We start from the raw sequence: 72,089 nt of genomic DNA on the forward strand, positions 1-72,089 counted from the left end.
ATAACATTAATGAATTATTGGTTATCTCATCACAGAAGGCCTATTGGCATCAAATAATAAAAAAACACCACCTTAACTATGTTTACAGTTTAATTTTTTTTTTGAATGAAATGCAAACCTCAGTGAATCATTTGCTCTTGTTTCTCTGTCCTGAGATTCACACAGACTGAGTAGTTTTTTTTAAATGTTACAAATTGAGCTAATCAACTGAACTTTGATTTTTTTGGCTGCAAAAGTTATTTCAGCTAATTTTTGTTATCTAATTTGATAACAAGGTGATTATATGCAGAATGCTCGAACTCATACAGTGGTTTTCTACAGATAAATAAATAAATATTAGCAGGTTCTCAAAAGTATTTCAATTTAGGGGGGGCGCGAAAAAGTTTCTGTCCCCTAGGGGGGGCATGACAGAAAATAATTGAGAACCACTGGGTTAATGCAACATCGCATACCTTGCTGTACTACGGGCATCTTGTCGCTTTGAGGGAAAAACAATATGGCTCTTGCTCGAAATATTTTCCGGAGGATCTGGGCGCCGTGGACCAATAAGAATGGGGGGGAGGGGGGCAGGGGTTATCATAGACTATTGCATGGTGGAAGTTTCTGGTTTCTGGTTACTAATGTGTGTGTGTGTGGGGGGGGGGGGTGGCTTCTCTTGCTATGACGACATAGCGAGAACAATTCTGAACTGAGTATATTAGGGGAGGGGTGGAGGTTTTCAGAAAGGGGGAGGGTGAGAAAAGGAGAGAGTTTTTTTTATACTTTGGCAGTTGAGTCCAGACACACCGTTGAAAAAGTGCATTTTGCATAATATGGGACCTTTAAACCTGAATACACAGTTAGCAAAAGGTTAATTTTGGTTTCATTTTCACTGTGATATGTTTGGATGAGATTGATCAATAACGTTTTGAGAAGATATACACTTTATCTATCAAGAATAAAAATAAATCACATTGTCATGATCATTTCATTAGAAGAGGTCAAAAAAATATATTTTATCCCAAGTTTATGGGCGACAGTGATCGGTGTATAAATGAATTAAATCTCACCTCTGGCTTTGTCATATCTTGTAAACATGTGTATCTGCAGTTAGACTGTGTCCTGTCCCACTGTCCTGGCTCCTCATCATCCCCTCCATCCCCCTGTCCCCTGCATTGGTGGCTTGTCTCTCCAGCCTCTTGGCTTTGTTTAGGCCTCCAGCTTTCAGGCTGCCCAGAGCTCTCTCCATGTCCCAGTATCTGCAACTCATTCTGGGCTGCACATCCTGCTATGGAGACTCCCTCCATAGGCCCTAGGAAGAAAAAAAGATTTTCATGAGGACATTAAATTCACACTGTTAAGTTCTATCACTCATTTTAAACTTGTCTGAAAATTTAGGTGGAGATTATTTGGCGTAACGCCATGAATTCGGAAAAACCATGGCAGGTGGTTACATTTACCATTGAACAAAAGCGCAGCATAGAATTATGAAGTATATTATAAAAATTAATACAACATCAATGTCATATTAACAGCTCTTTACCAGCCCACTGAGCAAATTAAATTAAATTATGTGGGCATTTATATCTGGGAGAATACAGATTATTGTGGTATAGAATGTGATCCGAATCATCCGGTATAATGTGATCTGAGGGTATAGCATAGAATTATGCATGGTATAGCATAGTCTTCATGAAAAATAAATGGGCTTGTGGACTTTTAAGAATTTCAGGCAAAGTCAGGCAAAGTCCACAAACTATAGGACACTCACATGGAACTTAGCTACCCATTCCCCTCCTCCCATTAAAGAGCGTAATGAAAAATGACACTACTGAAAACTGGTGGCCTAACTTGTCATTGATAATAACAATTTGCAGCCTAATTGAACAGATTTAAAAGACTACCATGTGCCATGTGCCACATGGACTCTGAAGAAAGTCATTTAGTTTTACCATGATTTCATTTGACCATGGAGAGATATTTAAGCAAGCTGCCATGTGAGTATTTTGTATCTATATGCACATTCCTGAAAATTAAATTTGATTTATTTGAGAAAGAAAAAAAGATCAATTGTTAGTGTTTTAGTGATTCAGTAGTAGGCTACAATACCCAGTTCACACAAGTCCTCTCCTCTGCAAACTGATGATCATGTACTGCCATCTTGTGGTATACTATTGTTTCTGTCTTGAAATGCTCTCATATTACAGTGCAGTTTATAATAAGTATCAGACAGAGTTTTTGTTTGGACTTGAAACCTAAACTCTGAGGTTAGAGAGGTTGATGTGAGGCTGTTCACATCAACATGAGATGAACAATAATTGCAGCTCATTACACACATACATGCTCTTACCATAAGCACCAACATTTCTTTTTTTTAACCAATTCTCCAGGGATTTAAAATTATTTTGGATCACGGCTGAGCAAAGAACCCCCATCACTACCACCTTCTCTCACATTGTATTCTCTCACCCTCAATAAAACAAATGAATATGCACCATTTCAATTTCATGTTAATGTAGTGAAGATATTAGTGTTATGACAAAGGACATTTCTACATGCCAACAGGTATTTAAACAAGACCTAAAATGTTCACCCAGTCACTATCTAACAAATTGGCCAATTACCTTCACAGGCATTGTTTAATTTAAATTCCAATATGCTGGAGAGCATCCATTGACACTATACTGCATCTCCTTCATGTCCTACACAATAGGAATGTATATTACGTAGTCATGCGTACCTTCAACAAGGGTCAGAGTAGTTGTTAGCACAGCTGGGATGTCTTTGGCTCTGTCCACCTGGATGTTAGAGGACAGCGAAGTAAACTGACCCAGTTGTTTTTCTGAGTGGGCCGAGCTGAATACGTCCTGAGATCCACTTCTCAGACTCATATCCTGTGAAAAGGCCGAATGTTCAGTAGGGCCCACCATGTCACACCCCATGTTTGCATGTCTAGGTGAATCCACAGCCTCTGTTAATGGTGATTCCTCTAGGGTACTGTGGATGTCGATGGATGTGTGATGGTTCAACTGTCCTTGGGGTTTGCATTCATTAATGGAAAATGAAGAAAGCCCCGCACAACTGTGCCCAACCTTCAGAGGGTGGGTTGTTTCACCACTTTTTACTCTGCTTTGACATTGAGACGCTTCACCCTTGGCTTCCATTGTGCCAACATTACACAAGGCTCCTTGATATTTACGTTTGCTTTGGCTTTCTTTGCTGGGTATTCCACTTATCATGCTATTTTGATCTACTGTGCTTGGAGAAGGAGACGTGACGTGGGGCTTGTTTTGGCCAGAGAGGGTTTGAGAGACCAATCCACCTTGGCCGACCCTCCTGTCCGGCAAAAGTAGCTCCTCAGCAGCGCAACGGTTCAGAGAAAGGGCATCTGAAGTCTGTCTCATTCCTGACTTAACACATTTGAGCGAAGCAGCCGTTGACATGACATCACCCGCAGAGCTCTGAGTCTCTGTCACCATGTTTACATGACTGTATTTGTGTGGGAGTTGTGATGAGCCTTGTGTTGCAGGAGGCTTACATTTAGCTGATACTAAAGCCTGTGTTGAATTACTGTGTTTGGTCCGGTGTAGATTTGGCTCTTCCTTCCCAAACAGAGGAGGTTTTATTTTATCCACGTCAAGTGTGGGTAAAGACTCACTTCGGTCCACATGCTCTTGATGTCGTGGTTGGTCCTTTCCCTCATTGGCACTTCCCACGCTTACAGAGCTTTGAGCATTATTCTGGATCACTTCCGGGTCCACTTTTTCCATATCACGTCTATGTGAGAAGGCCTCACCTACTTGCCTCTCGATCTGCGGTTCAATGAGAGCCAGTTGCTCATCAGATATGATTTGGAAGCAAATCTGGAGGTCAGCTGTGTGAACATGAAACACATTCTGAGCAGCTGGCTGCATCTGGTCAAACGGCACAACTGGACAAGTATCTGTAGGCGTGTTTGAGCCGGCACATGCTCTGTTCAACTGGTCTGTTGCTAGTGAGAGCTGAGTTTGTGACAGAGGAGGGATAGGGTTAGGTTGACCTTTTGAGAAATGTGTAATGGTATCAGCAGATGTCTGATTGTTCACTGTGGCTAGGGTAGATGTTACAGGGAAGTTCACAAGTGTGGGGATAACAGGTCTGGGTAACTGGATAGGCACTGAGCCAAATGCAGATTCTGAGGGCTGAATTGATGCGCTGCACAATCCCGACTGATACTCTTGTAGGCAGGTTGTGGTTATTGTGGTTGTTGCAAATTGCCTGTGCGTCACAGCTACACTACATGTCTCTTTTTTATTGAGTCTTGATGTGTCAGCCTGACAACAGGTCGTATCTATGCGAGGCAAGAGGAATGGGCCTTGTGTGGAGCCGTACACGTTTGTCTTTTTAATATAACAACTCTGCGTCAATGGTGAGGTGGCAAGAGGATCGCTGCATTTCTTTACAGGAGTTGTGAGCGAGGTTTGCTCAGTGTGAGAAGATGACAGAGCAGAGGTAAAACTGCGGCCATCAGTTCCCATCGATTTATCCACAACATGATTAGAAATTTTTGAATCAGGTACAGCAGCGTTAGGTAACTTGAGCTGATACTTGGGCAGGAAGCGGGCCTTGGCAGAGGTGGGCGCGGAAGTGGCTGGCGAGGTGCTAATAGGTGGTTTATTAGCATTGATGATGCATAGTGGGAAGAGAGAGCCTTTGAGCAGATCATGTTTTACATTTTCTTTGAGGTTAATGTAACTGAGATTTGTATCCTTCTGATGGAGAGGGGAACAGGTAGGGGGAGGAAACAGTATGTTTGGGTCAGTCTCCATCTCCAGAGGGCAAATTATTTTCTCATCAGTTTTCTGCTTTTTCCTGTTGGAGGGAATGTGTGCTTCACAGAGCTGCGAGCTGGAGTCAGTGTGCTTTTCTTCATTAATCAAGCTCCCCGCCTCTGGTCTGCTCATGCTAATGTCTGATTTGTGGCTAACTAGTGATCCAGTTAAAGACAATGGTTGTGTTGACAAAGACAGATTACTCCGGAGGGGGGTCTTGAGAGAAATGCACGATGCATGGAGTTGGCTGGCGTTTAGATTCAAATCTGCAGCAGAGACTAGTTTGGCAGAAGGGCATTCTGGATGACACACCGGTGCACTGCCACTTGTGAAGGTTGTAGTAGAGCATGTTGTTGTCACCGTTTCCTTCTGAACTGCCGACAACCTTTTATGTAAGCCCTGAACAAGCTGGTGCTCTTGGTTCATCGAACATTTCCTGCCTTTGACGACATTATCATCGCCACCTTTCTCATTATTGTAGAGCTTCTTGAACGTCCCTCCCCCGTACATGTACCACTTGTTGTAGGCAAACTTTGGTGTTTTTTTCCTCCGGAACTTTCTGTTGCTTGGCTCTCCACAAATGCCACCGCCTTCCCCGTCGCAGCTGAGACTCACGGTGCACGCCTCTTCCACAGATGAATTCCTAGAGAGAGCGTCTGTTGCGTGGTTGCAGTCTACGGCTGTCTGCCGGACCAGCGGGCGGTGGGTGGATGAATGTTGGTTGATTGCGAAACCTCTTGGATTTATTTGGCCAGAGCTCCCCGTCCGAACAAGCGTTTCATAATCACTGTATTGAGAGGAGGTGGGGCTGCTCCTCTCAGGCTGTAGGAGGCTAACGCTGAAAGGTAACGAGCTGCTGCGGGTTAAGGGGGCATGCTCCATCGTGGTGGAGTTTTGAGTGGGCACAGAGTAGTTGTAGAACCCTGGTTTCCTGTATCTTTGCAAGCCAACATCAGGAGCCTTACTGATCCTCATGTCGAAGTGAAAGGAGTCCTTGTACGTGTATGGCATGGGGAGGTCAATACTACCCTGCTTGGACAGAACTGTCTTCCGAGGCCTGACGTTTTCCAGCTTTTTGTCCTCGACAACGAGGGTATTCTCTGAAATCAGTTTAGATATGCGCTCCTCCAGTGTCTTCTGCTCCTGCTCCCTTGCAGTGTCCTTGGGTTCCAGTCCGACTTGACCTGGTTCTGAAGGTGTTTGCCTACTGGTTGTTTCTTCTTCAAGACGCTCCTTGGTGGATTCGGCAAGGGAATCCATACTGTGGTCAGGTAAAACACTGCCGGGGCTTGGGTAGTGGTCACTGCTCTCACTGAAGCCTGAGTCTGTGCTCTCGTGGCTCTGCGATTTTGTCCTGGATACAGAGGTCTCCCACTGCTTGGAGAACAGAGTGGCTTCTTGCCTCTGAAGGGGAAGATGTCGACTGGCACTTAGTGGAGGTTTCTCATTTTCCAGCCTCTGTCTTTCCTTCTCTATGGTTACTTTTGCTCTTTCATTTAGATCTGTCTGTCCTGCAATGATCAACTCATTCTGTTTACTGACTGAACCTTGTGTCTTTACGGAGTTGACCTTTGCAGTGATCCCAGCAGTGGTCAGTGTTTCTTCCCTTTCCATGCTGCCCAACTCATCCAGAGATAAACTGGAGGTACAAGTCTCTCCGGAGCCGGACATGCTGTCTTGGCTCCCCAGGCTGCTCTGCTCCGATTCGGACCAGAGGCGAGCATGAGCCTGGGTACGCTTGTGTTTGTAGAGGTTGCTCTGAGTCTTGAAAGAAACTCCACAAGTGTCACAGGGGTAAGGCCGCTCCCCGGTGTGGCAGCGGAGATGCTTCTCCAGCACGCTGGGCTTCATACAGTCCCGTCCACAGTGAGGACACACATGCTTTCCTGACGACTTGGGTCTGGCCAAAGGAGCAACAGCTGATGCCAGACTCAGTCCTGGCAGAGACTGCAGCCCGCCGGCAATATGGAGCGTCAGAAAGGGAAGCGTCTCCTTGGAGTAGAGTGGTGGCATTGCCAGATGGAGCGTGGCTGGCTCCTGGGCAGCTGTGGGAGGCTTGGCGTAAGGCTGCCCTGGTAGAGCAGGTACTGTGTGGATGTAAAGAGCCGTCAGCGGGGCCTGGACGTCCATACTTTTCTCTGTCTGTGCCGCGACAGAGTTGATGTGCACCGGAGCATTCTCCAATCCTGGCTTGCCAGTCTCCATGGTAACACTGCTGCCGTTGTGATGTACCAGGGCCAGATCTCTTATTATCTATAAGATAAAAACAGTTTTTATTAGACCTCTTCTTTGTCTTATATCAAACAGGGCAGATCCGTCTATTTAAGTGGGGACGTTTCTAGGTCTCGATCTGAGAGAACAAAATGGGACTGATTTCCAATGTGGAACAGAGAAAGGGAGCATAACAATGATTACACCGACTGAAGCTTTTAATGATGACATATATGCAGTACCCTTTAACAGATGGCTAATAAAGCATTTAACCCAGCCGCTGTATCTTGTAAGGATGATTAAATCCAGGTGGCAATTATGACCACAATTGTACGGCACCAAAATGAGTAAACCTATCTGAAATTCACTGATGAACAATAATAGCCATAGTAACATTGGTTGGCATTTAAATCTCTGCCATTTAATTTAAAGAGCATGTGGTGCAGGCATATAAGTCTAAAGATGTGTTTGGTACAAAGGCAGTGTGGATGTTTGAGACAAAATGAGGTGAGCAATGTGTATATAATGTAGAGAGAGAGAGAGAGAGAGAGAGAGAGAGAGAGAGAGCAGGAGGACGAGAATGACTCAGGGAAGGGGCGAGGGAGTGAGCTCAAATGATCATACAGTACAGCCGAGGATTTTTCTTCTCTCTCTCCAAATGAAACGCGTATGCTGACATTAGTTGTTGCCTGTCACTAGTCTGCACCAATTAAACGGCATACCCTTGATGCTCACAATAGCATGTGGCAGCTGTGTCTGTGTCATATTCATGCAGCAATCTAATGAAAAGCGTATAAAGCCACCTACACAAGAAAATAAACAGCTAAACAAATTGATTTGCCGTTTGCTGTGATTCTGCTTCTACATGTATTTTGATTTTGCATAAATCCTCCGCTGAGGTACAGTTGGCATGGAGCACACTCTTTGTTGGTTGTGCAGCATGAGCACGCCCACTGACGAAAGTTTTTGTCTGTGCTTTTTCCAATGAGTTCTTGTGTGTGTGTGTGTGTGTTATTCAGATATTTTTTTTCAAACATTTGCTCTTTAGCAATTTAGAGTCTACCAGCTTACTGTAATGTGCTTCTACCTCCTCAAAGCTATGTAAATATGTCATATTGTTAGTTACCCATGCTGCAAAACCCACAAAGCAACAGTGTGGACCTTTAGAATTGTTCATTGTACTACGAGCACTTGTAGTAGTTTAAGATTGTGTACGAGTATGTCCTCGATGGAATGGGTTGAAAAACATAGTGTCAAGGATAGTTGTTACTGTGTTGGCAAAACAGCTTCTGCTTATAGTAAGAACAAGCATCGGCAAAAATGAGTAGCTTGAAAAAAGGAAGACTTTACCGATACATTTTGTGAGTTTAGTCTGTTTAGTTGTCATTTCCAACTAGGCCTATTGTTCTGACAACATGAAGGGAGCGTGTGAAAAGAGGAAATATCTGATGGTGTTGCCTTGACACAGAATAATACTACAAGAAATCTGAATTTTCTTTTGAAACTATCGCCAACAAACTCAGTTGACAGCTCAACAGCTGAAGCAGAAGTCACTTACCTTCTTTGCTTTGCACTTCAATCAGCAACAATGATCGAGCTTGAAAGAAAAAAGTCTCCTACACCTTGTGAACGGCCCCATCTTTCGTGAGCCTGCTCATTTTGAAATCTGTTCATGTCATCTCGCACGGCTCTTTGACACAAACTGTGTTCTTGTCACGAGGAAGCGGAACACATGCAAATGAGAGAGAGAGAGAGAGAGGATGCATGCACTATATGAAAGTGGTGAGGCAGGGAGGAGGAGAGTGGCTGGGTTGGCTGGGTGGGTGTGTGGCTGTCAAACAAACACAAGACTTCCGGAGGACAAGATGAAAACACAGAGATGGCATGGCACAGAGGAGGTGATCACAGGCAGGGGGGAAGGAGCAGCGTGAGGCCCCTGGGTACTGATGGAGGGATTTAAAGCCTCATTGTTGTCATAATACATTCGGGGCAGAGACCTGTCGTGATTGGTTGAAAATATTTATTGTGTAATAAGAACAAGAGCATAGAGCCCGCCTCATCTAAACCAAATGTCTGTAAAGTTTATCAAACAATGACAGTATCTTTCATTTGGATTGATTGATATGCCTAAGTCTTTTCAGATGATTTACTATCATGCAACTAACTCCCCAAAGCACATATTTAAAGTGGTTGTGTGGAATTGGGTTTACAGGGGCTCAAAGTGTTGTTGTGCAGAAGTGAAAACGGACTGCTTGATAGAGGAAGTGCAGTGACAGGGGCTAGAGGAAATTCAACCGTCTGATTGGCTGACTAGCTGACTTTACCATCAACAGTTTGACTTGTGCCTCGCTCAGTCGCTCCCCCACCTACCGTCCTACTTCCTCCCACACACTGTATTTCATATACACCCACGCAGACAAGGGCGCAGCAAAATCTCTTGTTGGTAGGGCCGCCTGGCTCCACGTGCAGTGCTCTCACTCTCTCAGGCAGAGAACAAATAGATGAGGTGCTGTGAGTGGCTGAGTGAATTTCCCACCTCCAACCACATACGGCCCCCTATTACATCTATCCTTTCACACACCACATGCTGCTTTTACAAAAACACAGTAGCCCTATTTCTAAAATCATGTCTCATTTTTGCTCACACTTTTGATCTTTTGCTGTATTTACTGTTGCTGCTATCGACCAATAAAATGTGATGGATTAGGCGGATTTCTACACAACTAATATTTTTAAGGAATTTGAAAAATCCTTGAGAACGATGTGTTATTTTTAGGCACCACATTTCACCTCAACTTGTCAAACAGTATAGCCGCAAAACAACACCTATGATCAGTTTCTCTCAAAAACAGTAGGCTACAGTAAAATCAAATCCATTGTTCTGTCATCCTACATGTCTATAAAGCAATATCTACAGCGGAAGTTAAGTTATACAGCCTTTTTTTTTTTAGTTCATGGTGCCATTGAAAACAAATGCAATGGTGATAATTGTCTGTTGGTTTGTCAATTGGAACCGGCATTTTCATATTACACTAGCCTATCGCTTGATCTACTGTTCTTACAAAATGATTTATTATGGCCTCATGTTTTAAGCTACATAAAGTCTATATGTCTGTTTTAAAGGTGAATATAAAAAGGATTCCAACACTCTAAATAGGCTCGGTGGTTCGATCCCTAGTCTCCCTGCCACATGTCCAAGTGTCCCTGAGCAAGACACTGAACCCTAAATGTCTCCTGATAGTTAGTTAGTTAGTTAGTTAGTTAGTTAGTTAGTTAGTTAGTTAGTTAGTTAGTTAGTTAGTTACCCAGCACCCTGCGTGGTAGCTGCTGCTATCAATGTATGAATGTGTGCTCCAGTTGTAAGTCGCTTTGGATAAAAGTGTCTGCTAAATGACATGTAATGTAATGTATTCCCTCTTATGTAGTTTCAAAGCTCTGATCTCTTTGGGATATGTCACCGTGTGGGATCGACATGTTCCAATCATCAAATGAAAATTCCGCTGAAAGAAAACAAATAGTTTTCATATTGTTTTAACCACTTTAGAACTCAAGCTGATCTCCAAGGCAACTGCAGGCTGGACCAATGTGAGAGCATGTTTGGTGTTGACATGGTAACCAGACACCTCCTACCACGCATGTTCTCTGCCCTCCTTATACACAGCCAGTCTCAGGAATGTTTGAATGTGTCTGTTTTTTCTTCTTCAGACTGAGTCAGATAAAATATTTTTAAATCGCTGTATGGTGTATAGTCTGTATGGATCTGTACAGATTGCATACAGTCAGCACAGGCTTAATAATTGAGATATGCTGCTTACAGTTTTTCTCAGTTGCTTTGGTGCTTTTCTCAGATCAGAATGAAAATTCTCATAACTATTAGTTCAACCTCCGCAACATTTAGTCATTTGAGCACATCATAGTAGCAATTTCTCCTTCCTCTGAACACATTGCAAATGCTTTTGGACATGTATCAGTTGCTTTCATACAATTCTCTGCTGTTTTATAACATTGTCATTTGCTTATGTCATGTCAGTCAAAATGAACTATACTTATGGATGCTGAATAGTCGTTCCCAATAAAACTAATAGTCTTCATTTCATTGCTTGAGTCATTACATACAACATTGTTGAACTAGCTATCAAATTCTGTCAAGCAAATTTTATACCTTTTCTTTATCATAGATACTTTCCTCGCTGCATTGCAAGGGATAATATCCGTTGTGATGTAGATGAAAATATGTGGCCAGACAGACAGGAACGTCTAGATGTGCCAGCATGATTTACCTATATATGTTCAGTTACAATATGTCCTGTTATAGTGTTCAAATGTGTGCACAGCTCTACCAAAAGGGTGTTTTTTTATGTTTGTTCTAAATAAGTGACTGAAGTGTATTTTTCTTTTGCACAATGCTGTAGAATTGCAAAGAGCATATACAATAATGTACAGTAAAAATGTGAAACATACGTATTCAGTGTCTTGTACTCACTTACTCCCCTAACTACAGCAATGTGTAACTTTACTGTAGTTTTCAAATGGCTGTACAAGTAGTGTATAGTGCTGTCTTGAGCATTTTCAGGTAGTGTCAAAGAGTTCTGACCTTTTTTTTGCATTGGAAAACACTGAGAGAATAAACTGTCATAATGAAAACATGACAAAGCCATTTGACTATATCTTGTTCATAAACGATGGTGTCAAGACTTCTCATTTTGATGACACTGGCATTTTCATTGACATGAATACTTGCTTTTGAGGAATAGACTATCCATTTTGAGCAAGTGACGTACTTTTGCAGGTTATCCATTAGGTTTTGCAGTTTGCACTAATTGTTTTGAGAAATGCACTAACTGCTGTGCAAATGTTAATAGTGATGTAAGAAAAGCACCAAAGCGACTGAGAAAAACTGTAATATAGGCTATTGATATATGACATTTTAGATAGATAGATAGATAGATAGATAGATAGATAGATAGATAGATAGATAGATAGATAGATAGATAGATAGATAGATAGATAGATAGATAGATAGATAGATAGATAGATAGATAGATAGATACAGTATCTCACAAAAGTGAGTACACCCCTCACATTTCTTCAAATATTTCATTATATCTTTCCATGGGACAACACTGAAGAAATGACACTTTGATATAATGTAAAGTAGTCAGTGTACAGCTTGTATTACAGTGTAAATTTACTGTCGCCTCAAAATAACTCGACACACAGCCATTAATGTCTAAACTGAAGGCAACAAAAGTGAGTACACCCCTAAGAAAAAATGTCCAAATTGGGCCCAAAGTGTCAATATTTTGTGTGGCCACCATTATTTTCCAGCACTACCTTAACCCTCTTGGGCATGGAGTTCACCAGAGCTTCACAGGTTCCCACTGGAATCCTCTTCCCCTCATTCATGACAACATCACGGAGCTGGTGGATACTGGAGACCTTGCGCTCCTCCATCTCCTGTTTTAAGAAGCCGCAAAGATGCTCAATAGGGTTTAGGTCTGGGGACATGCTTGGCCAGTCCATCACCTTTACACTCAGCTTCTTTAGCAAGCCACTGGTCGTCTTGGAGGTGTGTTTAGGGTCATTATCATGTTGCAATACTGCCCTGCAGCCCAGTTTAAGAAGGTTGAGTGCACGTTTTCAGCGTCATACCAAGAGGTTGGCTTTGGAAAATTGACGTATGAGTGCTGCCAGCATTGCTGCAGGGCTTGAAGGGGTGGGGGGTCAACCTGTCAGTGCTCAGACCATACGCCGCACTCTACATCATACTGGCCTGCATGGCTGTCATCCCAGAAGGAAGCCTATTCTAAAGATGATGCAAAATAAAGCCCACAAACAGTTTGCTGAAGACAAGCAGACTACGGACATGGATGACTGCAACCATGTCCTGTGGTCTGATGAGACCAAGATACATTTATTTGGTTCAGATGGTGTTAAGAGTGTGTGGTAGGAAACAGGTGAGGAGTACAAAGACAAGTGTGTATTGCCTATAGTCAAGCATGGTGGTTGGAGTGTCATGGTCTGGGGCTGCATGAGTGCTGCCAATTTGGACATTTTAACTCAGGGGTATACTCACTTTTGTAACCGGCATTTTGTGGGTCGAGTTATTTTGAGGGGACAGTAAATTTACACTGTTATATAAGCTGTACACACGCTACTTTACATTGTATCAAAGTGTCATTTATTCAGTGTTGTCCCATGAAAAGATATAATGAAATATTTTAAGAAATGTGAGGGGTGTACTCACTTTTGTGAGATACTGTAGATACCAGGGGCGCCCGAGAGGGGGGGGAGAATGAGCACCCCAATAGGACGGACCTACAGTTATCGACCAACGCAAACGGATTATCGACAACGATTGCAGAATGTGTCTGCGGCAAAGTATGCAAAAACCCGCGTGGCCTGAAGATCCACCAGACCAAGATGAAATGCTTGTTGAAGGAGCAACTGATACAGCGCACAGGGATAACCCCTGGTGAGACGCAGGAGGAGCCAAGCCCGGAGTCACCCCACAGTGCTCGGAGCCTCCACGTACCAGTAGCCCCAGACCCAGGCAGAGTAACCGAACATCGTCGGGTCAAGTGGCCTCCGGCCAGTAAGGGGAAACAGTGGCTCCAGTTCGATGATGATGTGGATACGATCCTAGAATCAGCAGCCAAGGGCGACGCAGACAGGAAGCTCAAAACCATGGCAACCATCATCATCAGCCTTGCTGTCGAGAGGTTTGGTACAGTGGAGAAGTTGGGTACCAAGACCCCCTACATGAACAACCGTAGGGCAGAGAAGATCAGCCAGTTAAGGCAGGAGCTGCGGGTCCTGAAGCGGCAGTACAAGGTAGCGCAAGAAGAGGAAAGGGATGCCTTATCAGAACTTCGCGGCATCCTCAGGAAGAAGCTCACCACTCTTCGAAGGGCAGAATGGCACAGACGGCAGGGGAAAGAGAGGGCCAAGAGGCGGTCTGCCTTCATCGCAAACCCCTTTGGAGTCACCAAGCAGTTACTCGGGCAAAAACGAAGCGGCAACCTCGTTTGTCCCAAAGAGGAGATCGACAACCATCTCTGCAACACATACAGTGATGCTGCTTGGGAAGAAGACCTAGGTCCCTACAGATCTTTGATAGACCCCCCTGGACCCACCACAGACTTCAATAGCAAGGAGCCCAGTTGGAAGGAGGTCCAGGAGGTTGTCAAGGCAGCCAGAGCCAGCTCAGCCCCTGGACCAAGCGGAGTGCCATACAAGCTATATAAGAGGTGTCCCAGACTCCTTCACCGGCTGTGGAAGATCCTGAGGGTTATCTGGAGGAGGGGAAAGGTAGCCCAACAATGGAGATTTGCTGAAGGTGTCTGGATTCCCAAGGAGGAGAATGCTAAGAACATCGAGCAGTTCCGAACCATCTCGCTGCTCAGCGTTGAGGGGAAGATATTCTTCGCCATCCTATCCCGTCGGTTGACGGAGTTCCTCCTGAAGAACGAATACATCGACACCTCTGTGCAGAAGGGTGGAATCCCAAAGGTGCCAGGATGCCTCGAACATACAGGTGTGGTCACGCAGTTGATCAGAGAGGCAAGAGAAGGCAAGGGAGACCTAGCAGTGCTGTGGCTCTATCTCACCAATGCTTATGGATCCATTCCTCATAAGCTGGTGGAAACAGCACTGGACCGGCACCATGTCCCAGGTAAAATCAGGGACCTTATCTTGGACTATTACAAGAGTTTCAAGCTGAGAGTCACCTCTGGGACAGTTACATCTGAGTGGCATCGGCTGGAGAAAGGGATCATCACTGGATGCACCATTTCAGTGATCCTCTTTGCCTTGGCCATGAACATGCTGGTCAAGTCAGCCGAAGTCGAGTGCAGAGGTCCGCTCACCAAGTCTGGAGTCCGCCAGCCCCCCATCAGAGCCTTTATGGACGACCTGACAGTAACAACAACGTCAGTGCCGGGGTGCCGATGGATCCTTCAGGGCTTGGAGAAGATTATCACCTGGGCTCGGATGTGTTTCAAGCCTGCAAAATCTAGGTCCCTGGTGCTGAAGAGAGGGAAAGTGACTGACAAGTTCCGCTTCTCTCTGGACGGCGCCCAGATTCCATCGGTGACTGAGAAACCCATCAAGAGCCTTGGAAAGACCTTTGATTGCACCCTGAAAGACGCTGCATCCATCAAGGCCACACATCGGGAGCTGGAAGCGTGGCTGACAGCAGTGGACAAGTCGGGTCTGCCTGGTAAATTCAAGGCCTGGATTTACCAGCACGGTGTTCTCCCCAGGATTCTGTGGCCCCTGCTGGTGTACGAGTTCCCTATAACAACGGTACAGGGCTTCGAGAGGAGGATCAGCTGTTATCTCCGTAGATGGCTGGGCCTGCCACGAAGCCTGAGTAGCATCGCTCTGTACGGGCACAACAACAAACTGAAGCTCCCCATTAGCAGCCTGAATGAGGAGTTTATGGTTACCCGTGCAAGAGAGGTGCTGCAGTACAGGGAATCCAGTGATCCGAAGGTCTCCAAGGCTGGCATCGTAGTCAGGACTGGGAGGAAGTGGAGGGCGCAGGAAGCAGTCGAGCAGGCGGAGTCACGCTTGCGTCACAGCTTGCTGGTCGGCCCAGTGGCATCTGGACGAGCAGGGCTTGGCAGCGTTGCAACCACGCGCTACGACAAAGTTCTGGGCAAAGACAGACGCCGATTGGTCCAAGAAGAAGTGAGAGCTGGCGTGGAGGAACTGCGTGCTAGCCAGATGGTGGGGATGAAACAGCAAGGCGCATGGACAAGATGGGAACAGGCAGTGGACCGCAAGATCTCCTGGTCTGAGCTTTGGCAAGCTGAGCCTTACCGGATCAAGTTCCTGATTGCGTCCGTCTATGACGTCTTACCCAGCCCATCCAACCTCTTTTGCTGGGGCAAGGTTGACACACCATCATGTCCTTTGTGCCTCAGGAGAGGAACCCTAGAGCATATCCTCAGCTGTTGCCCAAAAGCCCTGGGAGAAGGACACTACACTTGGCGCCATGACCAGGTGCTGAAGGCGATAGCAGAAACCATCTTCACCAGCATCACTCAGAACAAGCCTCTCCGACCAGCAAGACAGGCGATTATTTTCATTCGAGCAGGGGAGAAGCCTAAGCCCCAACCAAGGGGGGCAGCAGGACTCCTTGGAACCGCACCGGACTGGCAGATGAAGGCCGACCTGGGAAAGCAGCTCAGATTCCCAGAGCACATCGTGGAAACCACCCTGAGACCAGACCTAGTTCTGTTCTCAGATTCAACGAAACAGGTGGTCCTTCTGGAGCTGACAGTTCCCTGGGAAGAGCGCATGGAAGAGGCCAATGAGAGGAATCGTGCCAAGTACGCCAACTTAGTGGAGGAGTGCCGCAGTCGGGGATGGCGTGCCCGGTGTGTGCCAATAGAGGTGGGCTGTAGAGGCTTTGCAGCGCGATCTCTCTGCAAAGCATACAGCATGTTTGGAATCGCAGGTGCACGCCAGAGAAAGGCCATCAAGACCACCACAGAGGCAGCTGAGAAGGCCTCTAGATGGCTGTGGATCAAAAGGGGTGATCCGTGGGTACATGCTACTTAGACACAAGTTGGGACTTGATCAATCCCGGCTGGGTCGCCTGGGTGAGGGTGTATGATGTTGCGAGACCCGAAACACCCAATGACCCCAGGTTCCATCACTGATGATGTGTCTAAGTGCATCAATAGATGTATATTAAACTAGATAGATAGATGGATGGATGGATGGATGGATGGATGGATGGATGGATGGATGGATGGATGGATGGATGGATGGATGGATGGATGGATGGATAGATAGATAGATAGATAGATAGATAGATAGATAGATAGATAGATAGATAGATAGATAGATAGATAGATAGATAGATAGATAGATAGATAGATAGATAGATAGATAGATAGATAGATATACATATAACATACATATAACACACAAAACACATTTTAAACAAACAATTTTCAAATTAAAACGTTTTAAAAGCTGATTGTCAGCATTGACAAGAACAAGAAAATGTGTGGGTCCTGGTCTCTCTGTTGCTAAACATGTATTTGTGTGTATTGGGTTCCAGCTGTTTAGGTATACTAAGCCATGCAGTGAAAATTGAGGAGTTAAAACCACTGAGGCTGACATGATCTCAGTGGTCACATAACTTGTAACAAAATGTTTAAAAAGCTAATGTCATCATGCAATCAATTTCAATCACTTGAGACCAATACATCGTTCCCCTTCAATTTCAAATTGTACCTTCTCTGGTGAGGACTGTTAAGTTGCCTGCATCTGCAACATTACATCCGACAAGCTCTCTTAAATTACGGCCCTGGATTGAGGGCACCCAGGGGAAATATCCAGCTTACTTCATAAGTGTTTGAATGGGTCCCTTGCTGCATATTCTTTTTGGCACATGATAGATGTATCATATAGGTCCATTTCTTTAAAAGGCTAAGCTACCATCATCCATGTGCATGTATTTCACTACATTGGGATTTCTTGGCCAGCATTTGAACTGTTCAGCCACATTGCAGGAGGTGGCAACTGATATAGTGTGTGTATGTGTGTGTGTGTGTGTGTGTGTGTGTGTGTGTGTGTGTGTGTGTGTGTGTGTGTGTGTGTGTGTGTGTGTGTGTGTGTGTGTGTGTGTGTGTGTGTGTGTGTGTGTGTGTGTGTGTGTGTGTGTGTGTGTGTGTGTGTGTGTGTGTGTGTGTGTGTGTGTGTGTGTGTGGGTAGGTGGGTGGCTGAGCGAGTGCTGATTTACTGGAGGCATACATATCCACGTACATGTTTTACTTATGCCTTTTAAGTATAGCTACAGATTAGCAGTCTTGTATTTGCCACTCATAATACCAGCTGCCAAACACAGTGCGTATACCTGTCAGTGTTGAACTGCATACCACAATCATCATCTCTGTCTCACTATATGACACAATCTCAGCTGCTGTGTTCATCATATAACAGGTATACGCTATGAGAAAAATTAATCATACAACAGCAAACCCAATACTTCTGTTATGGCAACAAAGCAGAGAACACAATCTGGGCAGAAGTGACAGCTCCTCTGTCTTCATGTATTTGAGATGCTGTACTTGTGCATCCTCTGCTGGGCCATGACCTACATATCTGAGGTATAGCATCAGGTGCATAGTTACATACATGCACACAAGAATGTATGCGGTAAAATTAAAGTTAGTGAAACACAGTATTTTAGGCCACATCATTTAAAGCTTAATTGCACACTTGTGTCGTTTTTCCATTGGTTCAATGACAAACAGAACACAGCCTGTAACAACCAAGTATGTTGTTTGATTTCCCTGTTTGCCTTTTTTTTATTAAATAAACCAAGAGAGAACTGTTTTGGGCTGCATAATAAAACAATAGAGGACAGATTGCCAGGTACATTCACACATTAGGCCTACAAGGAGTGTGTCGTGGTCTGATGGTAAACACAATAAACATAGAATACATATAAGCATACATATTAACATTAATAATTAACATTTCAGAAGGACTTGCTGCATGTATGTGTAATGTACTAAGTGTACTATAAGTAAGTAGTAAGTGTCATATTGTCCTTTTTTAATGGAGTGACCAGTTTTGTCACAAATACATTTCTCAGTTTCTTTCCAAAAACAGATGAGGAGAGACAGTGATGAAATAGATGAGTCAGTGACTGAAAAGTAGCAATTTGCATCCACATGAACAATGTTGGAAGTTATTATTGTGTTCAATTGTGATATTGATATTGTATTCTCGACTTGTATACACAATGATAGGCTACATAAAACCACAAGTGACCTACAGATAAAAAATATGCCATGCCACCCATGTAGCCTAGAATACAAGCCTATACAATATTATGGAACCACTGTAGAGTAAAATTAAATGATCTTCAGCTCAATTTGCGTTTATTAATATGGTAAGCGTAGGGCAGGCCTATATTTGGCAAGTAGTTTTGCGATTTAAAAATGTGTTAACCACCTCCTTCCTGAAATCAAAACATCCAGTCAGTACATGTTTATATGTGAAAGATAAATCAACAATGAAATAAAGGCAAGGCAAGTTTATTTATATAGCACAATTCAGACACAAGGCCACTCAAAGTGCTTTACAGGGGCAAGATTAGAATACATAAAACACATTATAAAACATTTAAAAGCAAATAAAAGAAGCAAATAAAATAAAAATTGCAGGTTAAAATGGAAACAAAATAGTCTTCAGACTCGATTTAAAAGAACTGAGAGTTGCAGCAGACCTCATGTTTTCTGGGAGTTTGTTCCAGATTTTTGGTGCATAATAACTAAAAGCTGCTTCTCCTTGTTTAGTCCTAACTCTGGGGACTGTAAGTAGACCTGTCCCCGACGACCTAAGGGCTCTGGACGGTTCATAACGTATCAGCAGATCAGTAATGTATTTTGGCCCTAAACCATTTAGTGCTTTATAAACCAACATCAGTATTTTGAAATCAATTATTTGAGTGACAGGAAGCCAGTGTAAAGACCTCAGAACTGGGGTAATGTGATCCACTTTTTTGGTCCTAGTGAGGACTCGAGCAGCAGCGTTCTGAATTAGCTGAAGCTGTCTGATAATTTTTTTTGGAAGGCCTGCAAGGACACTGTTACAGTAGTCAAGTCTACTAAAGATAAATGCATGGACAAGTTTTTCTAAATCTTGCTGAGACATAAGCCCTTTAATTCTTGATATGTTTTTAAGGTGGTAATAGGCTGATTTATTAATTGATTAATGTGTTTCTTGATATTCAAGTCGGAGTCTACTACAACACCAAGATTTCTGGCTTGGGGTGTGGTTTCTAGCATAACGAATGTAAGCTGTGCGCTGACTTTTAATTGTTCATCTTTGGCACCAAAGACAATTACTTCAGTTTTGTCGTTGTTTAATTGAAGGAAATTTTGGCACATCCAATCATTGATTTGTTCAATGCACTTACTCAGTGCCTGTATCGGACTGTAGTCTCCTGGTGATATGGTTATGTAAATTTGTGTGTCGTCTGCATAATTATGGTAGCATAATTTGTTCTTATTCATAATCTGAGCTAGTGGGAGCATGTAGATGTTAAACAGAAGAGGCCCAAGAATGGAACCTTGGGGGACTCCGCATTCAATATTTGTCCGCTCAGATGTGAAATTTCCTATTGACACATAGTAGTCTCTATCCTTTAAGTAGGATTCAAACCAGCTTAGTCCAGTTCCAGAAAGTCCAACCCAGTTTGCTAGTCGATCTAGTAATATGCTGTGGTCAACTGTGTCAAAAGCGGCACTGAGATCCAGTAAAACTAAGAGAACTTTTGCCACTGTCTCAACCAGAGCAGTCTCAGTGCTGTGGTGTTGTCGAAATCCTGGAAAACATCAAAGCAGTTGTTCTTTGCTAGGTAGTTATTTAGCTGTTGATAAACAGCTTTTTCAATGATTTTACTTAAAAATGGTAGGTTAGATATGTGCCTATAATTTTTCACGAGTGATGTATCTAGATTGTCCTTTTTTAGGAGTGGCTTGATGACTGCTGTTTTCAGGGCCTGTGGGAATACACCTGTCTGAAGGGACATGTTGACAATTTGTAGAACATCTGAGGCCATACAGCTAAAAACAGTTTTAAAGAAGCCTGTGGGCAGAATGTCAAGGCAACAGGATGAGGAGTTCAGGTGTTGTATAATGTCCTCCAGGTTTTTGTGGTTTATAAGATAAAATTCTGTCATTGCATTTGAATTGATTTTAAGAGGGAACACATATGTTGAACTTGGTATTGATGCAGTGACAGCTTGTCTAATTTTGTGAATTTTCTCAGTAAAGAAGGAGGCAAATTCATTGCAGGCTCTTGTGGAGAGATGTTCAGACGCTACTGGCACAGGAGGGTTTGTTAATCTGTCGACAGTAGCAAACAGGGCACGTGCATTGTTGTCGTTTTTGGTGATGAAGTCAGAAAAGATAGACTGCCTTGCATTTCTCAGTTCTGAGTTAAACGTGCACAGTTTCTCTTTGAAGATGTCATAATGAACAAGGAGATTTGTTTTTCGCCACCTGCGTTCTGCTTTACGGCACTCTCTTCTTTCTATTCTGACCTGCGGGGCATTTCTCCAAGGAGATATTTTCTTACCAGAGACAACCTTCATCCTAGTGGGCGCAATAGCATCTATAATACTTGTAATTTTGCCGTTAAAGTTGTCTAAGAGCTCCTTAACTGAGTTACAGGGGCGGGGTGGTATTGAAGAAAATGCTTGAATGAATGTTTCACTGGTATTTTCTGTAATATACCGTTTTTTGATTACTTTTGATTGATCAATTGTGTGCACAGACATCCGAATAAAACTTTAAATTATGATTACAATTCCAGAATGGACGCATGCATATCAATTTTGCAGGCTGACCTTTTGTGCATAGACTGTTATGTTTGGTTGTGAACGGTACACTGCCTCCCATTGCTGTGACGTAGGACGCACGTGACGTACGTACAGCGTAACGCACGGCACGCTCGTGTCCAGGAGCGCCATTGGAAGTTTGAAGAGGGTAAGAAGGTAAGAATGTTTCGTTTTTTAAAACAAAAGCGAGCAATAGCATGCAGCTGGTGTCATTACACAGCACATACCACTGTTGTTTCATTGCCCAGACGCTCAGTCTGTTAGGGGATTTAACAGCGTTTAACCTGCTGTTGTTTCTGCGCTGTCTTACTAGTAGCAACAACGTGCTAACGTTATTAGCAGCACTGCTCCATTCATTCGTTGTGGCTGGATGCAGTGTAGAATAGTCCTACCAAACGGTGTGTGTTTGAACCTCACGTTATGGTACTGCATTAGACTACTGCAGTCTTGTGAATCGGAGAGGACTTAAGAGCAGCTAACGTAGCAGTAACATAATTGTTGCCATTGTGTCTTTTGTTTCAGGCTGCTTAGTAGTTACTATATTGGCCCGTTCCCCATCATGTACCGTCCTAAACCCACTCTGAAGGACCGACAGCACCTGTACAGGCTCATGATCAGCCAGCTGCTCTATGACGGATACACCAGCATCGCCAACAGTCTCACCAACGAGGTGAAACCACCCAGTATAGTGACGCCCTCCGAGCAGCTGATGCAGCTTGCGAAGATAGGTATGATATGTTCCATCTGTCTATGGGTTTGAGCCAGTGTTGCCAGATTTTGCGAAAGGAACAAGCAACCAGCCCTAAAGAAGCAACCTCATATATATCCCAGACCATTTTCTTCAGGCATTGCAATTCGCCTATAGTTATACACATCATATAACCTACCATGAAGTTCAATCTTGTCCATCTCTACAATGATGATAAGGGATTTGTATTGCAGCCACTGCATCAACAACCTTACATTCTATCTTCTTAAATCACTCGTATTTTTTAAATAAAAATAGTTGGACTTCCTAATATAATATTCATTGTAAGGAGGGAGCCATACTAAGCCTCCTTTATTTAGATTGTAAAATATTTTTGTAATCACTTAAAAGTAGTCTAACGTAGTAAAATAACATGACAGATAAGAAACCTAAGCTTCATGTAGTGCATGGGCATTGGGCACAAAAAACGCTACCCCGCTACAGCCAAGCGGGGTAAGCGACTTTACAAACAAACAAAAAAAAATCCCAAACTTGCTTATTAAACGTTGACCTGGCAACACTGGTTGTTGGAGCTGTGTGTTACTGGTCCAGGAGGGCAGGCACTCACCGAGCAGTCACCCCCCCCACCCCTTAACCCCCCCCCCCCCAACTTTTCTCTACAGGGTTTGAGAATGACGACAGTGCGGTTCAGTATGCCATCGGGCGATCGGACACGGTGGCCCCCGGCGTGGGCATCGACATGGAGTTTGACGCCGATGTCCAGACCATGTCCCCGGAGGCTTCGGAGTACGAGACCTGCTACGTGACGTCACACAAGGGGCCGTGCCGCGTGGCCTCCTACAGCCGAGACGGACAGCTGATCGCCACCGGCTCCGCTGACGCCTCCATCAAGATCCTGGATACGGAGCGCATGCTGGCCAAGAGCGCCATGCCCATTGAGGTGAAGGCAGATTGGAGAGCAGAATACACTGATGAACGTTTTGTTAAAGATCAGTGTCATTTTAGAATCCCAATACATTCTGGAAAGAAATCATGAAGGGCCTGTGACGGTCACATACTGTATGTATTTGGTTTTAAAATGACATCACGTGTTAAAATCTAGAACTCAACATAACGTGGTAAATAAACAAGTCCCAATAAGCACACAGGAGCGTTTAGTAGGGTTGCAACTAACAATTGTTTTGATAATCGATTAATCTGTCGATTATTTTCTCGATTAATCGATTACTGTTTTGGTCCGTAAAATGTCAGAAAATGGTGAAAAATGTTGATAAATTTTCCAAAGCCCATGTTGACGTCCTCAAATGTATTGTTATGTCCAAAACACACAGCTATTTCAGTTTACTGTCATAATAGGATTAAAGAAACCAGAAAATATTCACATTTGAGAAGCTGAAATCAGAGAATTTGGAAATTTTTTATTAAAAAATGACTTGAAACGATTAATCGATTATCAAAATAGTTGGCGATTATTTTAATAATCGATTCGTCGATTAATCGTTGCAGCTCTATCGTTTAGTGATGATGTTGTAAATGTTGACCTGCTACCCATGACTCCCAGTGTGTTTGAGCTAAGCTAACCTGGATGAGCGACCTTTGCCCATTTCTGTATAAAAAAAATGCACGCACAGTTACAGGAACGGTTTCTGTCACCTGTTCTTGAGAGTGAGAGTGAGGCAAAAAGCTAGAAATGTTGAACTATTCCTTTATATGGCCTATTTTTACTGTTCTTTTTTTTGTGTTTTTAATGATCAGGTGATGATGAATGAGACAGCGCAGCAGAACATGGAGAATCACCCTGTCATCAGAACGCTGTACGACCACGTTGACGAGGTCACCACCCTGGCCTTCCACCCCACTGAACAGATCCTCGCTTCTGGCTCTAGAGACTACACCCTCAAACTCTTTGACTACTCCAAGCCCTCTGCAAAAAGAGCTTTCAAATATATACAGGTCAGTGTGCACATCATTTCCTATCATTTGTCATGGGGTTTGGGAAAAACAGTTGTTCTCTTGAAAGTAGACATGTCACCTTAGTTTGAATACGATTGGACTGTTCATTGTCTCTTCTACCTCAATGTTGAACATTTAATAAACAGATGTGTGTAAAAAAGAAAAAGATAATGGACATACCATGCTAAGCTACATAGAAATGGACTAAACAATGTAAACAAGGCTTGGAGGAAAAAAGGCAACATTACATTCTTGGTGAAATGGTGCCGCTATAATATCTATTGTAATCCAATGTTCTGTCTTTATCCGTTCCCCTACAAACAGGAGGCAGAGATGCTACGTTCCATCTCCTTCCATCCCAACGGCGACTTCCTGTTGGTGGGCACGCAGCACCCGACGCTGCGCCTGTACGACGTCAACACCTTCCAGTGCTTTGTGTCCTGTAACCCTCTGGACCAGCACACCGACACCATCAGCGGCGTCAGCTACAACCACTCGGCCAACAGCTACGTGTCCTGCAGCAAAGACGGCTCCATCAAGCTGTGGGACGGAGTGTCCAACCGCTGCGTCACCACCTTCGACAAGGCCCACGACGGGGCCGAGGTGTGCTCCGCCGTCTTCTCCAAGAACTCCAAGTACATCCTGTCCAGCGGCAAGGACTCCGTGGTCAAGCTGTGGGAGATCAGCACGGGCCGCACGCTGGTCAAATACACAGGTAAGAAGAGGGGGATTAAATACTGCCATCGGTGTATGAGTGTGTGTATGAATGGGTGAATGTGGTAAGAAATTTAAAGCGCTTTGTGGCTGAGAAAATCGGCTAAAGAGTGCTATATAAGTCAAGTCCATTTACCATTTATTTGACCATTTAGGAGTTGTTTTTTTTTGTTTCATTTTTTAAATCAGGGACAGCGGACAGATTAAAAAACAATCAAAACAACTCTTTTATCTCATTCAATAGGTATCTCAAATTAGGTTTGGTACTGTTTTCCTCAGTTCCAGGGTCCGAGTAATTGGCCTAAATTGGGTGTTTTTCCAAAAGTGACTACGTTTACATGTTATGTACATGGCATATTCTGAAAGGCCAAAAGTTATTGGAAAAACAGGTGAAAAATGTCCTACCATTTGTTTAAGTAGCGTTTTGGTTTTGTCCATGGCGTACACCATTGATTTGTTTTGTTATTATTTTAATGTTGTGTGCTCCATACCACCATATCCGTACCATGGTCCGTAAAAATAATTAAATGGAAAAAGAAAAAAATGATAAAGGACCATTACTGGTTCCAGAGAAGCAGTTTACAGTGTCAGCAGCTACGGGAATTTACTGCAATATTTAATGTATTGATATTATTTCAAGCAATGGCTCACGACAGGCTGTGGATATTTTTCTAACACCCGTTAATGCTGAGCTGCCAAACGTGTCTGAATCTTCAAATGAACACAATTCTTTCAGGTTTGTTTCAGTCGCAGTGAATGGATGGACGTGCCGTTTATCACATTTGTACATTTTCCACAAAGCTTACAACAGAGTTAGTTAGTTTACAGAATCCCCTGGCATTCTGTGAGTCATTGTGTCATATCCTGCCAGGTTCTGTGAATGATAAACGTCATGTCTCTGTAGTATATCTGCATTTATGTGTTGGAATTGACACAGTGACATTTTTCCCTTTTTTTGTTTGCTTGAATGAATACTGTGACACTTTGGATCTCATCTTTATTACTTAAATCAGATTTAAAATCTGCTATATTGACCCAGTACATTTACACAAAAATAAGGATGTATACTCCAGTTTTAAGTTGTTAATGTTATACACAGTTCTGATAGAAATGGACAGCTAATGAACTGTGCTTACAACAACAAAGCTGGACAAAGATGGCTCCAATACATAGAATGCTGTACAATAATAGTTGACAAGCAATTCATCTATTAGGTTTGTGACAATTTTTCCTGTGTTTGGCTCTGTAAACTTGCATGTTGGGTTTGTCATTAAACAGTGATTAGGGTTAAAGTGCTGACTCGTCTAGGGCTGCTCAACCATTATTAGATTTCCAAGTCAGAATTTCAATTGGAAACAAATTAGATCAGAAAAATTGCAAAAGCTGCAATGTGTGGGCTCTACATTATGCAGCGCTCGGTGTTGTCAATTGTTTTACAAGTCCATGCCGTGCTCCTTGTGTACCAGTCACCAATCATCACTCACAAATTCTCCACTATCTCAGTTACAAATCGACCCACCTCCTCCACTACAGTGCATTTGAGCTTTATTACAAGCTATTGTTGTCTTCATATACTGTGTGTCAGCAGGTAAGTCACAAGAAATAGCAGCAATGTAATGCTGACAATCTGATTTGGTTCATGCAGACACAGTGTATGACATAGTTTGTCCACCAGAAGGCACTGTTCAGTTTCCTTTTATCACTGTGAACTGGAGTCCACAATCCTTTAGTGACATCGTAACATCATCAGGCCAACTTTGGAAAAAGGAAGGGGTTTTGAGCTTGATTACCAAACATGACTGAGGTTGCTTTGTTTGAGATTCAGAATGTCTGTTTTGATATATTTTCTGGTAAGTTGCCCAGCCAGCTGATTGTCCAATGCTGGCTTTTGCGACTGACTGTGAATCCTAAGGCCCGGGGCATATCATACATCATTATTATATGGTTACAGGTAAGAAAAAAAACAAGCGTAGTTCAGTTGCTGCTTTTACATTAAGTGTTAGATGTGGGTAAAACTCTAGCAACCCCCCCCCCCCCCGACCAACTGGGTGGCGTGACGTTTGACCGGTCAATATGAACAATAAAACCCAAATCGCTGGCTCAAGTATGCAGCTAGACAGGGTTATATTAGAAGAAACAGCCTGGTCATACTTTTTTTTTCTTTGAATATGTAAAGTGCTAGGGCTCCTAGGTTACCGTAGCTCTACACTGCAATACAAGAAGAATGCAGTTTCAATTAAAATGGTGAGGATTTTGACTGTTTTAGTCTGGAGATGTGGCTCCAGACTTTTCACACGCTGTTGTTATGTATGTAAACTGTGGAAACAGATTTTTTTTTTTACCTTTATTTATACAGGGAATTCCCATTGAGACCGAAGACTCTTTTTTTCCAGGGAGTCCTGTTCCCCCTAACCCATTCCCACGTTTCCATTCACACACACTCATACACCGATAGCAGGCTAACTAACTATCGGCTTGAAAGTTATGTCAACAGACACTAACATTTTGTGGATGTAGCGGTGCAGTGAGTCCTCCTGTTGACATGTCCTCCCTCCCTCCCTCCCTCCCTGTGTGTTCCAGGTGCGGGTCTGAGTGGGCGTCAGATGCACCGTACCCAGGGCGTGTTCAACCACACAGAGGACTACGTGCTGCTGCCAGACGAGCGCACCATCAGCCTGTGCTGCTGGGACTCGCGCACCGCAGAGAGGAAGAACCTGCTGTCTCTGGGTCACAACAACATCGTGCGCTGCATCGTCCACTCGCCCACCAACCCCGGCTTCATGACCTGCAGCGACGACTTCAGGGCCCGCTTCTGGTACCGACGCACCACCACAGACTGAGAGAAACACACTCACAGAGCCCCTCCCCCCCCCCCCCCCACTGTCTACTCTCATAACCAATTCACTGAGAAATTCACAGGGATGCTGGACTGCTTGGCTTCCATCGCCCCTTGGAAGTGTTTTTTTTTTTTAACTTTCATTTGAGATTGTTCAGTGGAATTGTGTCAACCATTTTTTTCATCCTTAAAGGTTCTTAAGGTTTGTTGACAAAATCACCTTTTCTCTCAAAATCTGTGAATATCTCCTCATGATCCGCTGTGTGTGTGTGTGTGTCACTGGCTCCACCTTTTTAATTAGAGATGTGCGCGGTAAAACGACTAAACGGTTAAGATCTTGTTAAATGGCATTGGAAATACTGTCGATTAATTTTGTATTGAAACATTTCCTTTTTTCATATATATTAAGATAATTTGCGCCCAAATTACTGTCATATCTTTTTAACACTTTGTTCATTTAAAATAAGCACACATATGTTTTATACAATACATTTCTACAATACATGTTCTAACATCCAAAGCAATAATCTGTTATTAAATAATTAAATAAGTCGTTTTAACGTCATGTTATTCTGAAATGAATTACCATGACCATGGTGGTCCCAAAATTCCCTACTTTTTTTCGCAGCATCTAAAATAAGATTTTCTTATTTGAATATTATATTTAGCATTTCAAATGGCTTTTATACACACACACACACAATCCTATTTTTCAACACAGGTGAGTTTGCCCTTATAGGTTAAAAAGTGCTCAGTCTTAGTGATTCCTTCATTTTGAACTAGTCAGTTTAGAAAAAACGTTGTCGCGCACATCCCTAATCTTAATGTAAAGAGTGAGGGCACTTCTTTTCTAGATTTTTCCTTATTTTTTTTTACAAGAACACATTGTGAATAATACACTGAACTTTTGCCTTATTGAGCTGAAAGTCTAAACCTTTTTAAAACTCCTTCCCCTGTTTGTTAAAGCTCAGTTGTAACTCTTCTCATCCGCCGGGTAGCTTTGTTGTCTTTTCTACTTGTTGATTTTTGTCCGTGTCCTTTGTTGTAATTCAGATTTTTATTAAACAATGAATAGAAACAAGCTTCTTCTTCTATGAATTGAATGTTGGAAAATTCCCATGAGAACTCATCATGACCACAGCTATGGTAATGTCCTGTACATGTGTTAATGACCACAATCATTGCTGCAAAAAATTGAGCAACCTGCAGCGATCACAAAAGGGGCACACACAAACACACACACTGCCAAAGACATTGTACGTGCATTTACTTATTCTCGTGCTTGCCTCTTATCGGTTGCTAAATTCATAAACCAAAAGTGAAATATTTGTGAAACATGACTAATCAAAAAAAAAAAAAAAAAATGTTTGTTTGGTAACATCCTCAAAAAGAAAATCTGAAAAAGGGAAACAGAAAAAGGCCCTTATTTTTTCCTCCTGGACTTGGGCCTGCACCCTCAGACTGGAAGGTCAACCTGCCCCATCACCCCTCTGCATTCCCCAGCCCCCAACCCCTCTCTCTCCCAGACACTGCTGTGGCTGTGTTGTCCAGACAACAACCAGGAAAGCCAAAAGAATTTCTGCTTCAAACAACTCCCCGCCCCCCCCCCGCCCCCCCCCCCCCCCCCCCCCTCATTGATCTGCTCTATTTGGAGGAATAAGTTGAAATTGTCAGAAACAGGAAGTTCAAATTAAAACCAAAAATAATGGAAAAAAAATATAGCCCTGGTTAGTTGGAAAAGCGAACTTTATGAGAAGCAATGTAACTTCTGCTTTATCACAGAGATGGAGGGCAGAGAGTTTAGTGCAGGCACAGTGGTGGGGTGGGGCAGCTGCAGAGAGAAGGGGAAGGGGGGTATCTCTCTCTAGGCCAATGGGGCTGTGGTAAAGCCTCTGTCAATGACACGGAGCTGTGTGTTTCCACGCCCAGCAGCTAAAACAGTCTGGCTCTCAGTGACAGCTCAGACAATATGCTTGAGAGACACAGGAGAGGAATAAAAAAATACCCCAGAGTTTGCACACACACTCATGGCTGAGATGGTTCAGTGAAAAGGGACTTCTCTCTCTGCGTGGACACTGAACACAACTATCAAATAAACATGGTGAGTACTGTCTGCAGCTGCTCCACTAGGTTTGACTAACAAAATGACAGCATTTAAAATAACTCATTCAACTTTTTTTTTATTGCATGATATTAGAATTTCGCTTTTTGAATGTCCTTTTGTATCTACCCTGTTGTGTTGCTGAGGAATGTCCCTGTGTGAGGAGGACCACCTGCTTGGATTTCACTTTAACTTCAGCGGTGTCGGCTACCACCGCCTATTTCTACACACAGCCCCGGTGACCTGCTCCTACTGTAGGCTGTAACCTGAGAGGGGCCTCATCCTATCACAGGGCTGAGAGTGAGACTTTATGAGCCTCATTAACACACACGTCTTTAGAAGGGAGATTATCAACTCAGGATGGGCCAAAAAAACGCACCATCAGGACTATATGCAGATGATAAAATCCTTAAATGTTGCACTTTGCATTATGGGAATTTCTTTGGTCCTAATTAGAGTTGATTAATTTAACTCTAATATACTAATATATGTGTTATTATTTGAACATCTTAACAAGCTCTCAGTGTTCGACAGCTGATCAAGCCGCCTGTATATTTGATCTCTGATGCCTCATGCACATTTGTTGCTGTGCTCTTTGTGTATTTTTTGTTTGAGCGACCTCATAGCTGTGCTGTCACTGACTGGATAGGAGTTTGTGTTGGATTGTAAGTTCACTTGCACTGTTAAAATTGGTCAAACGTAAGGAAGACTCTCAAGGCAACTGTCTGCACTAGGTTGTTCAGTTTTGAGGGCCAACTAAAATGCTTAAGTTTGAAGGAAAGCTGTCTACGTTTGGGCCAACGAGTTATCCTTTGTTGAGATAATAACTTATCATGCAGCATATGTAATGTTACTTCAAGTTCTGAGTTCCACATACTAAGACTTCTATAGAGGAAAAGTTGTGCCAGTTTTAACACTGCTTAATGTTTGAATACACATTTTGACCAACTTGGTTTGTTTTTTTAATATGCATGATAGACATATTAATAATGACAGATCATTATTTGGCACTACTGTTATTGTTTGAAATTTTTTCTATGCAGTACTCAAAATGAAGAGTTGTTAAACAATGTGAAAGATACATTTTTCATGACATATGAATGATACGTTATCTTAACAAAATATATTAAGTTGGCTCAAATGTAGACAGCTTTCCTTAAAACCTAAGAGTTTTAGTTGGCCTCAAAACTCCAACTTTTTATTTTTTAACAGTGGGTGAACTTTTCTGAATCCTTTTGCAACTTAAAAAAGAAAAAGGAAAAAGATCAATGGACCCCCGAAACACCCCCCCACCCTCCCCCTCAGAGTAAATACACTCGACTGCAAGGTATCCAACGACATATGGAGAAAAGATTATAAAACTTAGCCCAACAAGACACTCAGAGAATGCATTCTGAAGTTGTTCTCCTCCCACACAGTCCTGTTTGATTGATTCAAATGATTTGATTAATACGAGTTCTTCAATTACTCCCCAAGCAGTATCTACATCCTGTAACTATCTGTTCTCTCAGGTTTGGGGCCTACAAGTTACAGTCAGTATTTGGTCTGGGGGTCTTTTGTTGGAAAACGTAAAAAAAAAAACTCAACATGATTAATTTAATAGCAAAGGCATATACTGTTCCCAGGTCCTATCTGTGGCTCACAGCATAAGGGAAAAGGATATGCCTCATCCTGACATTTTCCCATGCAAAAGCAAAATGTTGAGAATGAGCTCATCTTTATTCTTCGTTAAGGAACCGTCTGCCTTTCGGTCGGTGACTAAGAGTCAGATTGAGAAAATGTCATTTCCGCTCTATAAAGTGGGATCGTATAGGGGAATTATTTCCTTTTTTTAGATTGTGTGGAGAGCTATTTTGGGACGCCTTCCCTTGAGTGTGCTGTGTGTGTTGATGTCTTTCTTTATCATCTGAGAGCAGGAGGCAGTAGACAGTCATGAGGGCTTTAAAGGTGCACTGTGTAACTTTGGGTGTGTCAGAGGAGTGAAAATTGTCAAAAGATGTATTTTTTCACAAGTGAATAAATGAACTTTCCTTACGGGATAGTTGGATCCCTGGAACACTGTTTGAAGTTAGGAAGCTTCCTGAAAATGTATTTTTTCAATGTAGTTGTTTACAGCAGCAGGGCCCACAGTTTGGTATATATTCTATACGTTTGGGTCCAGGTTCCTAAAAATAATTTAGTTTTGATTTATGATGATATAATGATTCAATACTAAGAATTACATGTAGAGTAAATATGTTTTGTAAACTAAATGAAGGCTCTGCAAATGTTTACAAATCCCCCTCCACTGAAACTGCATAGTGCACCTTTAAACAGCAGAAAGCTAGCATGGAGATGTTAGAGCATCCTCCTAAAATTCACTCAGGGAAGTTGGAGCAAGTTTTTTTTCTTTCTCCAATTAACCACGTCATTTGTGTTATCCAGCCAATGTCCATGCTGTCATCCAAACATGTCTAAGATACTGTATATGCCAGCTGGGCTGTAGGCTCCTTAACCCATTGATGACGCCTGCTGCGCGATGCCACATTGGCTCTCCTGCCTGATGCTGCGTCGTGCAGCATTATTACTTTATCTAATTTTCATGGCATTCCCAGCATAGAATGCACTGTCATTGGTTCAAATACACATGAGGTGGGTTTTGTTGATTTTTTTAAGACCACGTGACCACCCAAAAGTTGTGTGGTTTGCCGAAAATCATGTCAATCAAAAAAATAAAAAAATAAAACAAAATAGTAAAAAAAATACGCCAGCTATGTCGGCGACAGAACAGTTAGTGGCGTTTGGTGCGCAGAATCAAGGTCTACTATAGACTACTGACGAAAATCACACAACACATTGCATCTATTTATTAACAATATTTAATAATTTTCTAATTCATCTAATTTTGACGATTTTTAGAAATATTTGTTGGTTTGTAAGCGCTAAGGGAGCATGTTTAAATAAAACCTGTGAACCTTAACTTTTAAATGTATTTTATTTCATGTTTCTATGTGCTACACAGGCTTAGATATTAAGGTTTTGGTAGACTTTACAATTCGTACTATTTTTTCAGAAAACCCTCAGGCATTAAGGACATGCATCCTAGATTGCCATAGTCATCAATGGTAACTCACCAAGAAGTGTGTTCAAATGAATGGAATGAGTCATTGTTCAATAGAGCTGAGTGGTGGTGGACGAGGCAATGTGTATGGTAATAATAAATACATCATGGATAACTATTTCATAGTAATGGCGTGGCAACAGCACTGGGGGGCTTTCCACAACCATTTCTCTAAATGCCTGTTAAGAAGATGAGTGTGTCATGTTTGGTTGTAGTGGGAAGTTTAGCTGAAAAGCAAGTCGCTGGTGGTTACAAACCCACAGAGAATCATCACCCAACATCACCGCCCCCCCCCCACCCCCCCTGCTCTGAGGAGCTGCTTAGCGCATGACCAGAAGCAATGATCTTTCTATTACTGAGCTCTTTATTTGGGTGTCAGGTTGCCTGCAGTGAAAACAATCTCCGATAGACAAGCTAGCTGTGAAAGAATTGGATTATTTAGCAGCTGAATATGAGATATATTTTTTCTCAGGCCTGGTGGAGCCCAAAACAGAGCTGAAAAGGGTTAAATATTGGACTTCCATTCAACAGAGGGCTAGAAAAACATCACTCCAAATGAATTTAAATGTTGCTCCTTGTCAGTTAGATGTGTTCATAAGCAACTCTTTGCTAACATGTTGGTCATATCAACTTTATGAGGTGGTTGTATGTCAGTGTTGTATTTAGAGCTTGTGGTGCTGTCCCCTGGTGTCCAAACGAATGCATGCTAGCTCGTGTGTGAACTGACAAACATATTTTCATTGTAACATTTTCAAACCAGTTTTGGCAGCCATCTTTGCGAGCCGTATTTCTTCTCCATTTGAGCGTAAAGAACGAAAAAACGAGGGGAATTAGCTCGGTTATCATTATAAATGCTGACTTGTTTTCTATCTTCTAGCTAGGTGTTTGGTGTTTTGTGCATTCAAGGCAGCGCTGCCTGGTTAAGGTTAAGGTTAAGGTTAAGGTTAGGGTTAGGGTTAGGGTTAGGGTTAGGGTTAGGGTTAGGGCCATCCAAGCAGCGCTGCCTTAAAGGCTCCGTTGAGGGCACAAAACACCATTGAGCATGATTAGCCATGATCCACTGACCAGAACATTGCTCTATAGCACTAATGGTGGTCAGAAATTATGCAGGCTACCTTTAAGTGATCCTTTAGACTTCCTGCAAATCTGTCCATGTGACACTCAAAGTTACGTCAATGTATAGGCTCAAACTACATGCCAAATTGATCTATTTATTTGTTCAACGTTATTAAAGTATCATCTCAAAAAAAGTAGTCATTTTTTAAATGTTTTATGTAGCACCTTTAAATTGACAACTAGCCACTGGTTATTTCTGATCATAAGTCAAATATGGCTCATAACACAATCTGAAAAAGCCCTCAAGCTCTTTTTACACTGTAACTATGACAACTACGAGTAAAGCAACATTTCATATTCTCACTTTGACTGGTGGCGAAAGATGGACGTGAGGAAGTGAGAATATAAGTAAAGCAGAGTGTGAGTGTTGAGATAAGTTCCCCCTGCCACCATGCAGTGAGCCTGCAGTCCGCCTCTTATCTGCTGCCGCTCACATTGCCCCAGTCTGTCATCCACTGTCACTGTCTACACCTCTAAAAAAGCCATGTACACCATTGAAACTACTCACTGCACTGCATTTTACAGTATTTCTTTACAACCCTTTTTTTCTTCATAGATATACAGTCTAAAACGGCTAGTTGTTTTTCGAAAAACATTCAATTGACTCCTAATCATTGCTAGGGGAATTGTTCTATACAGCCTACATTGTTCTATCTAACTGAGAAGCGTAATGTAGTGTAGCAAAAACTTGGTACGGAAGAAACATCGTAAGCTTAGCTGATCTGCTAGTTGTGCATAATTCAAAAAGCAAAACAATGAGATCACCAGCTAAATTCAGACAAAGTCCCTTCATTTGGAAATATTCAATTCTTGTTTGACAAACGGTGCATTTATTGTTTTTTTACTGTACCTACTTTTATCCTTTTTGTTCTAATTGCACCATGGGCCGGAGATTAACTGCAATTTCGATTCCTCAGTATGTCTGGTACATATTTTGAAATTGACAAATAAAGATGACTTTGACTTTGTCTTCCAAACAGAATAAACATCGGATTTCCTGCACTAACATAACAGTTTCCCCCTCAATACTCATTACGTCCTCTGTACTCATTCCTCAATCAGAACAAACAGACTTTAAAATACAATTCAGAACTGCATCCCAAAAATAATAAAAAATAGTCTATTGCAGATTGCATCAGTTCAGCCATATTTAATACGTTTTGTTTCGTTTTAAAACATATTAGGCCTATGTACTGTCTCTTTAGCCTTATATTGTTAAAGGAGGATTAGTGATGTCTGTCTTTGTGTGTTGATTGTCCACTCAAAGATCCCAAGACGTTTTTTTATTATTGTAATTCTTTTCTGTTTGTTTATGGGATTTTGACATAGTTCTCACCAGTTCCCATACAGGAAATACCAGAGCAGCAAGTAGCAAGTCAACATCCCTGCCTCTCTCTTGATTTGTCTGGGTTAATAAGAGGACTGACTGAAGGTGATTTTCCATGGAGCACATCTGAGGATCATTTAGGTTTATAGGAAGCAGTGTTGGCCAAAGTACTCAACCCCAGTACTTCAGTCACAGTATAGATATATCGCTGGTCAAATATTACTCAACTACCGGTAAAAGTTGCCCAGTCAAATTTTTACATAGTATTTGCTTGTAAAAATACATTATACAAGAGTAACAAATGTAAAAAGTGTTATAGATACAGGGGAAAGATTAAACGTAGGACTCCGAGAAGACAAGGGGAAACAATGTAGAAGTCCACATAGCGTGTGGCCAATTGCCTTTTAGCAAATAAAATAAAAATCAACAGCCGACTTCAAAGCAATATAACATGAACGTAACGAGTAACGACTATCTTCTTGATATGAAATGTGAGACAGTGAGACCATAAAACACTCTTTCTGCATTTTCTCAGGCTAGGATGAACCGATTTCTAAAATGTTTGCACATTTATACTACATAGGATCTCAGAGTTCAATACACCTTCATATTCCCACTGGTGAAGTGGGTCTTTAAGTTCAGTACTCAAGTACATAAACTACATTACTGACAGGAACCAAATCCCAAAGCATGTCAGAACGTTATTTACATGGTCATCAAATCTCTCTGTATCCATCTCTCCTATCGCTCTCTCTCTCTCCCTGCCCCATCTCTTTATGTCACACACTGTGGGAAAAAATCTACTATGACTAACTACATATTTACAGGCTGACTTCCTGTCCCAATTCAAGTAAAAAAAAGAAGCAATCATATCTGTGGACATCCTTCCCCCTGGCCTTATTGTCTGGGAAAATGAACATTTCTCTAAATTGGTAGGGAAGTCTTTTTAGTCTCTGTGTGTGACATATTGGTTGATCACCACAGTGTGTGTGTTGTTCTGGAGCCCTGCCATGCGTCTGGCTCTATAGAATGGATGGAGGTGCTGACCTGACCCGGGGTCATGTCCTGCAGCTCAAAGGTCAGAAGGTCGGAGCCATCCATGAGGGTGTTTGTTCCCACACTGGGAACCACATATCCTGGACCTGGTTCCTGTTCCACTGGCTCTCTCTCTCTGTCTCTCTCTTTCTCGCTTTCTCTCTCTGTCTGTCTCTGTCTGTCTGTCTGTCTCTCTCTCTCTCTCTCTCTCTCTCTCTCTCTCTATCTGTCTCTTTGTATCTGTCTCTCTCTCTGTCTCTCTTTATCCATCTATCTGGGACTAGATGCATTCATTATGCTGACTCTACATGTGTCCTCTGGTTGTATGGGGGATATCACCCAACAGCATCACTCTTTCATAGATGTGGATTTCCGGTTACAAGATAACGTGCCCATCTCTTTTGTTTTCATAGCTTCATTTTTTGAATGTTTGACTCTTGTTTTTTTTTGTAGGCTGACTTATATAAATCATAATCACAGATTCAAAGTGTTAACATAAAACAAAGCAAAAGCAATGGAAATAAGAGAATAAATAAAATAAACAGATATATAGCATAAAACAAAAAGACAATAAAAGGAGGAGTTAATGTATAATGTATGACCTTTAAATAAACTTAAAAATAATAGGCTTTACAGTTTGGGGAGTCCATTGAACAAAAGAAGTACTTTGACACCTGACACAGGCTTATAGGCTTAACATGAAGCAATCAATTGAAGTGATAATCAAAAGATTCCTCAGCGGGCGCTCCGGTGGTGTAGTGGATAGATTGGTACCATATTGGCTCCGGCCTTCGTTGCAGTGGTCGCGGGTTCAAATCTGACCCGTGGACCTTTACTGCAAGTTATCCCCCCTCTCTCTCTCTCTCTGTCTCCCCATTTCAACTCTGTACTATCAAAATAAAGCTTGAAAATGCCAAAAAAAAAATGCCAAAAAAAAATTCCTCAGTAATGAAAATAATAGATGTACTCGAGTGCTTGGTGTAAACAAAATCTAATTTTTTTAAATTAATTCTATACTTTCTGCCTTAGAGCAGCACATCAATAATCCATCAACATCCAGATGGACTGACCCAAAGTAGCTTCCCCCTTCAGTTGGCAACCATGATAGGCTCATTCCCCCTCAGACCCAAGCTCCTATCATGGGCTTTTTTTAAAAAGCATTTTTCTTGCGTTGCGTCCGACGGGCCCATTGCTAATTTGTGAACAGGGGATGGAGCGGGGCGGAGAGAGGGTGAGGTTAGAGGCATGAGACAGCTGTGCGATTTAAAGTGCTTGTAGAGCCAGCTGCCGTCAGAGGGGGCTGATCGCCACAAGCAGGCGTGTGCAGGAATCCAAAAGAGTCACAGCTGAAATCCAACTTTGTTACTGTACACTCCGATCAACATGCAATTAGACACCCAATCAGGGACACCGGTAAACACAGCACCAAAAGCCGGGGGCCCTTTGCTCATGTCAAGTCACATTCAGTTTTCATTCTTTGTCACATTGAGTTGTGCTCTGGAGGCTATAGATATAGGTATTTACAAAATATATAACTTTTTGTAAAGAACAAACAAACGTCACACCATACTAGGATGTGGTTTAAATGGCATTTGTGGCCCAGTGCAATGACTAGCAGTGAGTGAAACTGTGCAAGGCGTATTAGTACACACGCACATCTAGTCATGACCTGGATGGAATAAATACAGTATGAGTGTGCACACGACAAGCAGAGATGGCGGATGTCATGTTAGGACATGTGTCATACATACACTGAGGATGAGTCTGAGGAGAAAGTAGGCTACAACAACAACCACGTAAATCTTGGCGGTGGTGAGGGTGACCGACTGTCATCTGACCCTATATGCATTTCACTTGCATGTCTGTAGCATGACCCAGGGGATTAGGCAGGGAATTTGCTGGAGGCTTGATGTGTGTGTGCGTGTGTGTGTGTGTGTGTGTGTGTGTGTGTGTGTGTGTGTGTGTGTGTGTGTGTGTGTGTGTGTGTGTCTGCTGCTGCGGTCACTGTGCTGCACAGGCCCGCGTCTCAACAGGTGGCTGAGGCTCTGATGGTGAATAGGCTCTTTGTTGCAGAGGATTCACCCCTTTAAACACACACACACACACACACACACACGCACATGCACATACACACTCATCAGCTGACGGGTGTGTGGTGTTGTTTGTTTTCTTGAGGGTCTGTCTGTACCATTGCACCTACATTGGTGTCAGAAGGACAACGTTACATTGGAGCATTTTTAAACTGTCAAACTTGGAATACAATACAACTGTTTTTAAGATAAATAAAAGACAAGCCCTTTTACAGACATGAGCCAAAATGTCAAGTGTGATCAGAGATGGCTGCATGATTAAGATATATAACAGTTACATTCCATTCAAAGGTCTTCCCAATCCTTTTACACACACACACACACACACACACACACACACACACACACACACACACACACTTAACAACACAGCTAGGTATGGCTCAACTCAACAAACATACGTGTTAGATTAGACAGTGAGTCCCTTTCACACATGAACCCCAGAAATTATCTGGTGTATCTAACCCTGAGAATTTGTCCAGATCTACCCTTTCACACATGCAGCACACAGCAGGAGATTGTGTGTGTGTGTGTGTGTGTGTGTGTGTGTGTGTGTGTGTGTGTGTGTGTGTGTGTGTGTGTGTATGTGCGCGTTATTGATGAGATAAGTGTGAACAGTCATTTTCTGCGTAGCTACACAGTATGTCAAACCACAAAGCTGCTTGCTCTGCCTTGTGGTTTTGATTTTAGAGGCATGCTTCATTATTCACAACTTGTTTCTCATAATGACGGTCTGCACAACAAGAGCCACCGCAGCAAAGAGGTCCACTCTGAAGTAAAAAGTAAATTGCCAAACGTCAGTGTTTGTGGCTCTGGCATATATATACACAATGCAATTTAAGATTCGTTCCAAATACAGGTGGGTTTAAGTCTGCAAAAAATAATGATTTGCAATGGAAAAAGAACGTGCAAAGGGCAGCACAAATTGGAATCATAATATGTCAGTGGGAATGAGGTTTTCCGTTGCACCGTTCAATGTATTTTTTGGTGAGTGATGACATAAGATGCTTGCAAAGCCTGTGAGAGGAAGCTTTAAAGATACTTGTTTTTCATTGACGTCTTAGTAGGAAGCACACATAGGAAGTGAAAATACAGAACAAAGAAAGATGGCAATAAAAAGAAAAAAAAAGAACTTGTTTTTTTGTTTTGGATCACTCTAACAATCCCTCTGACAATAGGAGAAATAATGCATATATCTTTGCAATATCTAGCTGTGTTAATTATGATTTACTAAAATTGCTGTGTCATTTTTTCACCTTGATATTCTAACTTGACTTGGGCAACTTGTGTGGCATCGTGTCGCAAGAGGAAACTTTGTGTGTACTTGAAGTTGTCTAGACTTTACTATCTTACTCTTCTCATTTTAAATATGCAACACACAGCACCACCTATCGTCATTTAATCCATTTCCTCTGTTGCATTCTCCTAGAACAAACTTGCCAAGGCTCTGTATGACAACACGGCCGAGCGAGCGGACGAGCTGGCCTTCAGAAGAGGGGACATTGTCACGGTGACTGATGTGAACGTAGCAGGCACCAGCGGATGGTGGATGTGCTCTCTTTACGGCCGACATGGCCTGGCCCCCGCAAACAGACTGCAGCTCTTACCACAACCTGGAGCCACTCATATGGGCCCTTCAAGCAATAGGACCGAAAAAAACAAATTACCTGAGGCTAAAACCGAGGACAGCACGCAAAACATCTACCAGATCCCGAGTGTACCCCGACCCCCCAGCAGCCCGGCCTACGAACGCATGGACATGATCTACAAGGTCCCGTCCAATCCTCTGTCGGCTTCAAAAAGCCCAGGCTCCACAGCAGCACTTAAGCACACCACAGATGGACCTGAGGTAAAAAAAAAAAAAAAGCACAAATTTGCCCTATCTATAGGCCTACAAATTGGCTAGGTTTGGGCGTTTTGATTCAACATTGGAAAGGGAGGTGGGGGCGGGGGGGTGGAGGGGGGAGTATTAAGCAGAACATTTTGAGCCTCAAACACTTATATGTGCACCAATATGTGCCTTTTCCATCAATTTATGGTGGACATTTCTTTATTCATGTAAAGGAAAAGACAACATTCAGGTACCCGGTGGAATTAATTCTGTATAATGCAAGGCATTCTGGATTGCATTCAAATATTCATTCTCCTGGATTGATCAAAACTTTCTGCTCATTCAAAACACACGTTTATTAAGAATCGTTGTCTCACTGCTCCTGACTGAGCAAAAGTGTTAACTAACATGACCCCCCCCCCCCTCCTACATCTTCGCCTATATGCAAGAATTTGTGCAGAGAAAGGCAAAAAACCTGAATGATGTTAGTCCGTTTCAATGCTATGGGATCACAGCTGGTCCTTTTACCTTGGGAAGTGTTCACTCATGATTAGAGGGGTAGATTGCTACAGAGCAGAAATGCAACGCTGCGAAACCCCTGCTGGCAAAAAGAGCTTACAGATGGGGGGACCAGGGGCCTCTCCATGGGGACAGGCATGCAGCACTGGGGCTCTTTTATGGGCCTGTAAAAGACAAACAGACACAGACTTCAGACACTTTTTTAACTGCAAACAGGAGCCCACGCCGCCAGGGACCCTATAGCAAGACAGAAAGTGTCTGTACGGGTTGCCTGTGCAGCAGAAGGACGGGGAGAAATCCGACCCACATGTTCACCATTTCCTCTCCTGCTCCAGGGTTCCCTTCTGCAGTAGCGAGCTAATATCCAATGAGCAGCGTGGTTCCTATTATGGAGCTGCGTTAATTGGCAAGGTGCATGCGTAACAGGGTTCTCCGGGCACTCTCAAACGGGCCTCAGAGCAAAACACTGTCCCCATAAACGCGTTGATGTAAAAGGTCAATGAGGTAGATGCAGCTTATGATCAAAGCAGTGCTCAAGTGTTGCTTCAAGTCAACTCCAATATCACATCCTGTCTGTCTTGTCTGCAGCCTTCGTGCTTGAGCATGGCGTTCAGTCCAAGAGGGGAGGTTTACGACGTCCCAAGCCAAAGGAGAGCGTCTGTTTTCAATGTGAGTTTCTCAAAATATATATACGCAGCAAATGCATCAACAGTATAGTGGCTCCATGTTAGATATGCCGTCACTTGAGTGGGTCTGAGTTTAAAGTCCTTTACTGTTTTCTGTGATGTGTGATTTGCAGGCATCAACAACTCCAAGACATCTGCCACGGAAACACTCACTGCTTCCAATTTCAGAGCTGGAGAAAAGATTTGACTCTCTGGAGAGCTTAAGGTGTAGCAGTCCAGGAGACTCTTATGTAAGTTGTGTCAGACAGTTTGAGAGATTAATGAAGCAAGGAAGCTATGATGTGCTCAGTTTAAAATGCTGCAGCCACATCTGTCAAATATTTTTATATTCTGTTTACCACTGCTGAACATTCCGTATGCTTGGAATGAACTAGTTCATGCAACAACAACGTCCAACCACTTTTAGAGGCAAGATCGTTTACACCTGTTCCAAAATGCCTCGCTTATCAAATGTCTGGTGACAAGCTTGCTGTTACAGATTTTATACAGCCTATGTTGGACAAAGTCAGACTTGAACATAGTGTCCAAAGTTTTCACAGAACATATTTTGCATACATCCTTTTTTCATTTTATAAATCAAATAACACTATGTGCAGTCCTCAAAGATTTACTTCTTGCATGTTTTGTATAAATCAAATAAATAACAACATATGAACAAATCCTTCTGTAATAACCTTCAGAATAGTGCTTCAGTTGATTTCAGTGCTTTAGAAGTTGAGAGAAGACTCTAACTGTAATACATTCACTGTGTTGTTCTCAGTTTTTGACCTGAAAAGTAGCAGATCTGACCTGCACTACAGGGCACTTACTTTCCAAATTCATATGAATACATTTTTGCTTCATTCACACTTGTCCTTCCTTTCTGCATAACTGTAATATTAACACCTTGTTTCTTGTGCACAGGTGTATGCGATTCCACCACCTTTGCCTCAGGACCCAAACTACGACATCCCTGTTCCCTCGACCACGGAGGCCCAAGAGAAAATGATGGGTGGGTACGGCACCCTTCCCAACCCGCACAAACCTGAGTGGATTTACGACGTGCCAGTGGGTCCTGACAAACAAAGCCCGCCCAATTGCAAACAGCTCTACGATACTCTCCCGGCACACCCTTGGCCCAATCAAAGAGACAGTCCGACTCACTCACTTTACGATATACCAAAGCCTGCTTCCCTTGACATCCCATTGAGTCCACCCAAAGTGCTGCCGAGGATTCCCATTTACAAAAAGCCCCCGACTCAACGGCCAAAAGAAGACTTAGTATATGCGGTCCCACCTCAGGAAGAACCCTTTGCCCGAGTCGTCAGCGATCCCCAGAGTGATCACATTCCGCTGGAGTGTAGGGGCGACTCGAGCAATGCTCACGAACTCTCCAGGGTGCGTCTGCAGCGGATGAGAAACTTCCTGGCCTGCACGTCCTTCCGCGAGCTTCCGGGGAGTGCAGAGGAGGACAACGAGCGAGCTAGGACCCTACGTCTCTCTGCGGCGGAAAGTCAAAGGATCAGCACGGCATCCAGCTCCTCCACCAGCTCATGTGACTCTCTGGCCCTGAGCTCGTCCTCTCCCGAGCCCCTACGAGAGGTGATGCTAAGCCAGGACGATGCTTGCCGCAGACTCCTGGAGCTGCAAGAGTCTGTTTGCAGGGCCGTGCCGTGTCTCATGGACTTTGTCAGCAGTCACTGGAGAACCAAAGGGCATCTTGAGAAACACTTGAAGGAGATCAAAGAAGCCGCGGAAAGGATAGCGTGTTCCTTGACGTGCTTCCTTAACTTTGCCCTGGATGTGAAGGGCAATGCCCGGCGTTTGACGGACGCTAACCTCCAGACGAGGCTCTACAAACAGCTGTCCATCTTGGAAGACTCGGGGGTGATCCTGCAACAAACTGTGGGTGCCCTGAACGTGGCCGGCTGGCCCCTCAACACGCTCTGTCAGGACCCAGGGCAGGTCCAGACCCCAGACCAGCTGGAGCGATTTGTCATGGTGGCACGCACAGTTCCGGAGGACATCAAGCGCCTGGGGTCCATCGTCAACGCCAACGGCAAGCTTCTCTTCAGGACCCTTCAGAAAGATCCAGAGCCTCTCAACACCACAGGTCAGCCAGAGACAAAGAATGGAAGTGAACAAGCAGGAGACCTAGTGGAGGATGACAACGACTATGTAGAGTTACAGGTGAAAGCTTTGAATCTTCTTAATCATCATGAATAATATCGTTTACAAGATGATGAGCTTTTGACCAATGTGAGTATAATAAGTAATGAAACATTTTTTTTTCTATTTACTTTTTTTTTCCAGACGAAGAATGACTTTGAAAAGCAGCAAAAGGAAGTGCAGAAGGAACCAAGAGAAAAAGTTGCGCCAGTTTCTAATATGTCACAGGTGAGTTTCCACTATTTTTCAGACTCGCAAGACCAGCCATATCTCACAAGCTTCACAATAGTCTCCCTCTAGCAGATCAATCAGATCCTGATTGGTTCATGTAGTCATCAATCTAGCCTCAAGTCAGCAGGACCCTACCTATTTTCAGTCCGTTAGGGAAAGGCAGCCCCCGACTGGTTCATGTAGACGTGTCATCAACATTGAATGACGGATACGCTTGTGTGATACGGCTGGTCTCACAAGGCTAGATTGACGACTACATGAACCAATCAGAAGCTTCCTTCTACTTTAAAGGTGCTAGAAGGAACTTTTACATTTTTCTGAATCAGTCTAATTTTTCCTCTCATGATCATGAATTACATGTAACAGCAGACGAGACCATCAGTGCAAAGAATGCTCTCTTTATATAGTTTTTCTTAATACCTCTCATGGGTATTACCGAGGAACTACAGCTGGCGTTGTGAAAGCAATAGCACTTTTGTCCAAAGGTGATGCAAGAATGAACAAAAACTGAAAGTTCCTCGGAGCACCTTTAAGGGAAGAACGTTAGGTTTGGATGCATGCCCTGATTGGTCCCGTCATTTCTTGGTGGGCTCCTCTCCATGGGGATTGAAGAAAGGCTAGACTGATCTGCGGGAGAGAAACAAATGTGATGCTCGTGTGCGAGATCAGGCTGGTCTCTCCAGGCTAAGAAAACTCTGCCTCATTGAACAATTCGAATTTTATAATTTATCTACTCTGTAGCCAGCCACCTGGGATCTAAGACTTTCCTTGTAGTCAGAAAAAGACCAGAAACACTTTTTATACTGTTGATATGCAGCATGCTTCACCTTCTTTGTTCCATTTCTCTCGCTGCTCAGACTGATTTAAAGCGCCACTCCTCCGGATCAGGCAGCGGCACAGAAGAACATCGACCATCGTCTATGTCGGAGCACTGTCGGCTTTACTTCGGCGCTCTCCAAAAGGCCATCGGGGGCTTCGTGGGCAGCCTGCGGGACGGCCAGCCACCGGAGAAATTCATCTCGCAAAGTAAGCTGGTGATCATGGTGGGCCAGAGACTGGTGGACACCTTGTGCAGGGAAGCCCAACGTAGAGAGTCCAGCCAAGGCCTCCTGTGCAAGAGCAACCACCTGTGTGCTCTCCTGAAGCAGCTGGCCGTCGCAACCAAGAAGGCAGCGCTGCATTTCCCCGACAAGCAAGCTCTGCACGAGGCGCAGGAGTTTGCAAAGGAACTGGCCCAAAGAGCACAGCACTTTCGGATATCACTTGACCTCTGAGAGTGCACATATTCAGCATATATGATTTGTTTGTATACAACAAGAGACATTGGTTTATTTCACAAGTCATTTAGACATCAGTTAACCCTTTTTCATTCATTTAATACTAAACTAAATGAAAGCTTCACTATCCAGATAGATAATTGCTCTTTGCTGTTATCATGGTATGGCAGGTACTGGTAAAAATGCCAATGATGTAAGAAAAAGACCCGAGAACAAGAAGAACAATCGTTATATGGACTTGTATTTTTACTACAATAGAGGGCTTTAGAAATAAGTTGCACATTTAGGATACTGTACTCAAGACTATATTAAAACACAATTTCAAATAGTAAAGTACAAAATATAATATGTTTTATATTATTTACAGCATTTTATATTCTTTGAATATTGTTTGTCATGTGGATCTTTCATCTATGTTATTACTCATCTGTGTAAGAGGTACACTCTCCAGGGTAGTATAGTAGTTTGATACAGTCTACCTTCTGTGAATATCTATGTAAATATTCTAAAAAAGATTCCCAAACCTTTTTTTGTCAAAAGACTGAGCACAACACATGTTGGATTTTTATTGATATTAAAATAAAAAAACTGAAAATGTTTATTCTTGTTTAATTTTTGGCTACCTGAAGCATAAATAAAGAAAACATAGACACCCTCGGTAGAAGGGATTCAACTGAATAATTAGGGGTGTTTTACATGGAAATACTTTTAGGTTACTTGGCAGGGGGGTTTAAAGAAAAATAGCTGTTGGTTGCATTATGGGAAATGTAGGACCCAGTGTTTTCGGAGATGTACTTAAAGCTGTAGTGAGTAACCTTTTTATATAAAAAATTGTAATGTTTGTTACATTCAGGATATCGCCTAATGATTTGACACAAAGTTGATTAAGCCTATCAGCTAGCTACCACAAAACTCTCTCTGTATTTCTCAGTATGGCAGCATTTACAAACTGGTGTCACCCCCCGACACTGGCACAATCTCATGTAGATTCCTAATGTAGATGCACGGACAGTGTTGTTGTAATTAGTCAGAATTCCTCATGGGGGTGACAGAAGGTACACACTATAGCTTAAAACTATTGACTAAAGGTCAGGATAACTCAGCCTGTGGCGATTCTATTTAACATGTCTTGTGAGTTCCCCATCTTAATCAAAGTGCAATACTAATACTACTACTACTACTACTACTACTACTACTACTACTACTACTACTACTAATAATAATAATAATAATAATAATAATAAATGGAATTTACAAGTGTTCAAACTCCAGTGATGTGTTAGTGCTCACTACAGTGAAACTCATCTGTTCCACTGTGCCACCTCTGCAGATCAGTGACTTTACAGAAGAGGAACCCCGTAGGTGGTAGAGCTTCAATGACTTTCTTAACTCTCACACACTATTTTGCATGAAGTAAACCTTTTACTACTGCTTAGAGGATTTATATTGTTAGCTTCTTATTCTTGGTTAAACCTTATGCCTTCAATAAATATTCTTTAAACTGGTTTCTCTCTACATACGTTTTTCAATCCTTTATCTGAGCAACTGTAACAAAGCAAACTCTTTGAATGCTTTACGCCATATTTACAGCATTCTGATATAAGAAAAGACTGTTTAACGTCGTTTGGGATGTGTCACTCCCAAGGACGGATTAACATGACCACGGGCCCTGGACACAAACCAGTCATGGACCCCTACCAACACGCAAATACACGCACTAGCACACCGTGCAATCCACAATCACACACATTATAATGCAGTGCACGGCCTAGAGAGAGAGAGAGAGAGAGAGAGAGAGAGAGAGAGAGAGAGAGAGAGATAGAGCGAAATACAATTCTATAAAGTCTCTCTGGTGCTGCGCAAGAGAAAGAGATTCTTTGCGCCGGAGCCTACTAGACAGTTATTGGGGCAGAGACACCGACGATGCGAGCGCGCGCTAAGCGCGCGAGCAGATTTTTTTGCCTTTGTAAGATCTCTGCGCCTGCTTTTTGGCCAACCCTTGCCCCCCTCGGAGCCTACACTCAATGTCTGAGCGAAGCAGCGCGTCACCCGGTGAAACGCTGTGTTGGTGTCGTTCACAGTGAGACAGACACACTCTGTGGTTTAAAACTAAATGATCACAGGGGATTCCTGCTCGTTAACGGGTGTCGAGGGGACAGGCTCCGCGATCTGATTGCATGTCCCGAGCCTGGATACCCCAATCTCACTGCCGACTAACTGTAAAGTGAAACAACCGCCTCGCTCGTTACACTGGTACTGGTGCGTAAAGGGAACGCACAGTTGGCAAACTCTCCTCACTACAACTGCCACAGCAGAAAAGCCACTGTAGGTCGATCGCTGTACCGATTCGTGCCTCTGACACGTTGACTCGCAACACAATGAGTCGAGGCTTTGATTTCAGTGGGGATGTGGAGCTCTTTGGCCATTTCCCGTGCCTTTTTTTCTCTAGACACATCGTTCTCTATCCAAGCGCACACACGCTTGTCCCGGCCGAATATAAGACCCCGATTATAAAACAACCCGACTTTTTACGACGGGGGTTTCCCCCATTCCCAGGGGGGAAACCCCCGTCAAAAAATTTTAATTAAAAAAAAAAAATCAAGGGCCCCCCTATTGGCCAGGGCCCTGGACATGTGCCCACTTTGCCCATGCGGTAATCCGTCATTGGTCACTCCAAGATCACCTAAATAAAGAAGAAGCCAACTACTAGGCTACATGCCAGCTGCACACACAATCAGTTCCTGATTGTATGCTGCTGCCCTCTAGCGGTGCTGTAGGGATATGACTTCAGTGCATGGTACAGGAAATTGGGATAATCTGCACAGAACGTTTGTCCCATGATGACTGATGTGTCATAGTATGTGCATATACTTCTACAATCGTAGTACAATATTATTTAGACTTTTTTTTTTATTTAGTTGTGGACTAGCACATGACGAAGGAAACATTTCAGGAAGTCGTTCAGGTCAAAACAACTGGTCCACGAGAGCTTTAAAAGGTGTAAATAGCCTAACAAAGCCTGATGAAACTTCAGGCATTCTGTGACAGTACATCACTTAGTTTTGAAAGAGTAGTCTGCTTACAAGGTCCTCATGAGCCTACTCTGAAAGTCTGATGAATCTCAGCAGGACTGGTTTGGTAGCACACTGACTATTCCAAGGTGTTATTAATGTAGCCGGGCATATTATTTCATGAAATTTGTAAAATATTAGTTATTTTAAGGTTCTGACATTTGAATTAACTTTTCTCTCTTTTGTCACAGCCATGGACCTATTATAAGAGGGTCACACAGCAGATAGGGAAACTACCGACAGCATATTGGCGGGTTCCATGGGGCGGGTTCACAGTAAAAGTCAGATAAAAGTGTGCCACGCCCCCTATAGGAAACAGTACCCCCAAAGCTTCAAACGTGTCAAGATGGATCACATCCAGCCTTTTGGAAACCTCAGTCCTGAATTGCTTAGGTAGCCTATTAAATGAATAAATGAATAACATCTAGATATTGACTGAAATCAATGAAGCCACCTTTAAAAGGCAAACTACCTGCTTTAACATTGAATAGGCTATAGACCAGATGAATTAGCATACATTCTCAAAAAGTGTTAGCCTACAGCTGTGAACCAGCACGGTTCTTTTAATTAGCCTAACTTTCGTCATAGGTCTGTTAATTAGGCCTGCATTTTTATCACAGACTTTTTATTACACTTATGTTTTGTTCACTTTGTGATTGTCACCGCCTATATTAGGCTATTTTCTAACGCTGCTACGGTGTAAACAATAATTTAAATTGTGTTTTTTTTTTAATGGTTAGCCTAAAGCTGATACTCAAACTCAACAAATTCAAATAGGCCGATTTCCTTGATATAATTTACTTTTGCAAAGGTTTCGGCTTTATCTCTTTAGCTTCGTGGAATTTAAGCAAACGCGGAAGTAAGCGGCGGCAACCCTCCTCCTTTCCTCGCGTGCCTCTGTACGTGCCGGTGCGTCGTGTCGTCATGTGTGTCTCCCTCTATCACTCCGGACCGGACCAGAATCACACAACCTCCAGCCATGGCTCCGTGAACCGATACATGGCAGCTGGCAGCCATGAACCAAAAAAAAACAACTCACCAAAAAACCTGACGATGCCCAAATAGCGGCCTTATTTAATTTTCTTTGGTAATTATTCAACTCCTGCAATATCCACACACAGTCAGCTAACAACCGGTTGCCAGTCACTGTCACGGGAGGGGGAGGCGCCCTAGCTGCAACCACATTCGGCTTCATTTCGTTGTTTTTCTCCCCTTAACAGTCACTTTTAAGTTTCTGTGTCTTCTAACCGACTGAACATGGGGGTTCAAGGATTCATAGACTACATTGAAAAGCATTGCCCCAGCGCTGTGGTGCCTGTGGAGCTCCAGAAGTTGGCCCAGGGGAGTATGGTCGGAGGTGGCCGACAGAGACCCCCTCAGAGCCCGCTGAGACTGCTGGTGGACGCCGAAAACTGCCTCCACCGGCTCTACGGAGGCTTCTACACGGACTGGGTCGGCGGCGGCCAGTGGAACCACATGCTGGGCTACCTGGCCGCCCTCTCCCGGGCCTGCTTCCACGGCAACATTGAGCTACTGGTGTGCTTCAATGGCGCCCTGGAGAAAGGCCGACTTCACGAGTGGGTCAAGCGACAGGTGAACGACAGGCAGACCGCACAGCAGATCGTCAGCCACGTCCAGAACAAGGGCACGCCGCCGCCCAAAGTCTGGTTCCTCCCTCCCGTGTGCATGGCCCACTGCATCCGACTGGCGCTGCTCAGGTTCCGCGTGAGGGTGAGTGAACAAACTCGGCCTGGCAGTTTAGCCTGCTAGCTGGCTGCCCACCATGTCACCACTGCCAACTTCACCCATGATAAATAGCCGAGTTAACCAGTGTGCCTCTGGGAGAGTTAGATGTGCACTCAGTGGCATGAGGCCTACTCATTCAGATTTTGGGACATTCGAATATGAATCCACTTAATCCACATTGTATTGGTCATTAAGAAAAGGGTAAGGTGTTTTTATTAGTCTTTTCAACCAGTGCACTGTCCTAGAGGGCTATACAAGGAAGCTGGAAGAAGAAAAAACAATGTTACATTCGCATGACAATCCAGTTGACATAATGTGGAGTCGGCAAATATGGAGAATGCCTGTTGTCAAAATCACTTTTTATCAAAATGAGTGAATATCTCCTGATGAGCTGCTACCTGTCCGGACTGTGTGTGTGTGTGTGTGCGCTGAATAAAAATCCTGTGTTAATACACAGCCTAGGCTCTGTAAATGGGCATGTTGCTAGCTATGGTGTGCCCCTTTTGTTTACTTACCAGTGTAGAAAGCCAGCCAAACTGTATTTTTTTTCCAGCCCACACACAGTACGGGCAGACCAGATCGGGGGGAGATATTCACTGATTTTGAACAAGCATTCTCCTGAATCATTGACTCGGTCCACCTTTTTAATTGGCGGCTCTTTTAATAAACTATTACTTATTATATTATTAAACAGATATTCACTTTCCAGTCTGTCAATTGCTTTTACTTAGTATTAACTGGTTTTCTCAGCTTCCTGTGACCACGTCCGAGTTTGTTTGGGACAAAACAAAGACTGAAAGCATTCCCTATAGCTCAGGGACAGTTTGATTTGCCATATTTCACTATTTATTTTCTTAATTTTTCTGACCAAAATAATAATTCAATACTGCAAGTCATTAGTTGGAAACCGAAATATATTACCTACCTATGCAGAAACACCAAATTAGACATTCACTCATCTTGTATTGGACTATCTCCAGTAGGAAAGCATGCAGTAATATAACACAGCTGCCTTTCATTGCAGTGTGCAGTGAACAGGCAGTTATTACTTTATGAAGTGGATCCTATCCACTTCAAACTCATTTAAATATTGTGTGTCTGCTGTCAGTATTATCAGTAAAGGGCAGGCGGCGACTTGTCATGATACATAAACATGATCCCATGTTTGCCATGCAGTGTGGTGCACATACTTTAGAAAATCTGATCAGGAATCAGGATGGGATCTTGTTTTTTTAGGTATCGGCCTCAGTACCCAATTTCCACCCAGGAATATAAAGTTGAATCTGGTGGGTCAAAAGTATACATACGGCAACTTCACTTATACATTTTGGTAATGCAGCAAGTCAATCGAAGCTGACTTCTTGTGAGTGACCATGAGCACAGATTTGAGATAGTTTAAATAGGGCTGGTGATGTGATACCCTCATTAGATTGTGTCGAAACGCTACAGTAGAGAAGTATAAGGAGCTCCGTATGCATTTGAAAAAAAAGCGGAACATTGACATGAGCAAGTCAGGAAAGTCCCATGGAGCCATATAACAGCAGCAGATCCCAAGATCAACAGAATTAGATAAGAATAGAGTGCAGTGCATGTGTCACTTCAGCGATCAGGAAAAACAACTCAAACGCATCACATGCTGCAGAGAGAAAAGTGTTTAAGCGATTCTGGAGAATGCTTGTTGTCAAAATCACTTAATGTAAAATCTGTGAATATCTCCTCACAATACACTTGTACTGTGTCGCTTCAAAGAATACAGTTTTAAAACCCCTTTAAAACAGGCTTATTGCTTGCTAGGCTTATTGCTAGCTAGTAGCTACGGTGGGTCCCCTTTGTTTACATAGCAGTTAACAGAGCCTAGGTTGTGTATTAACACTGGAGTTTTTTTTTTTCAGCGCATACACACAGTCCTGACAGGTAGTAGATTGTGAGGAGATATTCACTGACTTTGACAGAGTGATTTTAACAACGGTCCGTAGTCAGATTAAACCAAAATGGAGCTATTTAGCAACATCACAACCAGGAACTGCTCCAATCATTCATCACAGAAAAACAAGCGTTGAATGAGAGAAATTATTGGAAACTAAAGTCTGCCACAATATATATACATGTGACTTTACAACCTTTGACCTCCATTGTGTATAATGCTGTTTTGAGATCAAGTCCCTTTGACACACATTGGTGGAGACAATTTTAAACATGAAGCCTGTTATTTGTCTTCCTATCCAATCAGCTCTGTAGGCCTAATTCACTAGAAGCAGCTCAAACAAATCCCCCCCTTCGTTGTAATCCTGCAATCCTCTGATTGTCATATCCAATTATACGCAGACGATACAGTGATCTGCTTCTCCAATCCAGACATCTAACATATTCAGCATTCATTACAGGCTAACTTTGATGCTATTCAAAAATGGTTCTTAAGTAACAAACCTTTATTGAATAAGTAAAAGTCCTATAGCCTACCATGCTTATCCTCTGCACCTGGCTAATCATTTTGTAATAATTTGGTGTCGAAGTAGTTAGGCTTGGGAGAGCTTTTTGTGTGTGTGCGTGTGCGCGCGCGTGTGTGTGTGTGTGTGTGTGTGTTGTTCTTTTTGTGCTAAGGGCCCCCTTTAAAAGTGATGATTCGTCTCAAGGGGTTTATCCTTCTTTTAAACTACTACTAGACGTAGAGATGCACAGACCCACTATTGTTCAGCAAAAACGTTTAAAAAAATGCATAAAGGTTTATCTGAACTACTTTGAATGGTTTGGATATAGAAAAGCATCAGAAATCAACCTTTTATTTGCTAAATGATTTTAATGTGTGCTATATCATCACATATCTATGTTCTTAAAACTTTAATTTCTTGCATAATTCATTTATTTAAAACATTTTAAAAACAAACTTTTGAATTTGGATTGGTACGTGGATCGAAGTCCACTCCGTAAGTAGATAGCAGCCATATCGGACCCCATACTGAGAGGTTAACTAAGAGGTTTCTTTTGAGGCTTTGGAGCTTAATTGTGGTCTGGGCCCCCTTTCTCAGGTCGTCCAGAGCCTGGAGGACCACCACCTGGAAGTGCTAGCCTTATGCAGGGAGAAGGGCTTCCACGGCCTGCTGGCCTACGACTCCGACTACGCCCTGTGCAACCTCCCGTACTACTTCAGCGCCCACGCCCTCAAGCTGAGCCGCAACGGCAAGAGCCTCACCACCAGCCAGTACCTGATGCCTGAAGTGGCCCGGCAGCTCCACCTCAACCCAGACCGCTTTGTCATCTTCGCATCGCTTTTAGGTTTGTTGTGATTTTTTTTCTAACTGGACCGAATGTAAGTATAACTGATGACTGAGATGAGGCCAGCCTGTGCAACAGCTTCTTCCCCCAAGCCATCAGGACTCTGAACACAGGCAACATAATGCCCCCACTCCCCAAAATAACTGCACTGTTACCCACTATAATCTATACTACGCCAGCCACTTTTATCCACACTAGTCTCTTTTGAAACCTTTAGAATGGCTAACTGTGGCACTTGACTATTGTTTTTACACATTTTGATTATACATTTGTTTGGTAATTTTATTTTATTCTGATGCGGGGAAAAAAAATGAAAATGTTTATGTATTATGATAGAATTTTCTAAATGTAGCACACTATGTCTAATGTTTGTCAGTTTTGCACTGTCACATGGGAGAAACATTAGTTAGTTTTTTATAAGCAAGTTAGAGGCGTTTTTCCGATCGGATCGTTAATCAGCGATTGAAGGGATGGAAAACGATTGTTTTTCCCCAAGACGATTGGATGGCCTATGAAGGCACCTTTTACTAACTTACTGTCATAAGATGTTATATATTTAAAAAATGATCTTGCATTTAGTTGATCTAGTGGAGCGACATGTCTCCTTGGCGCAGCGCAGTTAAAAGTAGTTTGACAAGTGAATTAAAGCCCTTAATTACGACCTAGTTTCTTTTGCCCCGATGCATCAATCCTAGGGGGAAAACTATGAAGGGATATATTTAGTGGTGCATGTGTACACACTTTTATAAATGTTTATTCACGTAACTAAGTGTAGGAGAAAGTTTAAAGGTTCCGCTTTTTTAAAGCTCCCCAAAACCTCTGCGTAAAGTGCCCCTCCCTCAAAGCGATCGGATCGTCTATAGGCGATCCCTATTGAACATGATTGGGCATTCTGAAAGTAGACCCGATTGCCCAACCCTAATGCAAGTACACAAACAATGACAGTACAGGACCTTGAACCTAACTCAACATGTTGCTGTTGTGTTTTTTTTCCACAGGAAGTCACATACTGCCTGATGAAGACTTGGCGGCCTTTCACTGGAGCTTACTCGGTCCAGAGCATCCGTTAGCATCTTTGAAGGTAAAGGTTTTAATGATGGTTTCCATCTGAATCAAAAGACCTGAAAATCAAGTGTAACAGAAGTGAGCTGCCTGGGATTATTTTTAGTGACTGACAGAGTGGAACAATGGCTCGGCACATACTGTGCTCAGATATTTGTCACAGGTGAGCGCTTAGCTACTGTGGTGTGCCTCCTAAATGAATGGATTTCTCAGTAGACCATTGCCATGCACTTACACACCAGAAAGCACAAAATACAAAAGTGTATACAAACAAGATCTATTTACACATGAGTTCTTATACAGCCTTTGCAAACAGCTGTATAATCACTTTGTTGGTTGCGTTATTCGGTTTAAGAAATGCATTTTTATTACATGGACGCTACTAAATATTTGAAAAAGAGGCTGCACAATACATTACAATACTTCATAAATCATAAAGTTGTGTTCAAACTAAAAACTATTAAAATTCACATTTCAAGCTGCTGCGCTGTGTTTTGCAGCTGCTGTTATTTAAACTGCCTTTTAATGATTAATCTATTAGTGAGAGCCGAGGCTGCCATTTAGCCAACCACACCTGCCAAGCTAAGGCTTTGCCAACTGACTGATCTGGAAAGTAACTCAGACGCTACAGAGAAAGTCCTGATCTAATAGGACAGGTGAAGAAGGTGTGGGTGTAACAGACTGGATTCACACAGAAGCTCATGCTTGTCACTGGTCCAATCAAATCTTAAAGGTTTCTTGTCAAATTAGTCAAAATCAACGAATTTGCACTGAAAGAAAGTCCAGTGTTTATACACAGCCCAGGCTCATTTCCTCTTACCAAAAAAGGGCGTTGATGTGAAGTTGGGGGGAGGGAGGTATGCCCATCTAGCTGACGTATACCGCGCCCCTAATTATTCATATTTTTTTTTAACCTCATAGAATAAAAACTAGCATGGCCTGAAAAAATTCACCCCCCTCAGTGTTGTCATGGAGATATGACCTAAACATACAGACTAGGTTTAATAATGCTGTGAAAACGGCCTATTTGACATGGGGGTCAATACTATTTTGGTACCTGCCCTTAGTGGCCACTCGGTGAACTGCAATTTTTCCACATTGGATGCTGGTAGAACTCGCTCTGGTTGGGGCTTGGGTGAAAATGATCCTATTGAATGGGACATGCAGCTCTCAGTTGAATCATGGCTTTAAAAGATGAAACACTGAACAACGAACATGGATGAAAGCTTTTGGGGAAGAGGTTGACTAGAACTCCCAACATGAAGATTAACACTATATGATAACATTTTCAGATGCACAGTTAACATATAATTCTCAACTTCCTTAAAAAAGAACCATTCAACACTAATACGTATCTTGATAAAGTGACACATAATGGAATTTGCTGCGTTAGTGCTGTATGCTGGGGATTTCTGCATTCTTATTTACAATGTATCAGTGTGTGTGATGTGCCAAACTGCGTCCAGACCTGTGTGTGTGTTGGTCTCTCAGGTGCGTGCCCACCAGCTGGTGCTCCCTCCCTGTGATGTTGTGATCAAGGCCGTGGCCGACTACGTCCGCAACATCCCAGACATCACCCAACTGGAGGACATCGCTAAAGACATCTTCAGTCATTCACAGGTGGGACAAGTACAACATGTTAACCACACCATATAAGATACGATTAATAGTTTTGGATTTATGAGCACGTACAAGATTAAAATTCTGAAAATAATTTTTTCCCGTGTGCGTCTGTAGATGTTCTGTGCAAAGTTTTGTGTCAATTGTGCAAAAATTGTGGGAGCTGAAATGAAAAGTCCATTTTGCAGTGTTTACGATTTTGCGAAAAATCTATATCAAAGCAAATGGGCGTGGCCTATACCAAAAGATGCATCTGACTCCAGTGAATCTGTGGATATACATTTTTTGACTGTGGGGTGTTCGGTGTGGGGGCTAAAAAGCTAGCATCAGACTTATACTGAACAGGGGAAAGGATGAATACTGGCACCTACGAGGTCAATTGAACTTTTGCTGGTTTTTGGAACGTTGTTTGAAAAAGCGTATTTTATGGGTCTCATTATAATATGTTCCTCTGGCACTAAACATAAAGTAGCAGCTTCGTCCATAGGTCAGATCATTGTCAACATGAGATGTTTTGCTTCTCTTGTGGACAAATAGTACACCCCCCCCCCCTCACTGCTGTGTGTGTATTCATCTCTTTTCAATGTTCTTCTTTTAGTCGTGCACTGATGACAAAGTCCTCCGCTTCAAGAAGGCCGTGGAATACTACTCGGTGGCCAGCACACCCCCCCACTTCCCTCCACAGTTCGGTGGGTTCCTGTCTTATTATACTGTGTGGCCTTGAGGTCTGGGCTTTAAATACTATTGGTGGTGTCTGTATGTAGAGTAGCTGGAGGGCCTCGGATCTGCTCGTCATTGGCTGACTTTGCTGAATTTAGAAAATGTTTGTGCCGTTAGAATGCTTGCTAAGCTCATACTAAAAGGCTTCTGCAGATGGGTCATCCAATAGCTTTGTGACAGCGGGAGAGTTGGCAACTGAAGCATCAGTATCAGAGGATTTGTTTTATGTGGTTAGTAACACCTGTGCTTCTCCACATGTGTGAATGACGGTGAGATAAATGTATGTTTTGTACATGCTTTAAAGGTCACTTATTATGCAAAATGCACTTTTTTAATGTTTTTAACATAAATATGGGTCCACAGTGTGCCTAGAGACTGCCAAAGTATCAACAAAAAAAATCTCCTTTTCTCACCCTCCCCCTCTCTGAAAACCGCCACCCCTCCCCCCAATATACTCCGTTCAGAATTTTTAGCCACCTCCCCCCCATCATTAGTAACCAGAAACTTCCATCGTGCAATAGTCTATGATAACCCCCTCCCCGCATTTCTTATTGGTCAACGGCGCTCAGATCCTCTGGAAAATATTTTGAGCGACAGCCATATTGTTTTTCCCTCTAAGCGACAAGATGCCCGTAGTACAGCAAGGCATGCAGAGTGTTGCGTTAACCAACACAGAAGCATTTTGCTCATGATCCACTAATTTATCTTAACCACAGCATTCAATGCCGCGTTTAAAGACAAAGATTGGGAAGCTACTTGTGTAGTAATTCCATCGGTGAAATTAAAAGGAATGTCCTCAATGGTTGTTTGCCTGTTATTTACCTAGTGTAGCATGTAGCTTCGGAAGCAGCATCCAGCTTTTGCTCCTATTACACTAACTTAGCTTTCCCATTGCAGTCTGATAATGCATCGGTTTTAAAATGACAAAGGATAGGAAGCTATTCCTGTAGAAATCAAACTTTGAAGCTAATGTTTTCACTGGTTTTGAATCGTCTGAGTGTTATTTTTAGCCGTTAGCCCCCGTGTAGCTACGCGGTAGCCTCCCGCTTTTGCCTGTTACACTAACTTAGCTTTCCAATTGCAGTCTAATAATGCCTCAGTTTTAACATGACAAAGGTTAGGAAGCTATTCATGTAGAAATCAAACTTTGAAGCTAATGTTTTCACTGGTTTTAATCATGTCAGGTCATGTCAAAGTATGCCTGCGTTAGCCTTTTCGGTTATTCACGTGAGGCGCAGTGTCTCTCTAGTATCACTTAATCACGGCAGAGACGGTGGGAGGGCCCGGCTCGTTGGGAGGGCCCAGCCAGATCGCAGGCTGCAGACACCAATGTACTGTAGGTCATCCTGAGACCAGAGGAAAATCAGGGTATAGAGGCTTGCTACAATTAAATGATTTTCAGCAAACATCTAAAAAAATAAGTATTAGAGGCTACTTAGACCATATAAAATTGACAGAAAAGTGCATAATATGGGAGCTTTAAGGCAAACTGAATTATCATGCACAATTGGCTGTTTAAAGGTGCTTCGAGGAACTTTAAGTTTGTGTTCGTTCTTGCCCCCTCTTTGGACAAAGGCAGTAGTGTTTTTACCACGCCAGCAGTAGTTCCTGGGTGAGCGTACCCATGACATTAAGAAAGTCTATATAAAAATAGCATTCTTTGCACCGATGGTCTTGAATGCTGTTGCATGTCATTTATGATCATCAGAGGGAAAAGGAGACTGTTTCAGAACAGATTTAAGATTTAAAAGTTCCTCGTGGCACCTTTAAGTGCATTAAAGGTCATCTAGTGGGCAAAATGCTCTCTTTTTTTCCACCCCCACCTTTCTGAAAACACGTTTACAAAAAACCCCAGGCAGAGTTCTCTCCCCTTATGACGACATAAGTGTGGAAGCCACACCCCCTCATTACCAACCCTAACCTAGCACTATCTCCACCATGTTGCTAGCTACAGTGGGCCCCTTTCTTCACATATCCTTTTTTAAAATACCTGTTCACAGATCGTAGGCTGTGTATTAACACTATATTTGTTTCAGCCCACACACGGTACGTACACATGGTAGCGGATCCTAACGACAAGCATTCTCCAGAATCACTGACTACACCTTTAAGTCACTACAAGTCAAGAAAGAAATGATAATAACAATCCCCAGAAACACACCACCATGACCTAGTGTGTAGCCTGCTTCTTTACTGTGTAGATTCTGAAATGTTTTTTCTGCATCTGTTTCACAGTTAGACCAAAACACATGGGAGTGCCTGCTGCAGTGCCATCTCCAAAAGTGCTCAACATTCCACAGGTGCCGCTGCCTGTTCCACCTGGGGTAAGACTGGGAAACACACTGCGTAGTTACTCAACGGGGAACTGCTGAATTTGAGAATGACATGTTGGGGGCGGCAGTGGCGAAGTGGGTAGGTAGATAGTCCGTTCAGGGTCGGAGGTTTGATTCCCCCGCCTACCTTGCCTACATAGCGAAGTGTCCCTGGGCAAGACACTGAACCCCACATAGCTCCCGATGGTTCAGAGGGCGCCTTGCATGGCAGCTACTGCCATCGGTGTATGAGTGTGTGCATGAATGGGTGAATGTGGTAAGAAATGTAAAGCGCTTTGGGGCTGAGAAAATCAGCTAAAAAGCGCTATATAAGTCAAGTCCATTACCATTTACTTTTTCTCTTCCCTGTCTTTTGGTCCAGTGTTCGTACCCAGAGCCTCTGGTGGAGAGAGGCCTCCCGGAGCCCGACAGCTTCAGCAACATTCCTCCTGAAGGGAAGCACACACCGCTGTACGAGAGGTCCTCTCCCATTACCCCGGGCCAGGCCGCCTGCAGCCCTAACAGCCACACAGAGGCTGCTTTCTTCAATGCCTCCTCCGCATCCTCCTCCTCGGAAAATGAAGAGAGTTCAGGCACAACCGCCAAGTGAGTTAAGGGCAACGCTGGTTCTCTGTTGACTGGAGAATCTCTTGAGTGATAGAGCTGTTCCTGCTGGTCCTTTTCATTTTCTGTGTCAGGGGGCACATGTGTAAAAAAGGGAAGAATATTCTTTTTCCACACTATATCAGTCCATACAACCTGCTTTATGACAATTTCACCATATTTTGTATGTAGGGCTGGGGGATATGGCTGAGAATGTTATTACACAAAAAATTGGGGCTATCGATAATTATCACGATGAATGATTGTTGCTTCTGAGCGAAACTTAATTGTGGTAAAAGTGTAAGCTGTTGCTGCTAGCTCCTCACTACCTGTCCAAGTTCTTGGACTTGGACAGGGCTCCACTAACAACACTGGTTCAGGGCTGTCATTTCCCAGCTTGACCAGGGTTTTCCAATGGATCTCTTTCATTACATACATTACACTACATGTCATTTAGTGGACGCTTTTATCCAAAGCGACTTACTACTTGAACATACATTCATACACCGATAGCTGCAGCTACCACGCAGGGTGCAAGCTAACTCTCGTGAGCAATTTAGGGTTCAGTGTCTTGCCCAGGGACATGTGGCGGTGAGACGGGGGATCGAACCATCGACTTTACAGTTGTGGGTCGACCACTCTACCAGCTGAGCTACATCCCCCCCTTTTCACTCCTGGCGCCTTGCCACTGAGGAGCTGCCAAGACCAGGCCTGCCTCTTGGAGGACATGCAGACTGGTCAAAGCTCAGTGTCCCTGACGTTGCTTTCGTCCCTCTTTCCCTCCCTCGTTGCCCAATGGTTTGACCCTGCTGTGATGACAACAAAGTGGATCATTGACCTTTGGCCCAAGGTGCTCCGGTGCCACTTGAACTTGTGTGCAAATTTGTGTTCGAACATGGTGTTTTTAATGGACAATCCATGACTAGCACATAAGTCCAACAACAACCCACCACTGGTTTTCAGAGCAGGGAGGACATGCCCCTCCAGGTTTCCTCCTCATTGCCAACGTTAGCGTTGAAGTAGCACAGTAGGCCTGTGGAGTCAGTGAGGGGCCACTCACACTAGGGCCGCGGCCCCGTGCCAAAGCTCATTAGCATACTAAAGTCTAGAACGTTTGGCTAGTGTGACCACGCCAACTGTATTCCAGCACGGAACAGCCCCTTGGCCACGGCACACCTGGGAGAGGTGTGCCGTGGCCAAAGTACAGATGCTAATGAGATGACACGCGCACAAGCAAGCGCACAGGTGGCGTTCCTGACGTGAATTTATTAAGGATGCATAGTCCGTTAACGTCCGCTGCCTTACTAGTCGGCACCAGAATTGCCCACCACTTGGACTTGTAGCTACATAAAATGTGTGAGAATTAACGTGTGTGTAGGCCTAGGTGTGGGCTAATAAAAGAGGGAGAGAGCTAAATAGGTGAGCGCAGAAAGCAAAGCAAAAAGGTTTTCGTGTTTACTCACGTTCGTCAGATGATTTTTTTCTTTTTCCTCCCGTCAGCTGTCATAATACTGCCTTTACGCATGGCGGTGGAGACGCACCCAAAACAACACACCGCGGCCCGGTGATAAGGAAACAGTAGCCTACACTAAGGTTTAACAAGAAACTTTATAAAGACACTTAAAAAAACTATCTCTGCCCATACAAGAAGTTCTGACTTGGATTTGATGGAGCGATCGATGGTATAAAACCATCCGGTACGGTCTGATGACGGGCAGTTATATTAATAATAAAGAGCGTGCTGCACAAATATGAGACTGTCCACCGCGACCTATTACGTCAAGGCAACATTTAAAAAAAAACAATAGCTTAAGGATTCTCGTTGCTCTAATGTGGAAGTGGAATATATGATGCAAATTTGGCCGGATGAAAATATTCACAAACAGTCGTATAGCCTACAAGTAGACTACGCTCCAAATCCTAAACGCGCACGGTGACGTAGGCAAGGTGCAATCGTGCCCAGGCCACGAGCAGTGTGACCACGGGCCAGTGGGGGGAGTGGGGAGGGGGGGAATCGTGCTGAATCTTCCTGCAGCACGGAACAGGCAAACGGCCCTAGTGTGAGTGTGGTCTTCTCCAGCACCCCTCCCATCTTCTCCCAGGAGGCTGAATACTCTGTTATGTAGAGCGCCTAGGCCAGTTACGGTCTGTTTGACTGTATACATGCAGGGGTAGCTCCACTCCCAATCACATTATATGGTTGTGTTAGATTACCAATATCCAGATTCCTCTGTCTGGGTAATAAAAAACTGCTTGTTGGATATCACATTTGTCTGCTCACTCACTGCATTACCTCACAGCCAAGTTTTCCACCTGTGGGAGAAAAGCCAAATTATGTAACAACATAGAATATTTGAAATGTGTGACAGACGGGTAATCATTTTGAGCATAATGTTTTTTATATGGTACGCTGTCAGCCAAAGTTGATTGCCAACCGTTTCCCTTTCCTCTGCTTTAGTCATGTTAGTGACCAAAAGGGAGGATGGGAGAAAAACGGACATGCTCCACATTCTGAAAACACACCAGAGGGAGACCTGGGGGACCAAACAAAAGTGAGTGAAAGACGTGAAGCACGTTAGACATTTCAGCAGGTAACTAAAGTGTTAGCACTGTCCACCTGTCTGTTCCCAGGCTGAGCTGTGTGTGAGCCCTGCTGCTGCTGCCATCGCAGGGCCACAGGCTGCATGTCTCCACAGCCTCATCCCCTCCCTGCTCTCCATGCCCACCAGGAACCACATGGACATCACCATCCCACCTCTCCCCGCCGTGGCCCCAGAGGTGCTGCGGGTGGCTGAGCACAGACACAAGAAGGGCCTCATGTACCCCTACATCTACCACACTCTCACCAAGGTCAGCGGGGCACACTCACCTACACTGATTCTCATTGATTGGTGTTAAATGTAACACGTTATGGGGGGGGTGGGTGGTCATAGGTTTCGAATCCGGCCCGTGGTTGTCTTAATGCATGTCATTCCCCTCTCTGCCCCATTGTATCTCTGTCTCTCCAAACTGTCTAATAAAAGAATGAAAATGCCACAAAAAAAAGTAAAAAGAAAGAGAAAAAAAGGTAACGTTGTTAAGGTTCAAATGTGTGATTTGGTTTCCTATTAGAACCTGTTTTCATGGCGTAGTGTCCCAAAAAAAACGTTTATATTTCTCACAGTGCCGTTGCCATATGTCTCTACTTTTTTTAGAGCCTGTCTCTCTTTAAGCCCCGCCTTCCAAAAAGGCCAATATGCTCTGATTGGCCCTTACTTTAAATGCCGGTTTATTTCTTACTGCCAGTTTGATTCAGGCTTGTCACAGGCGGAGGTAATGCTAAGTTAGGTTGGTAATGAGGGGGAGAGAAGGTGGAGAGAGAGAGAGGGTAGTTTTCTACGTCTCATACTTTGGAAGTCTCTAGTCACACTGGGCACCCATATTAATGTTTTAACCATGGAAATTGCCCTTTAAAGGCGATCTTTAAAGCTGCTTGCAGTGTCTTATATTTGAGTTGAGTTAATGTGAAACCAAAAGAAGAGGAAAATACATCTCACGTATACTTGCATGTCTTGTGAAGTACATTGTTAGTCGTTTGTGGCATTGTTCAGCACTGAGGTAGAAACTTCTAAATTTGCACAACATTAATTTTGTATTTGTTATTTATTCATTTATTGATTTTTAGATCAATTTATCGGTTTTTACTATATCTGAATTATGTTGGTCAGTTTGAAGTGTCCACATTTGGATTAGCACTGAAGCACTTTAATTGTTTTACCTATGTAACTGTCCCATTTGTGTTTGTGTGTATGTGATGTCTTAAACTGTGTTACGGAAGCTCACTATTAAACTGCAAAACAAGTTAACCTACGGGTACAAATAAAGTAACCTGAACCTGAAGGTATCAGTGTGTCTTTGCAGGGAGAGATTAAGCTATCCGTCACCATTGAAGACGACGCTAACAAAGACCTGCCTTCAGCGGTGCAGCTGTTCCGGCCCATCCGTCAGTATGTTTACGGGGTGCTCTTCAGTCTGGCCGAGGCCAGGAAGAAGGCTGAGAGACTGGCCATGAGGAGGAACTGCCTCCCTGAATGTGAGTCCTGTGTGTCACCCTGTCTCACCCCATGCTGAGCTCTCTTGCTCTTCTATTTATCAAGCGTCTCTGAGTAAGAAATGTTGTCCTAAAAGCCTTGGGTTTGATACAGGTTACTACAGTCAGTCAGTGCGGTTACATGCAGACTCATAATCGGGTAAATAAAGGAACAAGACTTCAACAGGACTTGTGAAATGCATGTAAACACCTTTATCCGATCTACTTCGCACACGAATCGGCACATTAACGTACAAGCGAAGTCGGATAAGAACACCTAGATAACTCGTTCATAGTGGGCATTCTACCTGCATGTATACAGGATCGCATATCGGAGTTTGCATTCTGCGCTTGCTCGAGAGTTCCCTGTCGGGGATTTCACAAGGAAGTGGACAGAGACGACATAATAAATAGTAGTGTTGTTGCCGGAAAGGAACCGGACGTGGCTCTATAACCACTTGTTGAAAGGGCTACAGCGCCACCTAGCATAGCGGAGTCAGCAATGCTCTGGCCATTTATCAAATATTTGAAAGGCCATGTATACTCAGACAAGTGACGCGGTCCGTTCGAGTGGCAAGTTCGGTATATGTCTTAATCCAATCTAGTTGTGTCATGGAAACGCACTGTTTCCCCTAAGTCACATTACTTTTTAATTTTTTTCTACAAAACGGTCATCCTTTACAACGTTTTGTTTATTTTTATTAGTGCTGTCAGCTTAACGCGTTATTAACGGCGTTAACGCAAAACCATTTTAACAGCGTCAATTTTTTTACCGCGCGATTAATGCTCTTTATGGTCTAGCAAACGTTGTGGTTTTTTCTCATGCTGTTGCATCAACTAGTAATGTTAGAACAACTGAAACACCACAAACAATACATATGGCTCGCATTTAAGTTACTGTCAATTCAAACGGAACATGTCCTACAGCGTAATTTCACATTAAAATCATTTAACTGGCAAAACGGCTAAACGTCAAGTCGATTCTGACTTTTATTTTGAAGCAGAAACCGGAACCTAGCACTTCCTAGCTCAGCTGATACATACAAATACACTGAATTACAATGGTGTAGACATCATTGTAATTCAGTGTATTTCTTCTTAAATTTATCATAATTAGAATGGGTGTGATAAGAGCATTAAAATGAGAAAAAATAATGGGACAAAAAGAAGTCAATGGACATTCAGGCTAGAATAAATAAAAATGCGATTAATCGCGAGTTAACTATGACATTAATGCGATTAATCGCGATTAAATATTTTAATCGTTTGACAGCACTCATTTTTATAAGAATTTTTTTTAATGATACAACAATCTGTCTTAAAGGTTTTTTTGTATTCTTTTACAACAAAAAATATTTCTAAACAAACCATATCCATTCCAAATCTCACCTATATGGCTTAGGACAGGCTGTTTTGAGCACTTTATCAGTAGCCTACTTTCAAGATATGACTTTTGTTGAAAAAGAAAAACATTTGGACAAGCCCTGGTTTCTTCCTCTCATACATTGTTCCCTTCCAGATACACATGTCGTAGTCAAAGAGTGGGCCGCCTACAAGGGAAAGTCTCCCCACACTCCGGAGCTGGTGTCGGCTCTGGCCTTCAGGGAGTGGACCTGTCCCAGCCTGAAGAAGCTCTGGTTGGGCAAGGCGGCCGAGGACAAGAACCGGCGGATGAGGGCGTTCCTGGCCTGCATGCGCTCCGACACCCCCGCCATGCTCAACCCTGCCAACGTGCCCACAACTCTCACCGTGCTCTGCTGTGTGCTGCGGTGAGTATAGACTGCTATATTTTTTTAACACACACACACTCACTCACTCACTCACTCACTCACTCACTCACTCACTCACTCACTCACTCACTCACTCACTCACTCACTCACTCACTCACTCACTCACTCACTCACTCACTCACTCACTCACACTCTCACTCTCACTCTCACTCTCACTCTCACTCTCACTCTCACTCACACACACACACACACACACACACACACACACACACACACACACACACACACACACGTAAAGCATGTACTGTACATGTCACTGTCTAGGCTAGTGAAGTGAGGGGAGTGAGGATTTCATTTCTGGCAGACAAGTTGATTCAGTTTCCCAGTATTTGTAACACTGTGTTAACCTTCTTTGTCTCGCTTCAGGTTTATGTTACAATGGCCAGGAGTAAGAGTTTTGCGTCGTAACGAACTTGACGCTTTCCTAGCCCAAGCACTTTCTCCTAAACTTTATGAGCCTGACCAGCTGCAGGAACTGAAGGTGATTTTGATTAGCGGTAATCATATGAGGAGTGTCGGAGAAAAAACGCACGCACACACACACGCACGTCACGAATGCCCGGACCTAAAATCTGCCATCCTGTCAACCACAAACAGTACATAGCCTGTATGTGTCTAACTTATCTGGATGTCCCTTAAAGCAGCTTTTCCACCGCAGGAACGTTGCCCAGGAACTACAAACGGTTTGGGGGAACTCTGCGTTCCAATCACCATACTTCCCTACTATTTAGTATGCCACAAAAAGATTTAGGATGTCCCAATACATGCATGTCAATTGTAGTATGCTGAAAATACATAAATGCCCCCACTAACTCCAATAGCATTTTGGAGTATTCGTCTTTATTCTCGACATTTCTCAATATAATGAAAAAAAAAATCTTCCTTATCTGATTTTTTTTTCTCTCCTGTGGCCCTACAACTCTTCTGTACTTTAGTATGTAGTGTAGTAAAAAGAAAAAGTATGGGATTTGGAACGCAGGGCAAGTGTGTTTCCGCTGTAAGAACCAGGGTCAAAATCTAGTTCCTGGGTAATTGATTTACCCCCGTTTTTCCCCTCAGAAAAGTCCTTGCTCTGGTGAAGTCCTTAAAATGGTTCAGGAAATGGTTGGTGGGCGGGGCTGCAGTGATGAAGATCTCTTAATGGCTAATCACATTTCACCCGCCATGTTTAAAAATCTGCTATGCTACTAGCAATCTTCAGCTCCACCATGGAAAATGTATGTTTCCAACCCCAGGAAGATTAGCTCTCACTCCGGTGTGTTGCTAATGGGGGATCCTAAGAAATCAACACCAAAAAATCGAAAACACCTGTCTAGCCTTTTTTTGCCCCCTAGCCAGACATACATGTCTCTCTGCAAAAACTAGATAGAGATATAATCTGGTGTCCCTCCATATGGACTTCATACCAGCAACATTCACACTGTAGTTTCACCATTTCTGCTGTTCCTGGGATGTTTGGTGGAAAAGAGGCTTTTGATTTGATGAGAGATTTGGCTCAAACACCCTGCTATATTCCATGTTGTTCACTTTCTCCGGACACTCCTCATATTGTGCAGACAAAGCAACCTGCTCGACAATACTACTGTTTGCAGAGCAGGTTGTACCTGAAGCCGCAGCTTCGCACTATAAAAAAAAAAGCTGTATTTGTGTAGACCTTTGAGTGACTCTGAGGGGGGGGGTTCCCGCCTCATGTGTGGATGGTTTATCGACTATGGAGCTCTCCTCTCAATTGGCCTTTTTTTAAACCATCCTGTGTGCTTTGGTCCTTGTGTCTGTCTGTGTGTAGCTCTTGTCAGCCTGTCTGCTCCCTCTCCGCTGTGCCAAGAACGTGTAGGGTTGTGTCTGCTGGCTTCTCTCTGTGTTGGCTGGATTAGATGGTTGTAACTGCTGTATATTGGAAGCAGGGGAGTGAATGGGGCTGCTTTACGCTTTGCTCTGTGCTTTGCTTTGCACTTCATTCATCTGAATGCTCAGTGGGGCTGTTACAGGAGCCTGCCATGTCTAGGGCTGCACAGTATCAGGAGAACTTGTGATATGCGATAACATTGTTGAATATCAGCGAGGACGAAATCACTTGCGATAATTAAGCAAATACTTAATATACACTTCCCTCTCAATATAGACCCTTGCTAGTAAGTAACTTATACACTGGGGAAAAATGTATTACTTCCATTCCAACAATTCCTTTACATAATTTGCTAGTAGGTTTTTATCTGATTGGCCAATTACTGTACATTGACATGCACAGCGTGAATACATTTTGGATATATTGTGCAGCCCTAATGCAGTCCCTTTTTATTTTGTCTGTGTGTTTGGACATTTTTTCTAAGTCTTGTTGATTCCCTCCTCCAGATAGACAACCTGGACCCTCGGGGAGTGCAGCTGGCCGCTCTCTTCATGAGCGGAGTGGACATGGCTCTGTTTGCTAACGATGCGTGTGGACAGCCTGTGCCCTGGGAGCACTGCTGTCCCTGGATGTACTTTGACGGCAAACTGCTCCAGAGTAAACTGATCAGGGCCAACAGGGAGAAGGCCCAGCTCATTGACCTCTGTGATGGTCAGGTAGCTTCATCCACACCAGCACTAGACACCGTCCCACTCAAGTTCACTCGTTAGCTTGTTATTCTAATACGGGGCTGGGTATTGGCAAGGACTTGAAGAGCACCTATTGTGCTTTTTATTCTTTTCTGACCTATAAATGCTATTATAATGTTATACAGTCATGCTAAATGATACCAAAGTGTCAGATAATGACATAGATGCATTTTAGACAAATTCCCTGCTTACTGTCTGGGGTGCTGTTCAAATCTGCCCACGCTCACACTGCAGTCCGCTTAGTGTAACGTGAAAGTAGGGGGCGTGCCTGTTGCTATGCCTTCTCTGATTGGCCAGGTTCAAACAGAGTGCAGAGGGAGAGAGCGTTTTTGCAGAGAGGCTAAACTGCAGTACCAAAGTTAGACTGAAAAATAGCATAATAGGTCCTCTTTAACGATATAATATGTGTCGCAATACATGGGTAACGATATGACATGTCACGATACGTTGGGATACGATGCACATTGTTATATATTCGGCTTTATATTTGGAAGGGTCTGCTCTAATTTTTTCATCCGTGTCGGCCATGCTGCCTCCGGTAAACAAAGCGTATGTAAACAAAGAAGCTAGCAACATGCCCGTTTACAGAGCCTAGGCTGTGTGTTGACTTTTTATTTTATTATTTTTTCATCGCACACACAATACTGACAAGTAGCCGATCGCAAAGACATATTTACTGATTTTGGCACAAAAAGTGATTTTCACAACAAGCTGTCTCCAGAATCGCCGACACCTTTTTAATTTGAATCTTTGAACTCCACAAAACTTCCAACAGGTTACAGAAATTCACACCTTGCCAACATCCTCTTTTATTTTGAAAATCCTCCATCTGTAACGTGTCCTGCACTGTCCGACACTGGAGGAGTTGCCTCCTGTCAGCTCTAATGGGCTAAAAGAAGCAAGCCAGCGTCTGACGTAAAGATAGTGACGTTTAGATAAAGAGTTAATGGCAAGACGATGAACATAATTAACACCCATCAGGCCACTTATTCCTGATTTTGAGTTTCCTGTGGATTTGAAGGCCTCGGAGAGACAATTAAACCCTGACAATACAATAATTACATTTTGATTAAACACCCAGCTGCTCATTTGTCAACTGCACTTTTAATTTGAATCAATAGCAGTAAATTAAAATAATGTTCCCACTCGCAATCAAGTAAATAAGCACAAAAGGTCTTCAGGAAAAACATTCCATGGCCAATTATTCCTCTTCTTCTTCTTTTTTCTCTCAGAAAACTGAACTCTGACTCTAGATGCCACTAAAATACTGCAATATTACACACTGTCCCTTTAAATGAACACAATGATTGGTTTGTGTTCAACTGCTTCTCTCTCTGTTCAGGTGGAGCTGGTTGCCAGGGTGGAGAAGATGCGTCAGAGCATCCTGGAAGGGCTCAACGTCAGCCGGCCACCTCACCCTCCGCCCTTCCTCCCTCCTCCACTCCCCCCTCCTCACGCTCTGCCTTTCTACCCCCACGCTGGCTGCTTCTACCCCCCTCCCCAGATGATGCCTCCCCTGGCCAGAGGCAGGGGCATGCATGGTGAGAACATCCACAGCCTGTCTCTTTGCCTTCCAAAAAGCTCAGTATACTCTGATTGCCCTAACTGCTGGTTTGAACCTGGGGTAACTAAGGGTGTACTTAACACAGGTAGAGGTAGTGCTTAGTTAAGTTGGTTATGAGGGGCCGTCGCTTCTCCACTTATGACGTCATAAGGGGAGATGAATCTGACTGGGGTTTTTGTACATGCGTTTTCAGAAAGGTTGAGGTACAGAAAAAGAGGTTATGTTTTTTCTCATACTGTGGGAGTCTCTAGTCACACAGACCCATAGTTGACCATGGAAAGGAACATTTTGCATGACAGGTGACCTTTAAAATCCACTGATAAAGCCCACTGTGTGTTTATCAGGTATCTCGTCTCAGGGTGGGAAGCTGGAGATAGCTGGCACCGTGGTGGGTCAGTGGGCTGGAGCCCGACGCGGCCGAGGGAGAGGAGGCTTCCCCATACAGGTGGTGTCTGTTGGAGGACATAACAGAGGGTAAGTATAGAATGGAAACTAAATGTCTTCTGTACTCTCTATTATATTTCAGTTTTTTAACATGTGCTGTATTGTAAAACCACTGTGGACCTTTTCTCCGTCCTCTGCAGTCGTCCCAGAGGTGTGATCTCCACGCCCGTCATCAGGACGTTTGGTCGAGGAGGAAGGTTCCACACTCGAGTCTTCAAGAGTCAGGGTGCCTATCTGGTGAGCACATAGAGATCACAATGCACTCACAAGGATCTGTACATGCAGTTTAGTTCATTACACACAGATTGGGAGTTGCACATGTTAACCCATTAAGGCCTAAGACCAGGTTTTTCTGAGGAACTGCACAGAATGTCAACGTTTACTAAATATTTTTTCTTCTCAGCCTCTGTAGCAGATGAAAGACATGAAATAAAAAAACATTTAAAATCTTTAACCTTTGGCCTTAACTGTACATCATCTATCTTTGCCCTATTATTCATGAAGATTTTTAATAATTCAATAAACATCATAAGAAAATATGACAAATTGTAAACATGCCACTGTCCCAACTTAGTTGAAACATGTTGCAGGTACAACATTTAAAATGTGTGTATATTTACAAAAATAATTATGTTCATCATTTTAAACACATACGATGTGTTCGTACTGTTACTTTAGAATACACGGCGAAAAGGATTACAGCATTATCACATTCTGTTTTATTCACATTTTACATAACGTCCCAACTTTTTCGGAATCGGGGTTGTACTAACCGACTAGTATTTCTTGTGCCGACTAGTGAGGCAGCGGATGTTTAAACGTTTAACCGACTAGTCCTGCGCGACACACACACACACACACACCCACACACACACACACCCACACACACACACACACACACACACACACACACACACACACACACACACACACAAAACAGTGAGCTTTTAATAGGTCCGTCCTCGTGAATATCAAGATGTAAACTCAGCCTTCAGAGGGAAAATGTTGGAGCACAGGACTGAAGAATCAACATCCAGCATTGGATCAACATCAGATGTTCTTTAGTTGTTTCTGCGTCTCGGTTAAAAACAGTGTTGTGAGTGACAGCTTATCACGCCATGCACCTGTTTATGCTAAATAGACAGCTAAACGGACACTCTATACTCAAATGAAACAAAGCCATTTCAATACATCAGCAAATTCAGTGAACAAGCGGATTTGAAGTTGTTAATGAGATTACTCTCGTGTCAGATGAGACTCAATTATTTTAAAATTCCAATCATGAAACCAAAATGATTATCAGACCCGCACTACCTCCCTTATATAGCCTGGCATTCCCAGACCTGCCACTAGGCGCTGGCAAATTAAATTTGCTGCGCGTGTTGGTCTGGACACGCTCCGTTGAAGCTTTATCAAGAAGACCAGAAATCTGGCTATGGTTTCAATTGGTTCTATCTAATATGGGCGCGCCAGAGCCCTTTGTATGGTACTCTGGGGAGGACGTAACCGGATGACGACAGTGACGTGCATGCGACGTCGAAGCCGTGATAGTAAACATCAAAGATGGCTGCGGATATGTTGTGTGTTTGAGACTGCTTTGGCCTCGACCCTTAACGATTTGGAAGACGGCACTCAAATCTTTCATTAGCAAGTAAGTGGAATGTTCTGTTTTGCCGACCGACAACGGCAAACGTTTAATTTAACAGTTTAACAGCTGTTCGCTAAACGAAAGGGGCTTACGTCACCTTGTGCATCGCTCTGATTGGTTGTAGTGCTATCCAACTGCGTGCAGTGGCATTTGAAATGCACGAGTAGGAGCCGCCCCTTGAGTTGGAAATTACTATTGATCGTGGCCAGACCCTCTATCGTTCAAGATATCAGGGTCTGGATTTCCAGGCTATACCTTATATTCTCTGCATGGATAAAAATATGAATATCCAGCTCAATGCTTTGCAGACCATTACAGTGTAACGTTAAGTTTACAATGTTTGGAACGCTTCCCAGAATGTAATTTCAATTTTTAATGGATTTGTTCAAAGGACACGTGGGTCAGGGCACTCTAGTAAGAATTTAAATTCCTCAAAGACCAGAAAGAGGCCCTTACATGTCTCTGTTTGGGATGTAGAACTATCATATAATGTATCATATGTACAGGTACATCTCCAAACATTT

General features: G+C 43.2%; 3 protein-coding genes across 3 annotated transcripts in view; all 3 read left to right on the forward strand.

Annotated features, from left to right (window-relative positions):
- Positions 1-21,489: 21,489 nt before the first annotated feature.
- cstf1 (cleavage stimulation factor, 3' pre-RNA, subunit 1) lies at positions 21,490-28,067 on the forward strand. The gene is made up of 6 exons (XM_080026346.1): positions 21,490-21,531; positions 21,898-22,103; positions 22,747-23,024; positions 23,840-24,037; positions 24,362-24,752; positions 27,332-28,067. The coding sequence occupies exons 2-6, from the start codon at positions 21,935-21,937 to the stop codon at positions 27,589-27,591; spliced, it is 1,296 nt and encodes a 431-aa protein (XP_079882472.1). The 5' UTR covers positions 21,490-21,531; positions 21,898-21,934; the 3' UTR covers positions 27,592-28,067.
- A 1,503-nt stretch (positions 28,068-29,570) lies between these two features.
- Positions 29,571-45,322, forward strand: cass4 (Cas scaffold protein family member 4). Its single transcript, XM_080025645.1, has 7 exons — positions 29,571-29,688; positions 39,786-40,205; positions 41,295-41,375; positions 41,506-41,622; positions 42,296-43,561; positions 43,685-43,768; positions 44,629-45,322. The coding sequence occupies exons 1-7, from the start codon at positions 29,686-29,688 to the stop codon at positions 45,043-45,045; spliced, it is 2,388 nt and encodes a 795-aa protein (XP_079881771.1). The 5' UTR covers positions 29,571-29,685; the 3' UTR covers positions 45,046-45,322.
- Positions 45,323-49,082: 3,760 nt separating this feature from the next.
- The window catches only part of LOC307249884 (constitutive coactivator of PPAR-gamma-like protein 1 homolog), a 26,859-nt gene continuing 3,852 nt past the window's right edge, over positions 49,083-72,089 (forward strand). Inside the window, exons 1-16 of the mRNA XM_080026772.1 lie at positions 49,083-49,850; positions 52,892-53,138; positions 54,137-54,219; positions 55,692-55,820; positions 56,419-56,509; positions 58,776-58,864; positions 59,235-59,458; positions 61,914-62,007; positions 62,087-62,305; positions 63,356-63,527; positions 65,044-65,293; positions 65,681-65,795; positions 67,667-67,876; positions 69,252-69,450; positions 69,818-69,947; positions 70,058-70,154. Coding sequence (XP_079882898.1) covers positions 49,377-49,850; positions 52,892-53,138; positions 54,137-54,219; positions 55,692-55,820; positions 56,419-56,509; positions 58,776-58,864; positions 59,235-59,458; positions 61,914-62,007; positions 62,087-62,305; positions 63,356-63,527; positions 65,044-65,293; positions 65,681-65,795; positions 67,667-67,876; positions 69,252-69,450; positions 69,818-69,947; positions 70,058-70,154 — 2,823 coding nt within the window. The 5' untranslated portion in view covers positions 49,083-49,376. The remainder of the gene's footprint in view (positions 49,851-52,891; positions 53,139-54,136; positions 54,220-55,691; positions 55,821-56,418; positions 56,510-58,775; positions 58,865-59,234; positions 59,459-61,913; positions 62,008-62,086; positions 62,306-63,355; positions 63,528-65,043; positions 65,294-65,680; positions 65,796-67,666; positions 67,877-69,251; positions 69,451-69,817; positions 69,948-70,057; positions 70,155-72,089) is intronic.

The sequence above is a fragment of the Ammodytes marinus genome (assembly GCF_949987685.1).
Source record: "Ammodytes marinus genome assembly, chromosome: 4".
In the NCBI taxonomy this organism is placed as follows: Eukaryota; Metazoa; Chordata; class Actinopteri; order Uranoscopiformes; family Ammodytidae; genus Ammodytes; species Ammodytes marinus.

Excerpts from the sequence above, each read along its gene's own strand:
- cstf1 (XM_080026346.1), top strand. The coding sequence starts at position 21,935 with ATGTACCGTCCTAAACCCACTCTGAAGGACCGACAGCACCTGTACAGG. Across the intron at positions 24,038-24,361 it reads GAGCTTTCAAATATATACAG|GAGGCAGAGATGCTACGTTC; the intron begins GTCAGTGTGCAC and ends CCCTACAAACAG. Across the intron at positions 24,753-27,331 it reads CACGCTGGTCAAATACACAG|GTGCGGGTCTGAGTGGGCGT; the intron begins GTAAGAAGAGGG and ends TGTGTGTTCCAG.
- cass4 (XM_080025645.1), top strand. Across the intron at positions 41,376-41,505 it reads GGAGAGCGTCTGTTTTCAAT|GCATCAACAACTCCAAGACA; the intron begins GTGAGTTTCTCA and ends TGTGATTTGCAG. Across the intron at positions 41,623-42,295 it reads GCAGTCCAGGAGACTCTTAT|GTGTATGCGATTCCACCACC; the intron begins GTAAGTTGTGTC and ends TCTTGTGCACAG.